This window comes from Medicago sativa, chromosome 8 (assembly GCF_051527215.1).
Source record: "Medicago sativa cultivar Bolivia chromosome 8, Bolivia_mono, whole genome shotgun sequence".
Taxonomy (NCBI): domain Eukaryota; kingdom Viridiplantae; phylum Streptophyta; class Magnoliopsida; order Fabales; family Fabaceae; genus Medicago; species Medicago sativa.
In genome coordinates, this window is record NC_140756.1 from 15,094,035 (window position 1) to 15,165,752 (window position 71,718).

General features: G+C 34.4%; 3 protein-coding genes, 2 long non-coding RNA genes and 1 pseudogene across 6 annotated transcripts; 4 read left to right on the forward strand and 2 right to left on the reverse strand.

Annotated features, from left to right (window-relative positions):
• Positions 1 to 270: 270 nt before the first annotated feature.
• On the forward strand, positions 271 to 4,708 carry LOC146897262 (transferring glycosyl group transferase). The gene is made up of 3 exons (XM_085735087.1): positions 271 to 1,004; positions 3,099 to 3,262; positions 3,376 to 4,708. Exons 1-3 carry the CDS (start codon positions 386 to 388, stop codon positions 4,459 to 4,461), a joined length of 1,869 nt encoding a protein of 622 aa, XP_085591213.1. The 5' UTR covers positions 271 to 385; the 3' UTR covers positions 4,462 to 4,708.
• A 1,654-nt stretch (positions 4,709 to 6,362) lies between these two features.
• Positions 6,363 to 9,942, forward strand: LOC146897263 (uncharacterized). Its single transcript, XM_085735088.1, has 5 exons — positions 6,363 to 6,731; positions 7,609 to 7,761; positions 7,855 to 7,996; positions 9,143 to 9,384; positions 9,529 to 9,942. Exons 1-5 carry the CDS (start codon positions 6,396 to 6,398, stop codon positions 9,733 to 9,735), a joined length of 1,080 nt encoding a protein of 359 aa, XP_085591214.1. The 5' UTR covers positions 6,363 to 6,395; the 3' UTR covers positions 9,736 to 9,942.
• Positions 9,943 to 15,866: 5,924 nt separating this feature from the next.
• Positions 15,867 to 33,103, forward strand: LOC146897264 (protein MOR1-like; annotated as a pseudogene). The gene is made up of 51 exons (XR_015022544.1): positions 15,867 to 16,159; positions 16,242 to 16,347; positions 17,050 to 17,173; positions 17,398 to 17,477; positions 17,565 to 17,742; positions 17,835 to 17,899; positions 18,142 to 18,224; positions 18,336 to 18,421; positions 18,540 to 18,653; positions 19,234 to 19,353; positions 19,737 to 19,839; positions 20,317 to 20,453; positions 20,777 to 20,842; positions 20,935 to 21,052; positions 21,347 to 21,387; positions 21,773 to 21,838; positions 21,921 to 22,025; positions 22,140 to 22,245; positions 22,796 to 22,908; positions 23,018 to 23,105; positions 23,212 to 23,312; positions 23,729 to 23,836; positions 23,997 to 24,102; positions 24,177 to 24,256; positions 24,344 to 24,493; positions 24,629 to 24,704; positions 24,818 to 24,942; positions 25,041 to 25,151; positions 25,225 to 25,374; positions 25,477 to 25,551; positions 25,642 to 25,717; positions 25,839 to 25,954; positions 26,027 to 26,125; positions 26,212 to 26,286; positions 26,377 to 26,472; positions 26,562 to 26,663; positions 26,953 to 27,054; positions 27,239 to 27,421; positions 27,508 to 27,619; positions 27,925 to 28,001; positions 28,078 to 28,148; positions 28,617 to 28,676; positions 28,791 to 28,917; positions 29,137 to 29,256; positions 29,340 to 29,417; positions 29,508 to 29,666; positions 29,815 to 29,973; positions 31,114 to 31,211; positions 31,286 to 31,442; positions 31,519 to 31,765; positions 32,118 to 33,103. The product of XR_015022544.1 is annotated as a protein MOR1-like (transcript).
• Positions 33,104 to 43,017: 9,914 nt separating this feature from the next.
• Positions 43,018 to 44,491, forward strand: LOC146897265 (uncharacterized). Its single transcript, XR_015022661.1, has 5 exons — positions 43,018 to 43,110; positions 43,398 to 43,459; positions 43,627 to 43,728; positions 43,913 to 44,010; positions 44,165 to 44,491. It is a non-coding gene; the product is annotated as an uncharacterized LOC146897265 (long non-coding RNA).
• Positions 44,492 to 45,795: 1,304 nt separating this feature from the next.
• On the reverse strand, positions 45,796 to 46,419 carry LOC146897266 (uncharacterized). Its single transcript, XR_015022415.1, has 2 exons — positions 46,334 to 46,419; positions 45,796 to 46,193 (listed from the first exon to the last, which is right to left on the reverse strand). It is a non-coding gene; the product is annotated as an uncharacterized LOC146897266 (long non-coding RNA).
• Positions 46,420 to 48,410: 1,991 nt separating this feature from the next.
• On the reverse strand, positions 48,411 to 49,188 carry LOC146897267 (uncharacterized). The gene is made up of 2 exons (XM_085735827.1): positions 49,036 to 49,188; positions 48,411 to 48,734 (listed from the first exon to the last, which is right to left on the reverse strand). The coding sequence occupies exons 1-2, from the start codon at positions 49,089 to 49,091 to the stop codon at positions 48,500 to 48,502; spliced, it is 291 nt and encodes a 96-aa protein (XP_085591953.1). The 5' UTR covers positions 49,092 to 49,188; the 3' UTR covers positions 48,411 to 48,499.
• Positions 49,189 to 71,718: the final 22,530 nt, after the last annotated feature.

Below are 71,718 nucleotides of genomic sequence, written 5' to 3' on the forward strand. Positions count from 1 at the left end.
CGCATTGATTTGGTTTGGTTTGGTTTGGATGACTTTTTAAAAATCAACCGAACCAAACCAAACCGCATACTTTTTTATCTCGCGGTTTGGATGACTTTTTTTGCTCAAAACCGAACCAAACCGCACCGCAAACACCATAAGTCTGTCTACATATGGGGCGTGAAAACAAACATTTAGGATTATATAAGAAAAAAAATTGTTTACCCGAAAAAAAGCAAGGAAATTGGTATTCTGAACATTTTACCCACTTACACCTTAGTAGTGTAGCTTGTCCTGTTTTGAAGTGAGTACATTGACGTCGTTAACAAGTTTCATTGTCGCTGAGATCTATCTCATGATTCATTCATCTCAAGAACCCTAACCTGCAAGCAATGTTTCTGAATCAATGGTGGGACCCAAAAAGCACTTCCTTCCAATAATCTTCATCACCCTCATTGCATTCATCTTCTACACTTTTCACAACTCTTCTCTCCCATCTTCAATCACCGAATCTAACCCTAATTTCACACTAAAATCCCCAATTCCAAAAAACCCTAATTCAACAATTTCCCCCAATTTTACTTTCCTTATCAAAGTTCTCGCCTTTAACCGCCTTGACTCCGTTTCCCGTTGCCTCCGTTCCCTCGCTACCGCAGATTACCTCGGCGATCGCGTCCACCTCCATGTTTACATTGATCATTTTACCCCTTTGAACAATTCCGATGTCGATTTGAAATTAATCGAATCGAGGAGAATTTTGGATTTTGTTGATGGGTTTGAGTGGAAATATGGGGAAAAGGTGGTGCATTATAGAACTGGGAATGTGGGGTTGCAGGCACAGTGGTTGGAGGCATGGTGGCCTGGTTCAGATGATGAGTTTGCTTTTGTTGTAGAGGATGATTTGGAGGTTTCTTCGCTTTATTACGAGTATATTAAAGCGTTGATTGTGAATTTCTATTATAATGGTTCTAATTATAGTCCTTCCATTTTTGGTGCTACATTGCAACGTGCAAGGTTTGTTCCAGGTACCATTTTGTTTTTGTTTACTTTGCTTTAAAATGAAGTAGACTTGTTACAATGGTTGGAGTTTTTACACTGTGATTTATAGGTATAATACAGGCAGTTTTAAGTGTAGTCACGATCATTGTTATTGTAAAGAATTGTATTATTATATTATACCGATGATGCAGTCTCAATCACATTTGTGTTGTATTGTAGTCACTTAGACATAAAAAACAATGTTGTTGCCGTCGAGATCACAGCTATGGACCCTTATAAAAAAGCCTTGGTTTTAGGTTCAAGTAATGCAATCAGTCATTGTATATAAAAGATCATTAGATAGGGATGTCTACAACAGGAGTTTGGCGATTTTGTTGATTCCTCCGTGTCAGGAATTTTAGGCTCTATTTGAGAGTTTGTAGGGGAGGGGTGGAAAGGGCTTTGGCGGAAGGCGAAGAGAGGAAAATAGAGAGAAATCGTACACTCCAATAAAGAGATTGGTTATTGGTTCAAGTCATGCAATCGTTCATTTTTAAATATAAGATTATTGGATAAAGGTTGTCTACAATTTTTTACTAGGAGTGGGACACTTCAGTTTATTCTTCGATATCAGGAATTTTATAGAAAAAGGTTATACTTTATTTTTTTCTTTAAAATATGGCCGCTTGTTTGTTGATAGCTAACAGAGGTTTGACGTTGGATGAATTTGGTCAGTGAGTACTTCATGGATGAGGGTACTGCGTTGTTTGTTGACTGTGCTATTTGTGAGAAGATATAATAGAAATAGGTGTAAGGGATGTTTGTATTTGTGAGTAAATTGAATGTATAATGTATGCTTAGCATGTTGGCCATTGTTTGTCTGGTTTTTGAAGGGAATTACTTAGCTGCAGTTGTCATATTATTATTTGTCAATTCTGCTAATGATATCTGGGGTAAGGAAGCTGCAAGTTCCTAATTTAAAACGTTTCACAAGGGTTGGTTTGATCCTCCGTTGTAGTGGCAGTGGCAGGTGGATCATGCATTGATGAGTCTTTTGTAGGACAAGAACTTGGTATTATGAGAAGCCAGTGTTTCAATGGACAGTAGAATACAGGGTTCTCTCTTAGTCTTCCTTGTTGTTATGATTGTCAATCTCTCAAGTTAACTCAAAGTCCTACAAGTCTACAATCTAGGCATCACAATTAAGTTAACTTGTTTAAAAGTTTTGTGTAAACCTAGCTAAACTCACATAGACTCACTTTGACCTAGATTCACGAGTTTTAAGACGATTGAATGATACTACAGCGTAACAACTATTTTTACCTGCACATGCCTAAAATGATAATTTTTTTTTTTTTTTGAAACGGCTAAACTTTTATTAATACGCGGATACCTTGTACAAGACGAACAAGGCATGCAAAGAAAGCACAGAAGAAAGAGCGTACAACCAGAAAAACAGTGTTTTTAAAAATCCATAATACCATGGATGAATGGCAAGGCTCCGTGGTGCAATAAACATCAACTTGACAGTTGTAGAAATTGAATCCATAGATGCATCTTACGCCTTTATGTGAACCCATATGCAAAGGAGGTAAATGATATCGTACTGAGTCTCAACCCTGTGGCTCCTAAGACAAACCAAGTCACGAACCAGAAAACATGAACAAACCTGTTGTTCTTGCAACTTGAAAGCTTGCAATGAACCCAACAGACCAAAGAGATAATTAAACCCAACTCTAATGAGCTGAAACTTTGCTTTACTTAGCTGAATCCAGCTCCAATAAGGGGAGACCTATTCCACCATCCTTTACTCTTTATTAATTTTGAATTTAACATGTTTATCACTTTTGAACTTGTTATGTAACTTACGTTTTCTTGTGTACTAAGGTGTGAATGTATATTGTGATGTGTTAATCTGTCCATTAATTTTGAATAATGATGCCATGTAACTTTTGAACCCTTTTTTGTGCTATGGTCAGGTCTGGTCGAATAGCGACAAAAGTGGCACCAAGTTTAACCCCATTTTTGGTTAACTTATGTATTTATGTGTTATTGTTGCCTTTCTAATTGTGCTATACTTCTTCACTACTTCGTGAATTTCTGTACAGTTTATTGATGGTATAATTGGTTTCTGGTTGCAGGTAAACATGGCAACAAGTTGCAGTTGGATGACCAGACACGGCTTTTCTTGTACCAGTTGGTTGGTACGTGGGGGCAAATTCTCTTTCCAAAGCCATGGAAAGAGTTCAGGTTGTGGTATGACAAAAACAAGGCAAAGGGCAATAAACCATTTCTTGAGGGGATGGTAATAAAACATTTATAAGAAAAAATGTTTCTTGTTCTTTACTCTTCTTCAATTCTCAGATATATGTCAGCAGTACAGTTCATTCCTAATAGTAGTTCTGAAATTTTTTACAGGTGACTACAGGTTGGTATAAGAAGATGGGGGAGAGAATATGGACACCTTGGTTCATCAAGTTTATTCAATCCCATGGTTACTTTAATATCTATGCCAATTTTTTGCACGAGAGAGCATTAAGTGTCTCTCACAGAGATGCTGGAGTAAACTACGGGAAAACTGCTGGACCTGATTCTCAGTTACTAGAGGAAAGATCCCTAGACTTCAATATTCTGGAAATGCAGCCTTTGAGTAGTTTAAAATGGTTTGACTTTTGTTTCAGAGAAGTACGTCCGGGAAGGTTTGTGAGGAACTCCGAAGAACTTGGAACTTTACTTCACTCTATGCAGAAACAAGATAGTATCTTCTTAGTAGATCTTTTAGGGGTATCAGATGCTGTAGTAAGAAACTTATTATGCAACTTTGAGAGGCTAAATATAAGGAATTATATACTTATGGGCCCTCCATCTGATTCCTTAGTTGATCTGTCCAGGAGGGGACATCCTGTAATCAATGTAGACCAATTTGTAACTAGCATTGGAAATAATAAATTGACTTTGCAAGGTTCGAGAATTGAGACTATCAATGGTATTGTGGCCAAGGCTTATGTAATTAAAAAGTTTATCGAAAGTAAGTATAACACATGGGTTTTGGATGGGAGCATGCTTCCCACTTCCGACGTATTGCTCGAGTCTAGAGATCCCAACTACGACTTCTGTGTTGCAAAAAACGTGGAACTGTTTTACGCTGAAAGCTCATCGTCTAGTGAGAAAATCTGGACCAATGGCTTCGTGTCGAAAATTGTAGCCATGGCCGACTCTTTGGGGAGAAAAGACTCATCAACCCAAGGTAGCCTAAGTTTTGTGTATATTGTAACAAAATTATTGGAACAGAATGGTGCAAGTATCAGAAGAGTTGATGAGACTTCTTTTGGCATGAAGATTGGTTCAGATGGTGTTAGTAAATCTTCTATAGGGGATAGAAAGTTGGTATATTGGTCAACTGAGATGGAGCTGGAATCGATTCAGAAACGGCTCAAAGAGTTGAATTTGTGGAGTATAGACAGTGAGTTATCCTGCACTGCTGTGGTTTGTCACAAGTCATAGCTTTTAATGGTAGGTAGAAGCAGTTCTACATTTTAATTTTCTTCCTATATTAATTGAGTTTTTTTTTTTTTTTTTGTTCCAATTTAGCTTACATATTCTTTGTATTCATTTTGTACTATCATCTGTAACAAATTAAGTTGCCAATGTGAGGCTTAAGATAGACTGGAATTAAACAGCGAGTTGAATTTTGTGTTCAGGATTGAAATATTTCTTTTTATAGTAATCTTCCACGACAACTTTTGTCCTATGTTTTGCAATTACTTTCAACTTTTTTTTTGTGTGAATATTCGAACGAGTTGTTATTTACGCACAAAAATGATGACCAAATAATGCTGATCGAACAAAAGAAATCGAAAAACACACGATTGTATATCTTTCATCTTCATGGGTTTATTCATAAAAGAATGATAAAAGGGAGCCAATAGCTCAAAGGCAAACTCCTTTTCTTGTGCCTTTCTGAAATATGGCAAAAAAAACTTGGTCCATCGGTGTGGAAGATTGATTTTTGTGGGGATTCTATGAAGTATGAACAACTGATTTTAGCAGCAAAGGAAAGCTTGGGTTAGTTTGTTGAAACATTTTGTATGCTGACTAATCACCACGAGAAGTATACCTCTCAAAGTCAACAACAATAACGATTAGAAATTTAAGCTTGAGTGGTTAGTTTTATGTTGGCCAGAAGTGAATTGAGTAAATTTAAGCTTGAGTGAATTGAGTTTTAAAATATTGGATGAGATTATGGTGTAGTCATCTTCATTAGCACGTTCTCATTATTCTCTAATAGGTGATATCAGAATCAAGTTTACCTTGATGAGGGATCATAAGTTGATTCATGCGCAATAGATCTTTGTATTGAAATCAATTATGACAATTCGGTATAACCCAGTATTTTGTTATTAATTAGTAATAGCGTCATGTATTTGATGTGAGAGACTCATGCAAAAAGGAGAGATTGATTGATAAAGTGTGTGTGGTTATACAATGATAACACTTGATTGAGTTCTGTTTGTAAAACTTATTATAGTTAAAAGTTTTTAAAATTGATTATAGTTAGAAATGAGTTTAAAATAAAATAATTTAAATTTGGATATGTTTATATGAAAATGTGTTGAACAATAAGTTTAAGAGTACACATTACTTTTGAAGGCAAATCTATAAATTTAAATTTCTAAGTTAAAATTAATTCTGTTTTTATTTTTGAAGCAAGTTATAATTAATTCTAAATTGAAAGATTTATTTTCTTTCATTGTTACAATTCTATTCAACATTAGCTACCCCCAAAGTTTACATGTTGAGATTTCGGGGTTGTATGATAGTTTGATTTGAAGTTGTGTTATATCTAGCTATAAAGAGGTGTTATGTCTCTGGCTCAAACATTTTGATTGACCTCGTTCAAAAGGGTACGAATATCTTTCACAAATATGAATATTTGATATGGACTATCAAACAACTTCTGCTTAGAGATTGAGTGGTTCATTTGCAACATATTTTGCATGAGAGTAACCTTGTAAATGATATTAGATTAAGAAAAGTGCACCGAGTGATAATGGTCTCGATGTCTTCCATAAAACCCTTTTGGCATGACATGTGTTCTTTTAACAAATGTGATTGAAATTGGCGTTGAGTTTGTTTGGTCTAGCCGTCTAGTTAGAGTCTTTAATTCGTGTTTTTTTTCCCTTTGACAAAATAAAAAAAATCAAATTTAATCTCTCAATTACTTTTAACTCTCTCAAAAGAAAACCCAAACATATCCTAGGATCTTAAAAAAAAACAAAATTAAATTGGTTCATTACAAGTTTCATTAACAATAAAATTATGACCCTGAAATTTTAAGTTTTTTGTTATAAAAAAAATAAAATAAATTATGGCATTGAAATTGAAATTAGGGATTTAACACCAACAAAGAATCAAAACGCAAGAGAAAACCACAACGCATGGAAACCGAAGCTCCATCAATGGAAAATCCCAAAATCTCCGCTTACTACCAAACCCGCTTAGCGCACTTCGGTGTCGTCAGCACCGAATGGTTAGCACAAGCTCAATCCGCAACAAACCCCAACCCACCACTACCATCATCTTCAACAAATTCTCACACTGATAAAGATACCAATTTCTCTGTAATCGATGAATTCAACCGGTGGCGTAATCATCCTGATTTGGCGGAAGCCGTGGCGGCGATTCGGGCTCTTGCTGCTGTTATTAGTGCCAGTAAAGCTTCTACAATGATGCAGCTTGAAATTGAACTCAAAAACGCTTCTGATACTCTTAAAGTATGCATTTTTCTCATTCTTGTTTTTCCTTTTTTAATTTAATTTCATGCTAAAACCTAATGTTTGAATCCCAATAGTGTGTTTGGTTTGGATTGGTTTATGAACATTTATTTGGATTTCTTATTATTAGTTTGGCTAGTCTAGGAGGGAGAGAGCTTATAGAAATAGTCACGAGAAACGGCACTAACACTGACGCATAGACAACGATAAGAATTTAAGAAAATAGAAGGAATTGATTGTAACTACATGTGTCGGTATGAGATGCTTTGTAGTTTATGACATAGGTCTTGTTTGGGTTGACTTAGCCCTGTTTGGATTGGCTTATTTTTGTTCTTGTGCAAAATAGCTTATGCAAATTAATAAGCATTTTGTCTAAGGTAGTTTATGAAAAAGTAGCTTATGAAGATACAATTTCGTTAGCGAGAATTTATGAATTAACATAGAAGCGTAATTTGACCCAAGTAGCCGACCCCACTTAGTGGGATAAGGCTTTGTTGTTGTTATCTTTTGTTATATAAATAGCTTATAAATAAGTGTTTATCACGATAAGTGTTTATGCTATAAGTTGTTTATCCAAATAGGGTCATATTCATAATCTATTTTCGGCCTAGTTCAATGAATTTTTCAGGATACTTAATAAAAACAACAGTTAACCACATTCTGTGTTTGTTTTGATTATAGAAATAGATTCATATAAGCACCTGTGTGATGAGCCCTGTAGTCACTTAAATGTACCCCAAATGAGATATGAACATACATAATAGTGTTGTAAAATAATTAGTGGTAATTTTCATTTCTTTCATATTTTTCAATTATTGATTTTGTTGATCAATTTGTTATGTTGAATGTGGGATTAATCTAACATTTATGTTGACAGGCATGGGATACAACCTCTATATCATTAACAGCGGCATCTGACCTGTTCATGAGATATGTGACAAGGACCTCTGCGTTGGAATTTGAAGACTTCAATTCTGCTAAAGCTCGCTTGATTGAGCGTGCTGACAAGTTTGGGGAAATTTCCTACAAGGTTTGTTTGCATGCGTGTGGTTGGTTGCGCTGTTAACTCTTTCTTACTCCCGATGGTGCCTGACGTGGTTATTTGTTTGTTTTGTTTTTGTAGGCTCGCAAGATTATTGGAATGCTTAGTCAAGATTTTATATTTGATGGTTGTACCATTTTGGTTCACGGGTTTTCCAGAGTTGTCTTTGAAGTCCTTAAACTGGCTGCACATAATAAGAAGCGCTTTCGGGTCTTCTGTACAGGTTTTTCTTTCTCTCTCTGTGTATAAACTCTTGAGTACATGTTTGCACATTAGGATATGTCCCAAAATGACTGGTTCGCATTTATACCTTGTTTTGATAATAGCTAACCGATTGTGGTTTGATCCAATGGAAAACCTACCTTTTCTTACTTATCCTAAAACCACGTTTGAGACTCAATGTGATTTTTTTAAACAAGTTTGTTGATGAAATTCAGTTTGCTTGTAACCCAAACATACAGTTAATGTGATGAAATTCACTATTTGTTAGGATAATACAACTATACAAGTAACTAGACTCATATTTAGGCTTTTTTTAAGAGTTGGAAGGTGAAGGAAGTAGAGGTCTACGGGGGAGGAGGGGAGAGAAATCCCTCACCTAGTTTGGGAGATTTTTTTTGGAGGGGAATGCAAGACTCATGACCAATGTTTTAGGTTTTCGATATATTATAAGAAGAGGGAAAGGATTTGACGATTTTTTTCAAAGCCCTCCCAAACCGTCCCTTCCCTTCCCTTCTCTCTTTCCCCTCAAAACCCCTCCCATCCCATCCCCTTTCAACTCCCAATCAAACCGTTAATGTCTTACGACTTTGTATCAAGATGTGGGTTCAGGCTCATTAATGGAGATCTATTTCTTTTTGAGCTCCCATTGACTTCCTGACATTAGTTTCAAACCATAAGTGAAGACATTTTTCATGCAATCATCTCAATTTCATGGTAATTGGCATATTTTCTCAAGATAGATAATAATATAAGAATATTCTTTCCAATGTTTAGAGCTTTGTGGATGATAGTTAGAGCTGTATTTCTTAATTCTATTGTCCTGTTAATTTGATCATGTTTTAACCTTTATGTCACTTCAATTTCCTTATCTCATGGTCTCCCCTCTATGGGGAAAGTTATGAGTTTTAGATAAAACAGGAATAAACATGATTATGATGTAATATGGTATAATAAACTTGATAGAAACGACTAAAGTAATATAGAAACTAATCTCAGGAGATATTCTATTTCTAAGACAAGAAGCTCATCCTACAAGATAAACTTTAGATACTCTAACATACTATCAAGATATTTTCGCATGTTAACATATTTTCTCCGTTACCAATTTGTGATTCAAACTTCGTAACTGTTTTGCCTAACTTTGCAGAGGGGAGACCGGACCGAACAGGTTTAAGGCTGTCCAATGAGCTGGCCAAGCTTGATGTTCCTGTGAAACTTGTGATAGACTCTGCAGTGGCTTATACTATGGATGAGGTAGACATGGTATTGGTGGGGGCAGACGGAGTTGTTGAAAGTGGTGGTATAATCAACATGATGGGGACATATCAAATTGCGTTGGTTGCAAAGAGTATGAACAAGCCAGTTTATGTGGCTGCTGAAAGCTACAAGGTGAATTCGATTATTTGCTATTTACAGCTATCAATCTAATATTTCAGTTGTTACTTTAGAATGCCTGCAGCATTCTGCTAAGTGTTGTACTGATTGGCAATGGATCTTTTGTAATTTACATGTTCTGTTTGTGTTACTCTGCAGTTTGCTCGTCATTACCCACTGGACCAAAAGGATTTGGCGCCAGCCCTACGACCAGTTGATTTTGGTGTCCCTATTCCATCCAAGGTTGAGGTTGAATGCTCTGCCCGAGATTATACTCCTCCTCAATATCTGACTTTGCTTTTCACAGATTTAGGCGTTCTTACTCCATCAGTTGTTAGTGATGAGCTCATCCAGTTATACTTATAACCATCCCCATATAATTTTCTTCTTATTTTTTTAAAAAGTTGGCCCCAGTTCAAGATAGTCTCTCATATTAAACAATATTGTAATATGTATGTGCAGTGGAAACTTCAGCATCACTGGGGATTAGTTTCTATTGTATTTGTTCGGTTAAGATTATGAGAAATGCAAGGGCTGCAAGTTCAACCCATATAATCAATTGCATTCCCTTCAGTTTTTTCGGTTTCCACTATTACCATGCACACACTTTTAGCTTCTTTTTTCCACTTATTATCATAAGACTGATAAGAGACAATTTGTTTGATGCTATCTGTGGTTACTAGTAGTAGTGAGTATCGTTTAGACAAAATGTTTGACTATTGAAGTTCTTGAAAAATGGTGATGGTCTAACATATTTTCTAACTCACACACCAAACAGCTTCAACACTTCCTTTGTTTCATCATTGTGCATCCCATAGTCTTCATGTTAAGTCATTGTAATCTTTATATTTTTTTTTTACTGCCTTTAGTACTTAGATTGGTATCACAAATCATAGCTTATTATTGTATAATACTTAAGTAAATTGTACCATGAACTAACTTTTGAAACGTAATTTAATTTTAAACATAAATATTCATTTAATAACTAGTTTGTGACATTATTTATTAAAAACTTTATTAATTTATAAATACATAACATCTTCACAGATATCCATGTAATGAGATTTTATGTATTTTTTTCTAGAAAATACTCCATCTAGTTTACTACGATCATCAGGGTAAAAACTAAAACCCACCCCATATACACAGTACTTTATATTTCTAATAATAAATAAACAGATCAAGCTACCTCTAATTTAGATTTATTGTTTTGGCAAGGTGGGAAGATTACTATGAACTCTCACAAGTGGCTGCAACCATTTACCTTTCTTGCACGTTCCGCTAAATGACAGACGCAGAGAGTCCGAATAAGTAGGAATGATTTATATTCTTACTTATAATATTTATACTTAGGAAGATGTTAAAGAACACCATTAGAGGTTAAGAGAACAAAAATATAAATATTGTAGTTGAAAGTGGTGAAAGTGATGAATTCAACTTTTTCAAAAATTGTTGTTTCTAATACATAATAACTATTTTAAGTTTTAACTTTCTTAACAAACAATTTTCTTAGAAAGTAGACCATAAATGGAGATTGTAATGCCCTTCATGCTGAAATGTGGGGTATGCACATGGAAATGCAAATGACAAATAAGAAAGGTTTTAGTCAGCTCATAGTTGAGAGTGACTCCAAATTTCTAATCATATGGTAACATGGAGTTGTAAACTTAACAGACACACCCCTATCTTAGTCCACCGTATTCATGATCTCGTTATCTTACATGACAATATTGCTTTTAAGCACACCTGACGCAACAGAAACAAACCTGACGCAACAGAAACAAATGTGTTGATTGATTGACTAATTGTAGTTTTAATCGAAGTTTCTATGATGTAAGTATTTTAAAATCTCGTTTATTGAGCTCCAAAATTTTCCTTTTGGAACTTGCATGCCATTCTAATAACTTTGTAGTTTGTCTGTTATTTCAACTAGCTAGTGATCTAACCCGTGCATCGCACGGTTAAATAATTTTGTTCATTTGTTTTGAACCAGATCTCATTCGGTTTGCTTTACTTACATATTCTGATATATATTGGTTTGCACAAACAAATGTAAAAAAAGAATATTAACTCGCACAAACAAATGTAAAAAGAGAAAATAGTCCATATATAAATTGAAAGATAAATTATATGCTAAACATAAAAACAAAACAAAAAATACATGAATTTTAGAATAGAGATACAAACTATAAACATCGTACAAAAAAAATAATTATGACATCCAAAACCTACGCTCAACATAGAATAAACATTTAACTAAAAATATTACATGTTTTAACACGACTAAAAACAAAAACAAAAAACAATTTTAGCGTAAAAAATAATGTCATCTGGGTTCAAAGATGAGCTACAACAACTAAATTAATTGGGTTCAAGTGATTAATGAGATCAACCAAATGACAAATTGTTCGGGAAAACTCGAGTTTGATTCTTAATGAAACAATTATTGGTCAGACTATACTGACCTCACGATCGAACTCCAAATTACCAGTAGGCATGGCAATAGGGCGAGGTGGGGACGTGTTTTACCTTCCTCATCCAGTCTATGATTTCCATATACCCTTCTCATACCCAACGGGGATGAGAAATTGAATTGTATCCCCGTCTTTGACGGGTTCGTGTATCCCTGCCTCATCCCCATACCCAAAGCGAATAATTATTTTAATACAAAAAGAAGTTTTCTCCAACCCATATGACAATGTTGTATTTTAGAAGAGAGATTGAGGGTATGAGATGTGGAAGAAGAAGAGAGAGCTTGAGCGAGTGCATAAACATACTGGCATTCATAATGACTGAGTGAAATGGTTTATGATTTGAGTTTTTATTTATATAAAAGGGTCATAAAATAAATTTTAACATCCAGAGATGAGTTTGGATATGGGTTTGGGGTGGGTACCTATATCCCTGTAATCAGTCTCGTATCCATGTTTTGAAATATGGGAAAACCCAAACCCATATCCAAACCTAGTCAAAGCGGGAAAAACTCGTCCAATTGGGGTGGCTTTAGGCGGGTACTTGCGGGTATGGGTTTTGGTGTCATGCCTAATTACCAAGATCCATTCTCCTAGAAACCATATGGTTAACATATTAAAAAAAAAGGTCATATCACTTAAATTGGGAGGTTAAGTATCACGCCACATCTCAATTCAACATAAATTTTGACGTGTTAGAGCATATAATAAAAATACGAACGGGTTTGGATATGGGTTCGGGTGGGTACCTATATCCTTGTAGCCCGTCCCGTACCCATGTTTTGAAATCACGGGAAACACCAAACTCATATTCAAACCTAGTCAAAGCGGGAAAAACCTGTTCAATTAAGGTGGGTTTAGGATGTTACCCGTGGGTACGTTTTTTGGTGTCATGCCTAATTACCAGGATTCATTCTCCTAAAAACCAAATGGTTAATACAAAAAAAAAACGTATGTCAAATGATAATTGGGAGGTTAAGTATCACGCCACATCTGAATTCAACATAACGTTTGGCGTGTTAGAGCATACAATAAAAATATGATAATACAAATAGCTATAATTGAAGAGCCAGAAAACACACCAAGTGTAAGAAAAGACAATTACACTAAAGCTCAACCATTAAATCAAATTGATCAAACGGTTCATAAATGTTACGTAAGAAAGGCACATGAGTCATGTTTCTGTTTCTTTTTCATCTTTCTTGTTATTCTTAGAGAACAAAATGATCCTCAAATCTATAATAAGTTAAAGAAATCAAACACCACTTGTGGAAGGACTAAATTCAATTTGGCAAAACAAAAAAATGCTATGTCAAAGAACATATAAAATGCAATAACCAATTTGACTAAAACCAAATCTAAATTTCAGTTCAATTGCTTAATTCATATGGATTCTTTGATTAGTGTGCCAAATTAGTCCCCTTTATTGCTCATTTGTTTCGAACACATGTGGACAGTGAAAAAAATTCCAACATAGGATTCAAGATGAAATTTAATTACAGTGTTGTTCTCTCTTGACGTACTGATCAAACTATTATTCAGAAACTGGTAGTTTTAGTAAAGAAAAAAAAACTTGAGTACCTTAGGTTCCACAAATTAAACAATGCTTGGATGACAATTAGTTTGTGATTGATTAGTGGAACTTAATGCTTTGACTATTCTCTAAATTTAGGCTTAATAACAATTTTGACCCCCTATCTTTCCAAAAGTTGCGATTTTGGTCCCCTAACCAAATAAAATACAAAACCGCCCCCTATGTATTGGATCTTTGGAATAGTAACACAAACCCTAGATTCTAAATACTCCTACAATCGAACAAAATTAACCAAAAATAAGAACTCAAACAATCGAACCCTATTTATCTGATTTTCATGTCAATCGTTTTATGGAAAAGAGAACAATGGAGAAGAAGAGAGATTTTCGAGGGTTGGAGAAGAATGGTGAGAAAATGAAAGAAAGGGGGCCAAAATTACCAACCCTGAGTTTATAACTTTCATCTGCAAAATAGGTCATGTGACCTGACTTTCTATTTTCCTTTTTTAAAATTTTTTCCAATTAAAAAAAGCTAGCATGAATTTAAAAAAAAAAATTACATGTGGCACCTCAATTAAGTGATATGGGTGCCTCATCAGCGAAGACCGAGTCAAAATTGGCCTATGGGGCCAAAACTGCCAAAGATCCAATACATAGCGGGCGGTTTTGTATTGTATTTAGTTAGGGGGCCAAAATCACAACTTCTGAAAAGATAGAGGGTCAAACTGCTATTAAGCCTTAAATTTATTTAATTTTATCTTCCTTGATGATACACTCTCGATTTAATCGATGGAAAAAGGATGTCAAGGGAAGAAAGCAAATCACGAAATATTTCTCACGTCACAATATTTTATAATTTTTTGGTTGAATATTTTGAACCGCATGATCTCTTGAATTTAACGATCCATGTTTGGTGTAAGTCAGACGACTTATACATGGTGTGTGACTCTAACTCATAATTAAATGAGACTACATTAAAATATGTCTAATATGGGGATGCAAATATCATAAAAAATAATATCATCATGTACACTTCACCTGAAATCAACATCACATGCACTTAAAATTAAAAATATGATCGATGATGTCTGAAATAGGAATAGGAATTTCATACCGATAAAGCAAAAGAAGAAATTTAGGTACAACTAAACTTACAGATAAATAACATCATTGAATGTGAAAGTGAAAACAATCGATAAATTCTAAAAACATTACATCTCGAATGAGGATTTTCGATTAAAATTTAAAATGAATAGTGTCCCGTGCTTTTAAATCATTTGAAGCAAAAAAATCTTCCCACAAAAGGCCTATTTCAAATGTCATACGCTTCTTATATAAACTTCAAAAAAAAAAATTCATATTTCCATTATCAATGCAAAGTTTTGGATGTTGACGAAGTGTTACCGCAGATAGTCAACAAAATGACTTGGTAATGCCAAAAACAATATGGAAAAATTTACAATACATTCAACATTGTTAGATTAATCTACTGATATATATGATATCATGAACATAATTTTAATATTTGATAGAAATTCAAGACACTATCCCTAAAAAAAATATAAAAAAAAAAAATCAAGACACTCACCAACAATATTAATAACAAATGTATGTCCCATATTTTTTATATTTACCAATTCACAAAATATTTATTTCATATTTATTTATGTTTATCAATGACAAGTATTTGTCCCCAATTTTTATTATATCTATCAATGATTTTTTTCTTTGAAGGGTCTATCAATGATAAATATCTAACTCGAGTTTCATATTAATTTATCTGTAACAAATATTTGTCTAATGTTTTGTAAATCAGCTTGATCACTGACTCAGTAAGGGTGTAGAGTCATTATCTCATTGATTGAATCACTGACTAAATGGCAATTGAAAAAAATTAAACTGCATGACACAGTCATAAAATGTTGTTTCAATAAAAAAGTTGTATAAATATTAAATGGAAGCCATATGAATATCTATATTACTTTTTTTTTTCCTCAAAAAAGTAGTAGTGCACTATTGATAATAACAAACATACTTTATCATTTTTGCAAGGACAACTATATTATTACGTAATGTACAATTTATTACGTAATGTACAAAATTAAAATACTATGAGATCTTTTAGCTTCACATCAGAAAGGGAGAAATTGAACCAAGGCCGAAAACGCAATCTCTAACAAATCATCATCACAGGCTAAAATACTATGAAATATTCTCTCCCTCCAACCTAGTAGCCGCCTAAAATTAACCTATGAACAGCAGGACATTAATAACCCTACTTTAGATGGCTGCTGAAGAAGTTAACTGGGCCACTCCCTACTCAAATTTTCAAGAAGTATTATAATCAAGTTTAATCCTAAGATCTTGGTTAATGCTCTACAGTGTGAAATTTTTAAGAGTAAAGATAGGTGTTTTGATTTATCATTATTTATTTATTTCCCTCAATTTTTATTTATTTATTTATTTATATTTCAAAAGTTTAATGAGCCGTTTCCCCTCAAAAATAAGAAAGAGTTTAACGAGTCCGATATAATGTTGCACTCTTCGCGGCACAAATCATAAACGAAACCAACCTCTCTCTCGTGCTCTCATTTCGGTTACGAATTGAAGAACAACAACAATGTCATCATCGGAGGAAGAGAAGTTGTTAAAGGAAGCGAAGAAGCTTCCATGGGAGGATCGTCTTTCACATAAGAACTGGAAGGTTAGAAATGACGCCAATATCGATTTAGCTTCTCTCTTTCACTCCATCACCGATCCTAACGACCCTCGCATTCGTCAATTTGGTTAGTTTCTGTTTCTGTGTTTTTCTTTTAACGCTGCTTGGTTAGTTATCGATCCTTTAATGTTGCATTTTGAATTTGTTAGGTCATTACTTTAAAAAGACGGTGGCCGATTCGAATGCCGCTGTTCAAGAGAAGGCACTTGATGCATTGATTGCTTACTTGCATGCTGCAGATGCTGACGCTGGGAGGTAGGTGATCATAATTTCATAATTCAATTGTATGTTTTGTTTGATTTTTTTTGTTCTGTTCTAGTTACAGGTTGATAATACATTCATTTTCTGTATTGTTGACTCTTGGAGTGATTTCGAGATTGAGTTTAATTTATACACACCAAGTGCACAACAATTTTACACATGCATGTGTTGCCATATCATTTAATGAGCAAAAAGCACATGACTTGCCGTACTTCATTAATTAAGTGGACAACACATCTTTGAATGCATGTGTAAAAGTTTCTTACACTGGTTATAAATTAAATTCTTTGAGAATTTAGCTTAATTTATATACACTGTTAGAGTACAGCAATTTTAGACATGCATCCATTGACGTGTTGCCATTATCATTTAATAGATGGTAATATACATTTCCTGTTATGTGTATTTTGGTTGTTAAAGTGATTTTGAGAATGAGTTTGATGAGGAATAAATCCTCACAAGAAGAATATAAATCCACAAATCCTCACATGAATTGTTATACTTCATTAATTGATTCGGCAATACATAGGAACAACATTCTTATTTGAGGATTTTTTTAATTTTATTTTTCGTGCTTTTTCTTCTAGTTGGTTAGGTTTATGTACTCCAGACTTCTGTTTTTCTTTTTTCATAAATGAATTTGCACACTTAGTTAAAATAAAAAACGTTTCCATTTGAATTTGAATTCCGGGGCAGGTTTGGGAAGGAGGTTTGCGATGTGGTTGTGGCTAAATGTCTGACGGGAAGGCCAAAGACAATAGAGAAAGCTCAGGCAGTGTTTTTGCTCTGGGTGGAATTGGAGGCCGTCGATGCCTTTCTGGTATTCTTCTTCAAGTGTATTTGATTTCATTGCCATTGACTGTTTTTTTTTTCTTCTTTCTGTCAGGGTGTGTCTAGTGGGTTGTTCACATGTTTTGTTTCAGTAGTGCGGGTTGCACTTTTCGGGTTATTAAGATTCTTTGCGGTTTAGTTTACACATCAATAACTTCGCATCTAATAGTCATGCTTTTCACCCTTTCATTATTAAGCTTTTGGTAATTTTAGGATGCAATGGAGAAAGCAGTAAAGAACAAAGTTGCTAAAGCAGTGGTGCCTGCAATAGATGTTATGTTTCAAGCTTTAAGGTTTGGAATCTCGTTGCAAAATCTATAATAGCTGTGTCTGTTTTGTTTCTCATATAATGAGATAATTATATGCCTTCAAACTGCTAGTGAATTTGGAGCTAAAATTGTGCCCCCAAAAAGAATTTTGAGGATGCTTCCGGAACTTTTCGATCACCAAGATCAAAATGTTCGTGCATCTTCTAAAGGGCTGACTCTTGAACTTTGTCGCTGGATTGGTAAAGAAAATGTAAAATCAATCTTGTTTGAGAAAATGAGAGACACAATGGTAAGCTTCTCTGTTCCTCCTAGTTATTTGATTTATTATATTCTCCTCCTAATGTAAATTGTAAAGTATCCAATTCCCTTTCTTTTCTGTAGAAAAAAGAGTTGGAAGCGGAAGTTGTAAATGTTACGGGAACAGCAAAGCCAAGCCGCAAAATAAGGTTGATATCTGAGTTTTCAGTGCAATGAGAAAATCCTTTTAATGCTCACCTGGCAATGCCGTAATGTTGTATTGCAATCCACAGCTAGGGGTTTTACCATAGCTGATGACACGAGCCACTGGATTGTAAACACGCATTTGTCTGATTTGAATCTTTTGCTTATTATGTTGCTGTATAATTAATTGTAAATCACCGAATGAGGGTAACACCGTCTTAATATATAGTCCTCCATTTTTTTTTAGATCTGAGCAAGACAAGGAACCTGAACAGGAAACTATATCTGAGATTGTGGGTCCTGGCCCTGCGGAAGAATCTGGGTCCGATGGTATGTAATTGATGATGCAGATGGAGCATGGTCTCTTTTCTCAGACATAGTTTGTTTTTTATCTGTGACACTAACAACATGCCTACCTGTTTGCAACTCTTATATTGTTAGCTCCTCAAGAAATAGATGAATATGAGCTTGTTGATCCGGTTGATATTTTGATTCCTTTGGAGAAATCAGGATTTTGGAAAGGAGTGGTCAGTTCTTTTCTGCCCCATCTCTCTCTCTCTCTCTAGCAAATAATACTTTCACTTTTTATCACATTGAATCTGTCTCAGTTATTTTTCACCCTCTTTTACTCTTATTAATCTTTAGAAAGCTACCAAATGGCTTGAACGGAAGGAGGCTGTTGGTGAGCTAACACAGCTTGCATCAACCAAAAGAATTTCCCCCGGTGATTTTTCTGAAGTTTGTCGGACCTTGAAGAAGGTATTACACATGTTTTATGGCAATGAAAAAGTTTGGCCTTTTACTAGCTAAGCTTGTACATAGTATGAAGGATCTATATTTCCACTCAAATATTGTATCTGATTTCTAATGACTTGGAAGATAATTATGATATATGTTGCGTTGAAGATCAAGTGAGATTGGCCACTGAAGTATGTAATAAAGGATTGAGACATAAATATTTCTATTTAAGTCGAAGTCACTGCATCATTTTTCTTTTGTTTAATTCTATTTATGTTTAGCTTGTGTAGAGTACTCTGATATTCTGTACATTCTTTTCATTTAATTTAATTTAATTCTTTTTGAACCCTTTCTCTTCGAAAGTTAGCACTTGCGTGTTAATGGAAGCTTTGAACTTGTTTGGGCTGATGTACATTAAAGGTTGTTTGTTTTGAGTTACACCATAAAATCGGTAGCAAAATATTTTATTCTGTTCTGGCTTTTCATGCAAGACACAAGTTATTTGAATAATAGTGAACATCATTGTTGTTGCGTTTGTACTTGCATTTCCTCGGTCATTGATGCATATTTCTAAAGCTAAGCCATTATTTTTTGCTTGCAGCTTATTACAGATGTGAATATTGCTGTTGCTGTTGAAGCTATCCAGGCTATTGGCAATCTTGCTCGTGGATTACGAACCAACTTTTCTGCGAGCTCTCGTTTTTTATTGCCTGTTTTACTTGTAAGTACTATTTGACAGCCATTGTTATTTTGTTTTTAATATTACCGATTGAGTACATTTCTCTACAAGATTTATGAACTTAACATGTCTTTGTTGGTTCTCTACTGTGTACCCACATTGGTGTGTCTTGCCTACATTTCCATGTAATCTATTCGTTTTTTAGTTTCGAACAATTGGTTAATGTGATTGGTTTTGACTTTGAGAGAGTATGATGTTTCCATTTTGATTTGAATTGCTTACCGGCTTAAAATCCCTCTATGGATGTTTTTGTCATTTACATGGCATGAATTGTTAATTTCCTCACTTTAAAATGATGTATACTTAACATTAACATATTTATTTCTTGAACAGGAAAAGTTTTAACATATTTATTTCTTGAACAGGAAAAGTTGAAAGAGAAAAAACCTACCATGAGCGAGGCGTTGTCTCAGACTCTTCAAGCGATTCATAAAGCTGGATGCATTAGCCTTGTTGATATTGTTGAAGGCAGGTTCCCCCCATCATGATCATTTTCGAGATTTATATTTGGCTTGGAATTCAAGTTTCAATTTCTATTAGTTAAATGATTTGATTTTTGAATTTACAGAAACTCAGAACCTGCTGCTTTCTTTTTCTTTACAAACCCTGTCCATGATTTTTCCCTTTTTCCTGATGAGAATTAGTTCTCAACTGAAGATTACATTATTAAGCCTAAAATTAACCCCAGAAATCAGAAGAATTTCTGTTTTTGATGTATGTGTTCCTTGGAAAACATAATTGTAAATTCCTATCTGTATGTATTTTTTCCGTAGAATTATATTGCTACTTTAGCACCTATATCAATCACTCCTGGATTCTGATAAGTGGTACATGTCATTGTTTGTATTCTGTTGGTTGAGTTGAGCTTTAGTTTATTGTGTCATTACTTTCTGTAGTGTTATACTTTTGCTTCTTATTGAGTATTTTATGTTTGATTTGTTACAGATGTTAAGACAGCAACAAAAAACAAAGTTCCCCTTGTGCGATCATTAACAATGACCTGGGTCACATTTTGCATTGAAACAAGTAACAAGGGTATTATTACAAAGGTGCATAAGGATTATGTGCCAATCTGCATGAACGTGAGTTTTGTTTTGCTGTATACTTTTTGTTCTGTTGACATGTTATGTTTTTCTTGAAATATATTGTTCAGTAGAAGTTGATATTAAGCCCGCTTGATTTAATGCTAGTTTAATACCCCTCCTTTTATTAGTGTAGGACCGTTTAGAAGTTGATGCATAAATTGTTTGATTAAAATTGTGTTCATAAATTGATGCTGTCATTGTTCTATTCTATGATTTAATTTTCTTCAATTGTGTTTCTGTTGAAAACAGCAAACTGTAATAGTTTTTGTCTGGTACTTTTATTCATTACTTTCCAAACATTGTTGATTTGAATCTTGCAGTGTCTAAATGATGGAACTCCTGAAGTGAGGGATGCCGCATTTTCAGCATTGGCAGCAATAGCAAAGGTAAAATTTTTGCCATTAAATTTGCTTGCCTGTTTATTAATTAGCTTTTGCTGTTGAGGTTTTGAGCAACTGTACTGTTCATTCTCTTGCAGTTGGTTGGCATGCGACCTCTTGAGAGGTCACTGGAGAAACTTGATGATGTTAGAAAGAAGAAGCTTTCAGAAATGATTTCAGGTTCTGAAGATGCTGTGCCTGGTGGTTCTTCTACAGGTTTGTAACTTCAGTGATGTTATTAACAAGTGTTAAATTCTTAAATTTATTCTGATCATCACATTTCAAAGCATGCCTCAATATGACATTAGGTTCTTGTGAATGCGTAAGGCAATTCTTGTCAAATTGTCAGCAACATTTTTCACTAAATCTTGCGTGACTGGAGTTTGTTTTAAACTCCCTAATTTAGTTGATTCTATAATTTGCTTTATTTTTATTTGTGATTTAATTTATTTGTCCAAACCTAAAGTTCTTGTTGGAGTTTTTTGCTGACACTTGATAATGGTCTTTCAGCTTCTGTGCAAAATATACGTGCAAGTGCCTCATCCGCAGAGGTGGGTGTATCTTTTATCTTTTAGTTTCATTTCTTCAATGCATTGTACCGGGTGATTAATTTTCAACTTGCTGTTTTTGTGATTGAATGGATACTGTTGCCTTTTAACATGCAAGATGTTTGTTTTTCAATATGTTGTTTTAAAGTACTCTTCTGCCAAACATCCTTTCTTTAGTTACCCACCTCTCCTCTAAACTTGTTAACCATAAATAAAATGTATTACGAGACTTTTCTGTTAACTGTATTTGGGAAAACAAATGCTAGTTAGTTGTACTGGAATTTGCGAAACATTTTAAAGACAGAAAATATACAATTTATTGTTGAAGTTTACAAGTTGAAAGGTTTGTTTGTAGACATATAGTCACTGTTCCATGATTTACATACAGTCTAGTGCACCTATTAAAAGTGCTGCAAGTATGCTTCTTGGAAAGAGACCTGTTCAGGCGGCAGCAGTAAGTAACATCTTCTTGCTTGTGATTAAACATTTTTGATGCATGCGATGAGCTAGTCTTTTGAATATTTTACACATTCCAGCCCGTCACCAAGAAAGGGGGGGTTGTAAAGTCTGGTACAAAGAAGAAAGTGGACGGAGTTTCACAAAAGGCATCAAAATCGATTGAAACACCCGAAGATGTTGAGGTAATATAATATTTGTATGTCTGCTGTCTCTCTAATTTGAATCAACTGCCACAATTTATCATGTGATTAACTAATACCAATTTATACAACCTTTGTGTATCTAAATGCATGCAGCCCACTGAGATGGGTCTTGAAGAGATTGAAAGCCGAATAGGTTCTCTTATACAGTCAGATACCATCACTCTATTAAAAAGTGCTGCGTGGAAGGAGCGTCTTGAAGGTTAGAAATCATCTATTCAGTCTTAGAGGAGGAATCATGTTAGAAGTAGGATCGGTTACTTGGTTGAGGATCTAACCTCCAATATCATCATTACATCAACCTCATATTAATTTGATAATAATTTTTGCTTTTCTTTTGTAGATCTCGGTACATTTCCCTGTAATTTTTCTCAGGTGTTTTTATGATTTATAATTGAGGAACTTGATTATCTTAGGCCCTTCTAGATAATGATTTCATGATTGTGTGAAAGTGAAATAGATCTTAGTATCTTCGGGAAGGTTTTTGGCATTTTTTAGTCCATGTTTTAGGCCTTGAAGTTGGAGAACTAGACTGTTTTCACATTTATATTTACTTCAATTTATTCGTTGTTGACATGTATTTTAGGTCTAGCCGTCTAGGGTATCTATAAATAAATTATTTTTATTGTTTTTTAAGTACGTTGAATTTGGGTCTGTGTCTTAACCACTCAGAACTTTATCTTCTGACTTTCCTACAATGTGTTTTTTGTAAATGCGATATGAGTAAGGGCCCTGACGTTAGATTTTTGCAGCCATTTCTTCTCTGAAACAGCAAGTTGAAGGCTTACAGAACCTTGACCAATCCGTAGAAATATTGATTAGATTACTTTGCACCTTGCCTGGTTGGGGGGAGAAAAATGTTCAGGTTCAGAAGTATTTCCTTTTGGATTTTGAATGATTTATACTATTAGTTACTAGTTCAAAACAACATGGATAGTACAAGAAGTTTCTTAGCGCTTGTCATACTTGACCAGGTTCAACAGCAGGTTATTGAAGTTATCACTCATATAGCTTCAACTGCAACTAAATTCCCAAAGAAGTGTGTAGTACTTTGTCTTTCGGGTAGGTAATGTAATTTTTTAATTTGCTTTTACCAATAATCGCGTCCTTGCTTTATGAATGACTGGTATCCTGATTTGATACTACATTTCTAATTCCATTTGTGTAGGACTAAGTGAACGTGTAGCAGATATTAAGACGCGGGCACATGCTATGAAATGTCTCACTACTTTTTGTGAAGCAGTTGGTCCAGGATTCATTTTTGAAAGAGTAAGTATGGTTGTTCTTTAGGGGAAATGTCTTCTAGTTATCGGGTAAAGGTGTGATCCTAGCTTGTCTATTTGAAAAATTTATGTTCATGGATCGAAATGCATGATTTTTTCCTTGGAAAAGTTGTATTTTAAATATGTTAAATTTATGTGAAGAGGGTTTACATTCTTTATTTCATAATTGCTAATTATCTGTAGATTTATGAGGTGAATCTGTCTTTAAAACTTGACTATGGTTATTGCTTCTGCTTAGAATATCATTTTTTTTGTTGAAGTGCATACTTTTTTATTATTTTTTAATAGTATAAATTGTTCATTGTTTTGTTGAAAGTTGAAATATGACAGTTTATCACCTTGCTTTTGCTTATTTTTAATGTGTAAACAAATATCTTTTGAAAACTGTTACTTTTCTTGTAGGTTTACAAGATCATGAAGGAGCATAAGAATCCTAAGGTTCTTAGCGAGGGGATTATGTGGATGGTTTCTGCTGTTGAGGATTTTGGTGTATCACATTTAAAGCTTAAGGTCTGTTATCTGTTTGTTTTGTGGTAATTTAAGTTATCTTATCTGCGATTGCATTTTTTTAATGTCTTATATGTGATTGCATGCATTTTAAACACTTTCATTTTATACTTTTTTGTTTATGCAACAATTTCTATGTTTTGATGCAAGTCCTCTTTTGCAGGATTTAATTGATTTTCTTAAAGAAATTGGGCTGCAGTCAAGTGCAGCTGCTACTAGGAATGCTTCAATTAAACTCTTAGGTGTTTTGCATAGATTTGTTGGTCCAGGTGAAATTTGCGTTGACTTTAAATTTCCATCTCACTATTTATTTGTGTTAGATCTAATGCTTTTTGCCTTCTAGACATAAAAGGGTTTCTTACCGACGTTAAGCCTGCACTGCTGAGTGCTCTTGACACAGAATATGAGAAGAACCCATTTGAGGTATGTTGTGTTTGGGGATGTAACTTCTATGTAGTATCATGATTCCTAATATTAATTTTATTAATTTGCTTATTTGTTTTGTTTCAGGGAACATCTGCAGTTCCCAGAAAAACTGTCAGAGCATCGGATTCATTTTCATCCATGGTGGCTGGTGGGCTGGATAGCTTGCCTCGTGAAGATATTAGTGGAAAGATTACCCCAACTTTCTTGAAGAGTTTTGAAAGCCCTGATTGGAAGGTTTGGTTAAAACAATCTTGTATTAACGTAAAAAAAACTTGTATTAAATCACCTTTTGTTTTGTATTTTTGTCTTCTTTTCAACTGCCAGTAACTTAGCAAGTAGTGCCATTGCATTTCATTTTGATTAATGTAGGTTCGTATGGAGTCTGTTGATGCCGTGAACAAAATACTGGAAGAGGCTAATAAGCGCATTCAAGAAACTGGAACTGGTAACTCATTGGCATTGGTATTTTGTGCTTTTTAAAGTTTTAAATTTGACTCTGCCTCTCCCATCAATTACTTCTGCTTCATGGGCTTACTGAGAGATGATTGTTATTACCAGGTGAGTTATTTGGTGCTCTCAGGGGACGGCTCTATGATAGCAACAAAAACATAGTCATGGCTACCTTGACAACAATTGGTAATGTTGCATCTGCAACGGGTCAAGCTGTAGAGAAGTCAAGCAAAGTTAGTGAATTCTCTTCTGCTTTTGTATTTTCTTTCCAGTTGATAATGTTGTATTTCCTTTTTCAAAAGTTTAAGTTTCTTGAAATGGTTTATTGCAGGGAATTCTGTCTGATATATTCAAATGTCTTGGTGACAATAAGAAGCACATGAGAGAATGTGTACTGAATACTCTAGATTCTTGGCTAGCTGCTATTCATCTTGATAAAATGGTCTGTTCTTCTCCTGATTTTGTATTCTGTTATTCTTGTCTTTTTGTCTGGCCTGAACATGATGTTACTGTAGGTGATATATGTTGCAATTGCTTTGATGGATTCCAAACTTGGTGTGGAAGGACGCAAAGATCTTTTTGATTGGTTGTCTAGGCAACTTTCTGGGTTAAGTAGTTTTCCTGAAGCTGCACAACTGCTGAAGCCAGCCTCTTCTGCAATGGCAGTACGTCTGGTTACTCAAACATGTCCTCACTTGTCCATCATTATCTAATCAGTTCTAATGTGTAATTTCCTCGGATTTAAATTTGTGATGGCTCCTTTCTAGGATAAATCCTCTGATGTTCGCAAGGCAGCAGAGGCTTGCATTAATGAGATACTGAGAGTTAGCGGGCATGAAATGGTATGTGTATGACAAAAAATACTGGTTTTTCATTCCTTGTTTCCCTGAGATTCATGTGATCCCAAGAATAATTAAATTGCTTGTATTTAGATTGAAAAGATAGTTAAAGACATTCATGGACCAGCACTTTTTATTGAGAAGCTAAAACCATATGGAGCTTTTCATGGTGCGTTCTTCGTCAACAATGCTTATTTTGCTACCCATTGTTGATTGATGCTTATCATGCTAATTATTTTGCCTCTTATACTTAAAATTTCTTACCCCCTGCCCCCAACGTGTGTCCTCAGAGTCATTCGAGCCAGCCAGAGCAGCTTCAGTGGGAGTAACATCGAAAGGTGTTACAAAAGTTAGGAAATCAACTGCAAGCGGTGTTTCAAAACCTGGAAATAGATCTGTATCTGCGGTATGTTGAGTTTTACTTTGTTGATAACTCTTTTGTTTGTTTGAATTTCTAACTGTACATTTCATCATGAAGCGGGCCGGGGCAATAAAGGGCACTAAATCTGAACCAATTTCTGTACAAGATATAGCAGTCCAAAGTTAGGTCTTGCTAAATATCAAGGATTCAAACAAGGTATTCTTGGCTGAAATATTTACCTAACATTACTTAAAATCTTCAAAAGATGTATATGGTTGAACTTCCAATTTTCTTGCAAGCAGGAAGATAGAGAGAGATTGGTTGTTCGAAGGTTTAAGTTTCAGGATCCACGGATTGAGCAAATTCAAGATCTAGAGGTGACCTGTTCTTTGAGGAATTAAGAATTATCACGCATAACTCAGGTTTCCTATAATTATTGAATTTTAATAACTGTTTGCAATTTTCAGAATGATATGAGGAAGTATTTCAGAGAGGATTTACATAAGAGACTCTTAAGTGCAGATTTTAAGAAGCAAGTTGGTGGACTTGAAATTCTACAGAGGGTGCTGTTCTTTTCACCTTCTTAATAAGTTGTGTGCCTTTCATGTGTTGAATGTACTGTTAACTATACAATTTCTATTGCACATCACAGGCACTTCCATCCACTGCTAAGGAAGTTATAGAAGTTTTGGACATTCTTTTGAGGTGGTTTGTGTTGCAGTTCTGCAAATCAAACACAACATGTCTATTAAAGGTACAATTTAGTTTTGCCTTTTGTTTTCACCGTTACTTTCAGATTTTTTTTCTCCTCTCTTCTTTGGTTATGAAGTGTATTATAGCCCTGTTTAGATAAACAACTTAATTAAGCCCTTATAGCATAAGCATTCATCATTTAAGTGCTTATGGATAAGCTATTTCTATAACTAAAGTTAAAATAAAGTCAATCTGTTTTCATAAAGCTATCATGGAGAGCATATGGAAATAAGCTAAAAACAGGCCCTATATTGGTCCTAAGTTAACATTTATGCAATTTAATTACCCAGGTGCTGGAATTTCTTCCTGAACTGCTTAACACTTTGAAGGATGAAGGGTATTCTTTGACAGATTCTGAATTGGCAATCTTTCTTCCTTGCCTTGTAGAGAAGGTCTGTATTAACAAGTTTGATAGTTGGCATCACCAGTAGACATCAATATTTCCGCAAATTTGTGTTTTTGTCAGTTTAGTAATTTTTAGTTTCAGTATATAAGTAGGTATGAGTAGTTTACTTTCTTGGGTGCTACAAAAAATGATTAATTAAAAGTCTGTTTGATATTTTGTAATTGTTGCAGTTAGGGCATAATATTGAGAAAGTACGCGAAAAAATGCGGGAACTGACTAAGCAATTTGTTGTAGTTTATTCCGCATCCAAATGTTTCCCTTATATATTAGAGGGGTTGCGCTCTAAGAACAACCGAACTCGAATTGAATGTGCCGATCTTGTAGGATTTATTCTTGATCATCATGGGGCTGAGGTAACGTTGTTAACACTTCTAGGGAATTATTTATTATTCAGTATCAGTATTATTTTAGATATTTATTCCTGACATTATGTGGACAGATTAGTGGGCAACTGAAATCATTGCAAATTGTTGCAAGTTTAACAGCCGAGCGGGATGGGGATATTAGGAAAGCTGCATTAAATGCACTTGCCACTGGTTATAAGATTCTTGGTATGGTATACCCTGTACAAATCTATCTTCATGGCACTTATAAAAACTTTGTTCCTTCCCCTTTCTATTATTTTTCTGAGGTTGAAACAGAAATTTATTTGGAAGAAGGTATATCTGCATCATTTAGTTGACTTGGGCTGCTGTGTTTCCTCTTAAATATTTAAACTACACAACTTATTCATTTATGTCCTTATATATGGATGAAGTGATTATTTTCAAGAATTCAGATGCACAAATTTGGTTTAATTTTGATCATAATACCTTTTGGCCTTGCTGAGTTGTTTTCTTTCCACCTTGCTATGCAGGTGAGGACATATGGAGATTTCTTGGGAAACTAACAGATGCTCAAAAAAGCATGTTAGATGATAGATTTAAGTGGAAGGTAACTTCTTACCTTTCTCTTTTCCCCCCTCTTTTTGGTATGCTGCATTACAGATGAAGGTGGTATCATTTGACAGATTCGGGAGATGGAAAAAAAGAAGGAAGGAAAGCCAGGGGAAGCGAGGGCTATTTTACGGCGTTCTGTCAGGTATAATTGGCAAGTCTTTTCATTTTATGTTGTAGAGTTAATAGTTTATGCATTATATATCTTCTAAGCTTTGATACCCTGATTGTGATCACCGAATATAAAATCAAAACAAAAATATAACTGGATTGTTTGAACCTTGATATTTCGATAATATATTTGGTACGAGGCCCTAGGTAGCTTGTGTGAAAAGATTGATTTTCCTTTGTGACAATGAGACCGAGAAAAGACCAGAAAATTTACTATTGAAATCTTTATTTTGTTTTGTTTTGTTAAGGTGTTAGATTTTTGTATAAATTATCAACTTAAGAAGTTAAAATATTCCAAAGATTAAGGAATAGATGAAAAAAGGCTGGAAATTGTACTCTTGGTTTAAAAATTCTGAAGATCAGATAATGGATTAAGTTAATCTCTGTTTCTAAGTTCAACTTTTAAATTTAATATTCAAGATGTTCTTGCTTGAATTACCAGGCCGGATGACGCAGAGCAAAGTGGAGGAATGGTTAGATCTCTTCCTGGTTCGTTATTGAGGTATGAAAATGTTTTTGTTGAGTTTTTTTTTTTTTTTCCTTTACCCCTAAATAACCCCACCAAAAAAAGTACGCTGCTTCTTTTATTCTTAATCATCTTGCTAATGAATGTCAGGAGAAATTATGCTCAACTTGATAGTAACATCGAGAGACAATTGATGCATCGTCCCGTGGCTGTTCCCAGTGGCCCCACTGATTGGAATGAAGCACTTGACATGATTTCTTTTGGTTCTCCTGAGCAGGTGGATATCATAGCATGGCCTCTCGTTCTTATTATATATAAATATCTTGATCATAATTTGTGGGACAATAATTTTTGCATTAGTCATCCACGTTGAAAATTGACAAATCTGTTCACAGATATAGATACATGATACATCATTGGAGATTTTTCCTTTTTTTTTTTTGGTTTTGGAAAATGGAGCTTTTACATCAGTTTTCAAAATAATTTTGTGATGCAGTCTGTTGAAGGAATGAAAGTTGTCTGCCATGAGTTGGCTCAGGCCACTGATCCAGAAGGCAGTGCTATGGATGAACTCGTGAAGGATGCAGATAGGCTAGTTTCATGCCTTGCAAATGAGGCAAGATAGTTTTGTCAACAACTTTTACATCTGTTGGGAGATAGCTCATGAAGTATTAACGTTTCTTTTGTTATTTCAAACAGGTTACAAAAACATTTAATTTCAGTTTGAGCGGGGATTCATCGCGGTCCTGTAAATATGCGCTCAACACTCTCATGCAGGTTAATTTTCCGTTTTTCCTTAGGGTATACTGATATTATTGTGTCTTTCAATAAATGTTTCTAAAATTACAAGCCCTTTTTCCTTTACAGACTTTTCAAAATAAAAGATTAGCACATGCTGTAAAAGAGAGCACTCTTGACAGTCTCATTACCGAGCTTCTTCTGTGGCTCTTGGATGATAATGTTCCACGTATGGATGATGGAAGCCAGTTGTTGAAAGCATTGAATGTATTGATTCTTAAGATTCTGGTAGGAGACTTGATTTTTAATTGCTTTGTTTTTATTTTCCTCTTTGTTTGAAATTAAACTTTATATTGTGGTAGCAATGATAATGTGTGTTTTTATGATGTAAATCATATGCACAAGTTAGTTTACTGACTAGTGATCATCAATACAGGATAATGCTGATCGAACTTCATCCTTTGTTGTCCTAATTAATCTTTTACGTCCGCTAGATCCATCGAGGTGGCCTTCACCTGCACCAAATGAGTCATTTGCTACCAGAAATCAGAAGTTTTCTGATCTGGTTGTGAAATGTCTTATCAAGCTTACAAAGGTAACTTGCCACCCTGTAGCAAAAATGTTAAAGGGCATAATATTAAGGAACATATAAGCTCTTTATTTGATTCTTTTTTTAAAAGATTATTCTATTGAATGAAATAGCTGAATACATGGGATCTCAGTTGTTTCATTTGGATGTTCAACTTTCACTAGTACTAAAGCTGTAGATCTCTTTCTCTTCATATTCAGCCTTTTTTATTTCTTAATCTTCTACCACTTCTTTTCCCATTCACATAGATGCAGCTTTCCTCTTCAAAAACGACTTCTGCCTAGGATAGGTTTAAGGCTCCCTAACCTCAGTTGCATTGGCAAAACTCCCCATCTGTTCAAGTCATTTTATCATCATTGAAAACCAATTCATCTTCAACATCTTCTCCATCTCCACCCATTTCTCCCAGTAACCATTCATTACTATCATCATCAGTCATTTAGGAGAGTGGGGTCAATCACATCATGACTCTCAAAACGTTCTTTACTAGCCAGGAAAATGAGCAGAATAGGATGTTGGTTTGCGGAAACAGAAGGTACTGGCCTGGACTGGCCAGAAATCTACAGGCCCTGACTGGAAAGTTGCTAGGGAGGTTTGTTGAAAGCAGGTTTGCCGAAAATCAACAGGCTGATGTAGTTTGAAAATGAAAGGTTTTTTCTTCTCTTAAGCCCTGAGTGACTAGGAAATCCCCAACAGACCCCCAATCTCCCTCTGCATCATCTTATTTTAAGGGTATTTTCAGGGTCCCTGTAGCGACCCCCATACACAATAGAAAAACACTACTGGGTGCTATTGGCAACCTAGAGTCCAATGTTCATACTGTTTTTTCATATTAATCCATCTAATCCATTTCGGTTCATGAATGGATTAAGAGTTATAATAGTAAGTGGATGTTATTGAACTAGCCAGAATATACATATTTGATATTCATTTATTAACTGTTTTATTAGATTTTAGACTTATATTACATGGTTCTATTGATAATTGGCTAGGTATTGGTGAATTGTAAAATTTGGCTTCAATCATTCTAGAAATGTGAATACATATTTCATTGTCAAGACTCAGCTGAAATTTACAAAATTACATCCTAGACTTGATCTTTAAAATTTTGTCGCATTCACTCACATGCATTTTGATGCGATTCAGGTTCTTCAGAGCACCATCTATGATGTTGACCTTGATCGAATACTTCAAAGCATCCATCTGTACTTGCAAGACTTGGGAATGAAAGAAATTAGGAGAAGGTACATAGCTACTGTTGGATTGAATTATTTCTATTTGACTAGAATCATTTTTTCAAAATGTTTCAATTTAACAGGGCTGGTGCTGATGACAAACCCTTGCGAATGGTGAAAACTGTTCTGTTTGAGCTTGTTAAGCTTTGTGGTGCAGCAATTCAGGGTCATCTTTCAATGGTTCCTTTCGATGCGAAATCTCCACCCATCATCCTTGCTTACATTGAACTTAATCTTAAGGTAGGCCTTGATTTTTTTTGGGGTGATTTTATACTTAATATGTTAATTAATATATATTCTTACACTTGAACTTCAGACTCTGGCTGCTGCATGAATGCTGACTGCATCTGGACCTGGGGGACCAAACCATTGGAGTGATTCAGAAACCAATAATTCAGTGGTATCGGATTTTCATCAATCAACAGTTGAACTTTGTTTCTATCCTTGAAAATAAATAAATTTCAGCAAGAGTTGGCTGCAATATTTAAGAAGATTGGGGAGAAGCAAACATTTGCACAATTGGTCTATATGAACTTTATCGGATTACTCAATTGTACCCAGAGGTATTAAATTCAGTGTATATTCAAGTTTCATGTTATTTTTCAGTTAAAATCGAATGATTATTACTTTGATGTATTCAAGTTTCATGTTATTTTTCACATGTTAATAGCCTCTGGTTTTATCATTTTATTTTACTTATATTTGATTAAGGTTCCTGGTTTACCATAGGTTGACATATTTAATCAGCTTCAAAATGTTAGTGAGGCATTTCGCACTTACATCAGAGATGGTCTTGCCCAGGATGAATAAAATACTTATGTGCTTAACTGAACCTGCATTATGTTTTTCTATGTTCATGATTGTGAGTACAGTCAAGTATTTGACAATTGACAATTGATTTTAACATTTTGGCAGATGACGATGAATGCTGCAGCTGGAAGAACTCCGCCAAGTATGCCAATGCCTACTCCACCATATCTTTAAATATATTGTCCCCAGATTTTGCACCCCTCTCCTGTAAATGCAAATACATTGAATGACGCCAAATTTAATGTGAAATTCTAACCTACAAATTTCAATCTACTGCCATCATCATATAATGAGAATAGTCCTGTGAAGAGCATGCAATTAGCAGCTGTTGCTGGGAGCACAGAATCTTGTGCTAGGCCATTGACAAGTGTTAACGACAACTTGAACCATGGACTTCCTCAGTCAGATTCCTCTAGCATCAGAACATGGTGGAGCTGAGAATACTTTGCAAGGAGGGGTACGTCCTGTGGATGAAAAAGCTTTGCCAGGACTTCAAGCACGGATGGAAAGACTGAAAGGTGGATTACTTGAACTTCAGTGGCGGGATTAAGATAAAAGGAATTAATGTCATTACCTTTCCTAGATTTTGAGTACATAATTTTTAATGCAGGTGAATATATATATTGAATGTATAGTATAGTCAATAGAGCCGTGTAAGATGTGGTAGAGATAGGGGTGGACAAAGGGTAACTAAGGTTTATCAAAAGGGGGAATTCTTAGGAGATCAAAGGCTAAGAATTGACTGCTTTTGGGCTATACTCTAGGGTTGGGAAACAATCCAAACACCTGGATGAGTAAAATCATTGAGTATCTTGATCAAGGAGAGAGATTGGGGAAACAGTAGACATTTGGGTTTATTGTAGAAGGCTAATTTCTTGTAATTCATGTATCTATCTCTTTGTAAGAAAATTTTGATAGTGGATTGGAGAGCCGCTCTCTCCCCAAGACGTAGGTTAGAATTTATTGTTCAAGGCTAATTTCTTGTAATCCTTTGTACCTATCTCTTTGTAAGAAAGCTTTGATAGTGGATTGAAGAGCCGTTCTCTCCCCAAGACATAAGTCAGATTTGGGCTGAATTGAGTAAACAAAAATCACTGTGTCCACTACGTAAGTCAGATTTGAGCCTTTATTATATTATTATAGTATGTTCTTTGTTTTGGTAATTAGTTAGTGCTAATTTTGCTCCACACATCATAGTATTGGTGTGAGTTTGTCTATATTCACAACTTCACAACGATATACGTTTGAGATGGTTGGTTAAAAAATGTTTTACAATGTTCATTACCATATTTTGAAAACTAGCATTCATTTTTAGTACACAATTATACAATTGTGTCCACTACGAACGAAGATGAGTCAAAGTGAAAGCAAATTGAGATAGGGGCTGAGATCTGGGAGCAAGTTTCGGAAGCGGTGAATTGATCGGAAGAATGTAATATACAATTTAAAAAGGATTTAATGGGTTTGACAAATGAATGGAAATATCAAATTTAATCATATTCCACAACAAATTCGTGAGAATAAATTTACAACTGAGAGGAGAAAGGGAAGACATGAAAACAGGATGCAAATAGAAATATAAAAACAGAAGGATAACGTTTATTGGAATTTGAAGAAAAAAAACAATTGAAAAAGCACGACATGAGTTACATATAATCTATGTTTTGAATGGATTGGAAGAAGATAATATAAACAGGATTTAATGAGTTAAACATAGAGATGGAATAAAGGTAAAAGAAAGATACAAAAAAGGTGACGCAAAGAATATGAGAATAGTAACAATGCAATATAGAGCAAATCCCTAACTACTCTTACATGACGCACTTTGAGAACTCTCTTATGACAATGTACCAATTGTATTTTAATGCAAATTGCCTATTGAATTGGCATCCATGAGATCTGTAAGTAGATGTCTTGTGTTTTCATTGCCATGTTATTTACTGTTCTATTTTATTGTTCACTTATTTAGACAAGTTATTTCATTTTTTTCTTTTCAAATTTATCCTTGAGATCTGTAAGTAGATGTCTTGTGTTTTCATTGCCATGTTATTTACTGTTCTATTTTATTGTTCACTTATTTAGATAAGTTATTTCATTTTTTTCTTTTCAAATTTTATAGTTTTTTTTGACAAACTTTTCAAGTTTTACAGTTACATTAGCTACTTTGTTACCAATCATCAACTTATCAACTTTTTTCATCAACTTATCAAAATGGTTTCATTTGCAACGTGTCTTTGGAATAAGACTAAATGGTGCATATTGTGGCAAAATATGCATAGTTACAATCTTTGGATCAAAATGGACAGACAAACATCATTTGTGTGTCTTCTACTTTAATTCAACATGAACCATGACTGAACTTGCAAATTTTACAATATAAAATAAGAGACATGGAATATATAGATGGATTAAACTAATTCGAACAAAATTTAGAAGGATCAAACATTAGGTAGAACAATATGCAATTGATAGATGTAGTGTGGTTACAAAAACGTATGAGCTACTGTTATCAAAACATGATTTTGGTATCTAGGTTTTGTCAATCTTGCCAAAGTGTGTTTGTTTTCAATATAAAAAAAAAAAACTTTTCAAAACAGCAAACACAGAATGTCACGGCAAGGAACCGACGTTTGTGTTATTAATAAACAAGGCATGAAATGGAATTTTTACTATCAGTGGTAGATGACAAAATGGAGCCCCATGGCATACAGTAAAAAAGAAGGAAGCATCAAAATAGCACTTAGGCATGACGATTAATTTTGTTATGAAAAGCAAAGGAAAAAAAAATATATTTACATGGTCTAAAGTGACCAATCATTAATTTGATGGAAACCTTCAATTTTGTAGGCCCACCAGTTTCTGTCAAGAAAATGGTCAACGACTTCCTTAATAGTTAGATTACAATATAATTTGGATTTTTGAAGTGGTTGCCTTGTTGACGGATCAATTGCCTCAACCTGTGACCCACATTGGTGAAGGCAAGCTTCTTGAATTTGTTTTTTCTTATAAAGCTATTATCCTTCTTGCTCAAATAAGGACAATGTCGACGAGAAAGACGATGACGCCGTCAACGATGATGTTGTCGCTGCCGTCGAACTCTCCATTTCTCAGTTTGTTACAGGACCTAAGGGCCTGCTAGAAATATAGGGGTATATTTTTCGTTATCACTATCACTATCGCTTCCCCTTATCATCACTACCTTATCACTATCACCTTTCGTTATCACTAATTTGGTTATCACCTTTCACTATCGATTATCACTATCACTTTATACTCTTTTTCAATTTTTTTTATTATATTTGTACTTATATATAAAAAGGAGTATATTGGTTTTTAATTTGGAGATTCATTGTCAAATCGATAGAGTTGTGAATGTTTGGAATTATCTCCTTACGAGTAGTGTGCAATTTCTGAAGTTCATGGGGAATCCTATCACTGTTGGTCTTAACATGGTTCGAGAGGACTCTTTAACTTTCAATAAAGTTGTATTTAACAACATATTCAAGAGAAAAACAAAATAGTATGACTGATTCTTTCTCAAGGCAACTAACTCAAAGTGTGGGTCATAGGGATTAGAACTAAGTCAATTCATAGTGGGACTCATAACATATATTTATTTTATATATTTATTAATAACTAAATCATGTTCAGTGTTTTTGTATATTTGTCAGTGACAAGTACTTATCCTGCATTCCATTTTAAATTTAGATTTGAAAAATATTTGTTGAAAAGAATGCGTCCCATGTTATTTTAATATTTTTCTATGATAAATATTTATCAAGTATTTATCAAGTACTTATCAAGTTTTTTATATTTTTATATTTATTTGCGACAAATACTTATCTCATATTTTATTTTAAATTTAGATATAAAAAATGTGTCCTGAATTTATTTTAGAATATTTGTCGGTGATAAAACTTGGATAAAAATAACAAAAGAAAAAAAAAAGAGATAAAAGTGATGATATTTGATCTGAAAAAATGGAGTATAGAGTAACATATAGAGAGAGATAATAAAAAGAAGAGCGTGTGGAAATTTGAGAGAGAGAGAGAGAGAGAGAAACATGAGAGAGATATATTTTGAGGGTTATTTTTTGTAGATTTGAATTAGATATGGAAAGCAAGAGAGAGAAATGGTGAGATATAGAGAGAAAAAAATGTAAGAGAAAGAAAGAAAAAGAGACATCTAGAGAGAGATTTTCCCTAAAAAAAAAAGCTAGAGAGAGATTTGGGGAATGTGCTTCTAATAAGGTAAGAATAAATTTTGGTTGGTTATTAATTAATTTTTATAGTTAGAAAATAGACTTGTTAAATTTCTCAAAATAGACTTTTTTTTTATGAAGGATCAAAATAGACTTATTAAATAAAAATTATGAGTATTAATTTGTCAACAAAAAAAATTATGAGTATTAATGTAATGTTTCTATTAAATATTTTTCTCTTATATATACAAAAATTTGTTTTTTTTTTGAAGCTAAAATGTATTAATAACACCAAAAGTCACACAGGTTATGGATTTTATTTGTTTATAAATGCGAAAACAAATTTTTATGTAGATATATAAGAAAGTTGATATGATAAAATTTTAAAAATTCATGACTATTTTCAAAATCAAAATTAACATAGTGTTTCTATTAAATAACTTTTTATTTTATATGCAAAACACTGTTCAATGTTTGTACCGCACCCGTTGCAGATTTTATGTATTTATATGTGCGTAAACAAATTTTTATATACATATATGATAAAATTTTGAAAACTTATTTCTCAAAAAAAAAAATTGAAAACTCATGACTATTTCTAAAATATAATAATGAATGTAGTGTTTCTATTAATTAACTTTTTATTTTATATGCAAAACATCATTCAATGTTTGCACCACACCTGTTATAGATATAGTTGTGTTATCACATAATCATGCAAAACAATAATATGCACCACTCATGACTATTTTGGAAATCCAATAATCATGCAAAACAAATGACCCTAAAACAATACAATGTATTTCGTGTGTTATCACATTCGGAGGGTAGCTAGTTATACTTTGTTTTTTACAAATGTATTAGTTACATTTGTTGGACATTAATTAGGGTCATTAGAAAAATTGATCCACGAGCCAATAGCAAATTTGTTGAACATTAGTTTTAATATAGCTGTAAATAAATATAGGATATTAATTTTAGGCTTGGAAGTGATGTAGAGCTTATCGAGAAAAAAATTTGAATTAGAGCTTATTCTAAAAAAATACTAGCTTTTTAGAATGTAACAAATTTTTATTTTTTTCTCACAAATTTCTTACGTGCTCATGTTTATAAAGTCATAAATTTCATATATACTCTTTTAAAAAAAATCATATATACTCATGTTAATAATTCAAATTTCTTTCGTACTCATAGGAATTAGTTATGCTTCCAAATGATAAAGCAACAAATTTAACTGATTGGCTTTTTAGAGCTTATCGGAAAATAAAAACAGGCTTTTAGAATGTAACAAAATCTCTAAACATTGCAAGTTTATCACTTCTAAAAACAGGCTTTTAGAATGTAACATTTGTTTAGAGATTTAGTTATACTCGGAAGATAAACGAAAAAATTTAATTTTTAAAAATTGAATAAATTAGTTTTTATTTTGCAAAATGACAAATGTGTTCATAAAATTAAGAAATTGTGCATTTAACTGAGGATGATTATAAAATTTTGCTGAACTTCGATTTTTATATATTGTTAGTAGAAATAAAAATAGACATGTTTAACTATTTTTTTTTTAAAGGAAGTTTACGGGGAAACATATTTTGAAAAATGAATATTTGGAAGGGATAAATGGAATTTTTTTTTTTTACTGCCATACTTTTTGCCAAAAAACACAAAACTACCCTACTTTTTCCAAAGAACTGTATAACTACCCTACTTTTTCAGATCTCTCTGGTACAACTCCACTCCAAGTTGCGTGGTACCCTAAAAAGTGACGAAAATTTTGTCCTTATTATACCACTCAACCCCAAGTTGCGTGGTAGTTTCTTTTTTTATTTTCGAATTTTTTTAAATACCGCTCCATCTTGACTTGCGTTGTATTTTGGGTTTTTTTTTTAAAATTTTTTTAAATACCCCACAACTTCGGGTTGAGTGGTATAATAAGGACAAAATTTCAGTTGCATAGATTTCCATTCTTGCATGCATAATATATATAAAAAAAAATCATGGTTCTGTAATGTATGAATTTCTCGACACCCGCCAACAAAATATCATCCAACCACCATCATATACCTCCCTGAGAATTGCATATGAGCCCCATTATCAGTCAACTTACCAACAAAATTCAATGCCAAACTTTGGTTACAATGACCCAAACCAAGCTAGCACGTCCAACAACAACTGCTTCTCCTACAACAACCCACAATACCCAATGTACACCAATTACTCCCCATAAAACAACCCACAATACCCAATGTACACCAACCAAAACTACAACCACCCACCAACACCAACAAACCTACTATCTGACCTCTCTCCGGCATCGTTGAACTCCAATGAACAATTTCTGGATATGGGATGGCCAATAAGGGAACAAGATGTGTCGTTGTCGTTGGGTTATGGTAGTCAGATACAATCAACTACATATAACAACGACGAAGACCAACATGACCCTCAAGTAAATCGTGGAAGAAATCGTCGAAGATGACGGTGTGGGACATCAGGACATTTATAATAATTTTTGATTTTATTGTAATTTTATTTGTTATATAATTTTTATTAGTTTATTAAAATTAAGTTATTTTAATTTTTTTTTTATATAATATGCATGCAAGAACGGAAATCTATGCATCTGAAATTTTGTTTTTATTATACCACTCAACCCCAAGTTGAGTGGTATACTAATGACAAAATTTTCGTCACTTTTTAGGGTACCACGTAACTTGGAGTGGAGTTGTACCAGAGACATATGGAAAAGTAGGGTAGTTATGCAATTTTTCGAAAAAGTATGGCATTTTTATGTGTTTTGGTAAAAAGTAGGGCAGTAAAAAAAATTCGGATAAATGTTCTGATTGTACAACTATTTTTTTTCTTTAATTTCTATTTTGCTAATATTAATTTTTTGAAATAATTGATGTAGAGAAGATAAGATTGGATAGAAATTTTACTTCAAAATAAATGAGCTTGTTAAGGATAGAGTTAGGAATTAAGCTTAAGAGGGACCAAACCCATTTGGGGTTGGCCTAGTGGTTGGCTTGGGATCTTGGAGTGTGCTCCTCTCAAGGTCTCAGGGTAGATTCCCTCTGTTGCCAATTTCGGTGGGAAAGTCCTTACAGAGCAAAGCTCTGGCTTAGAACGGGGCCCCCGCAAGTGGGCGGTGGGATTGGTCCCTTGGGATTAGTCGGTCCTTGGATCGGATACTGAGCTTTAAAAAAAAGCTTAAGAGGGACCAAGTTGAAAGTATGATTTAGAGAAGTCAAAATCATATGAATTTCAAGGATATAAGAAAGAAAGCTTCCTAAAAAAAAAATATAAGAAAGATGAGAGAATCTCGATTATTGTTTGAGAATGACGAGACTAAAGCGATTTTCAAATATGTCTATACAATTTGATAAAGAAAATAGGTTGATTTGGGCTGATTTTTTCTCCTTCCAATTATACCATTAAACAAATTTGAATATAAAAAATGTTATTTTGTTGGCGTAATTCAAAGATATACGTACGTTATATTTGTTATATGTTGGTATCATTGAAAAAGATAAGTATAGTTTGTTACAATATGATAAAGTTCAAAATATCTATTATCTATTTCAATAATTTTAATCAAAATCAAAATAATTTTAATCAAAATTTTATAAAAAAAATATTATTTGTAATTTATACGCATTAGCACAGTAAGAAGACAGAACAGATGGGCACAGAGTGCTCGTCTAAACGCTAGTAGTAGAGAAAGAAAATGTGAAACAACAAAAATACAAGTGTTGGAGGATGGATTCATGATAAAATCACAACCAATGAATTGTTGGTAGTGCGCAAACAAAATTGCAAACATTGATTCAATATTTCTAAACGAACTTGCAATGAGGAATCATATATTGAAATTTTAGAAACGTAGGTGTTTAAGATGGACTTAGATTTGTTGGTTTAATAAATACATGTAGTTTCCCACAGTTTTTTTGTTCTCGGTCGTTAATCCGATGTTGAACAATTCAGATTGAAAACTGTGTTTCTTTAGTTAACATGATTTTGGCCGTAAGTTTCAGTCAGATGACTTACATCAATTACAACAACTTGTTGTAACTACATCAAATCTCATTTCGATTAAGACCCGATATATTGAGTAAAAAAAACACTATACAATATCATATAAAAAATGTCAACCGAGTTAAAGTGACCCCAAGTTTCTCATGACTATCTCAAACAACTACATTAATTTGTAGCTATTGATTTTATAAGTGGCATCCATAAAAAAAAAAAATAGAAAAAAAGTTAGACAATTTCACAGACAGTGACAGTGACAATGACAGATACATAAATGTTGTATGGTTTTATATTATCAATAAAAACATAATATATATATATATATATATATATATATATATATATATATATATATCACCTTCTTGAGTGAGGAAAGATCCTATTTCATGGAAAATAGGTTGCAAGATTTTTTCCTCAACCTTGTGGTCTTTGGTTCGAGACTTGACACCTTCAAAAAATTTAGAAATTCCTATTTCATAGAAGGATTGTGATGTAAAACACAAAAATCGCATGAAAATGAAAGCACAACCTTGTTGTTCACCGTATGAAAAGAACCGTTCAAAAGATCACTCTCGAAACTGACCAAATGAGAGACAACTAGGGGTGTTCATGGTTCTAAACTGCATTGGAACTGAACCATATTAATGGATACAATTCAGTTTTTAAAACCACTTTAAAAAAAACTGGTTAATTTTTCAAACCAGTTCCAATTCGGTTTAGAACCGGTTCAGAACCGGTTTACAGTTTTGAACCGGTTTATTTATTTTGAACCGGTGTCGAACCGGTTTATAGTTTTAAACCGGTTTACTTATTTTTAACCGATTTTGAACCAGATTTTTCTTGAATTGATTTTTTTGTCCGTGAAGTAAGAAACAAAAAATCAAATGTAAAAGTTGAAATTAACAAAAGCAATACCATTAAAACCCAAATTATGAAAAGGGGGAAAATGAGTACAGACCTGAGATTGGAAGAAAGGTTGAAGGAGAAAATATGTATGGATAATGAGAGAAGGAGTATGAATATGAATGTATTTTCAAACATTTCATTCCTATGTGCAATTCTGTGTAATTAATTAATTATACTGTAAATTATGCTTGTGATTGCAGGTTTCAGATCTTGTTATTGAACGTGTTGTTGTTGCTCCACCATAGCTTCACCTTCTTCGTTTTGTTGTTGTTGTTGTTGATGATAGAATCTGGATAAAGAGATGAAGGTGAAGGGAGAATGGGTTGTTGTTAGGTTTATGGTTATTGGTTTTTGAAAGCGCGACAGAGGGATCAGAGGAAGGAGAGAAAGTGATTGGATTGGAGAGAGTGAAAACGGCGGCTTCAAATCTGATGGTTATTGTTTTTTCTGGAAATTTAAACGGAGGTGGTAAGTGTGGTGCTGATGGCGGCGGAGGTCACCATTGCGGGAGGAGGAGTGAGTGATCGGCGATCAGTTTGGTTAGTTGGTTGAAGTTACAGTTGAGTGGTGAATATGGAAAGGGAAAGGGAAAAACGGTTCATAAACTTAAACCGGTTCAAAACTGGTTTTAAACTGAATTTAAATTGGTATTTAAAAAATGGTTCAGTTCAAAACTTTATTAAGTGGTTCAGATAAAATATGGTTCAGATACAGTTCAGTTAGTAGTTTGGTTCAGTTAACTGGATATTTTGAACACCCCTAGAGACAACTCACGAATTACTTAGGTTCGTATCTTTCGAACACTACGACTAGGGACAAAAGAGAAATTTGTGGGGTCTGAAAGCAATTAAGGGGCCATAAAAGCACACATTAATAAAGAAATTAAATAATATGTGAAATTACTTCAGGGGTCCTTTATCTTATTTATGATCATGGTTTAATCTTTTTTTTTTTTTGGTTTCATTCAAATCCTTTATCTCTTGAAATGTTTGCAAGTTAGTCTTTTTTTCTTCATTTTTACTAAAAAAACATTGATGAGGCTAGCCTCATATGATTATTAAGGTTAGTGTTTTCTAGTTTTTGGTTTGAATTTTATGGGTTTCATGAAAAATATGATGATGGTGAAGATGATGAACATATGAAGAAGATGATGAATAATTTGTTTTTTTATCAGTTTTTTTAACAATAAAAACTATGACTGATAATCATACGTGACAAACCATATCAACACTTTTTTTTTTTAATAAAAATAGGAAAAAATGACTACTTTTTACAATTTTTTTTGAAAGATACTTTGTACACTTTTTAACAGCTAAAAAATTTGAACGCGACAAAAAAATAAGATAAATAACTCAAATGTTACAAATAAATAAAATAAAATATTTAAATAAAACAAAAAAATAAAAAGATAAACACTAAACTGTCCCTTTCAAAAAAAAAAAAAAACTAAACTGTTATAAATAAACAAGATTGAGAGTAATTTTGCCTATATAAAAACTCCTTGGGCCACTTCGACCAAAACAAATAAAAAGGTTATTAGATTCGTGCCTGTATGCAAGACTTTTAATCATACTTTCTACACAACATTTTACCATTTGATTAATTTTTTAAGGAGGACCCATTGGATTAATAAAATTTCCTATTAAATTAAATTAAGTGAAATATGATAAGATTATTAATTTAATGCTGGAAAATGAAATATGATGAGATTATTAATTTAATGATGTAAAATAAACTTATATATGTATGGCAAGACTTTTTTTTTTTTTGGTACAATATGGTAAGATTAATTTACTTTGCAAAAAAAAAAAAACTCATTTGGTGCATATTAAACAACATTTACCAAAACAAAAAAGAGCCCGTAGCAAATATTGTTCGACATTTTGTTCTATCTAGGGCACGTTTTTGTTCTTCACCGCGGTTCAGTCTCCATTTGCATTTTTTCATTTTCAGGTTCCTCTGGTATTTTCATTCTTTTTCAATTCTATTTAATTCATAATTCCTTTGACTTTCATCCATCTTGTATGTGAATTAGGGCTTAGGGTTTGTGCTTGCTTCTTTTGTTTTCAAAGTGATCAGATAATGAATCATTAGAGCAATGATTCATATTTGTAAATTCCATTTCCTTGCTAACTTAAACAATAACTTTCATGTTTTCCTTTTACTTTTGAGAATTTTATTAAATGAAATTTGTCTTCCTATCGGTTTGCCGTTTTTAAGAATTAAATTTGTTCTTTCGTATATATTAGTTGTGCTCTTTCGGAATTCAATGGAACGTACCGAGCAGCCGAACCCACCAAAGCGGAACGAGGTAACTCAAATCACCTCTTTTCAATTTCTTAAAAGAAGGCTATTCCTTGTTTCTGTTACACACCTAACTTACTCGGCGAAATAAATCTTTTGTTGTATTGTTCTATTTAGTTTGATGTATATGCATTTGGTTGTTGTGCCTTGTTTTTTTTCTTTTTTAACTTTCAGCCTATGAGAGACTGATGCAAACTAGAAAGATGTTTAGAAAAGCTAATGCTAAGAAGCCATTCGATGACGATGAGGATGAACCTTATGACCATGAACTAATGGGTAACTTAAATCACCTCCTTTCAATTTTAGCAAGGAAGACTATATATTTCTAGTTTCTGATACAGCTAACTCACTTATTCTTATAAGTCTTTTTTGCTGTTTTGTCTTTCTTCTATTTAGTTTGTGGTTGTTTGATGTATGCATTTTGTTGTTGTGCCTTGCCTTTTTCTTTTTTAACTTCCAGAGTTTTTGGAGGAACTGCACCGTCCAAAGGACAAAACTGCAATTGACCTAGCTGCTGAGATGAAGTTTGTTAGCCCGATGTTTGATGAATCTGATATGGTAAGTTTTTTCTGAAAGTTTATGTGGCCTTCAACAATGCTTTTGATTCAAGTTTCATAAATTTAGTTTCTTTGTGCATATTTGAATTCTTTAATATCAATCTCTTTTTTGAAAGAAATAATATCAATCAATCAATCAATCTCTTAACTGGCAGATTATCAGCGAGGAAAGGAAACAGGAAATGCGTGCTGCCCTAATTGAACTTCGTAAATCTGCACAGGAGAAGTAATTGTTGCAGGCTGAGATAAAAAAATATCGGGACAGTCACTTCACCCACAGTAGTAGAACATGTTTTCTTTCCTTCATCCATCTATATGTCCTGTTTATAAGACTTTTAAGATACAATGCCTCGTGTCTGTTGATCTACAAACTACTTCAGTGCACTTCGCATGTATGTAATAAAAATATATACTCTTAATGCATGTTTGTTATCATTGTGGGTTTGTTGAATCACAACACTCTTGGTGCATGTTTTAGTTATCAAAACCAAGTACCAACTATTATTGAAATAGTACTTGCTGTTACTTTATTGTTTTGATATATTTATAGTATGGCTGGATGTTATGATTCTAAATGACCTATAAGGAATTACACATGGCATAACATAATTGGTTTAGAATAATGGACATGTGGCTAGTGATCCAATAATTAAGGAAGTTTATTTGTGCATAAATAGGGAAAGGATGATTAACATTGGGGAAGAATGAAGAATGATGAAAGTCTCTCCTCTCTCCCTTTGGTACTCTCTAGTAGAGTAATTTCTTCTATCTTTTCCTTTATCCTTTATGTACTAAGAACATCAATTTTAATTGAGTTCTAATCTATCAATTTTACTCTCCAATCAATAATCAATTCACAATTATCAATTTCATTACACTCATAATTTTGAGATCATTACACTGGATTATATTTATTTTTTTGAAACAGCATTTTATATGTAATAAATGCTCCCAAAGAACGTCTTTCAAAAAAAAAAAAATTGCATATTCTTAAGCGAGTTTCCCTTTTAAAGTTACAAATTTTGACTGTAATAACAATGACATCGATAACAATGACATTGAGCAAAAACCAAATGAGATTGAATTGAGACCGAAACGTGGCAAGACGGTGGACACGCAAAATTGCACCAGAGACAGCGAAAATGTAAAGCACAAATTTGTTGAATGTGAATGTTAAACGCAGCAAAGACACCGAGATCAACCAATGATTGATTTGCTTATATTTGCACCAGAGACGGCGAAGATGTAAAGCACATAGAATAGAATGCTTATATTTGCTTAAAAAGTGATTTTTCTTTATATTCCTCAATTAGAAATACTACTATTTTGTGTATTGCATCGTTTTTAAGGTCATAACTTTTATGTGATTAAGGATTATCTGTTTGAGATTAGAGTCAATAAGACACACTAAACCTTTTTGCCTATTTATACATTGAAATTTGTAATACAATGAGTATTTGTTGGGACTCAAATTGAAAGAAAAAATATATGAATTGTAGCATAAATTTCAAGCACCAAGTAAAAGGTTTTTCTTTAACAAAAATATATTAATGGAAAGGAATGAGAAAAGTACAATTAATACTCGATCCACCAATCAGAGAAGTACAAAGGGTAACTCGATCCACCAAGATACTAAAACTACTTTATAGTAAAGAAGACAAATAAGAGGGTTCGAAAACCATTCATAAAATATACAAAGACCCTCCCTTTTTTCTAGCGAGAAGCCATTTTTAAGAAGTGATTTTAATATCGTTTAAAAGCAAAAGAGGTTCAACAACAACAAAAATATAATAAACTTCAAGCTTCATTGAGTTCCACAAAGATTTAAGAGTACATAATCCATATTTACAATAGTCAAAAGCTAAAAACTTAGAAAAGAAAATGAGAAGGAAAAAAAAAAACCAAAATCATATATACAATTTACAAACACTCTGCTTATGACTTTCTTGCTACTCCTTTACACCCTCAGAATCTCATGAAGCATTGGCTCAATATGCTGCGACAGACCCCATCATTTGAGCCATTTAGTTATACGAACTTATATTATTTCATATAGTAATGTACATATCTTATATACATATTAATATATATAACAGCAGTTAGATGCCGAATGATGATGTTCAATGCAAAACATCTTCCTTCCTCTCTCTCTCTCAACAACGATCCAAAGCACTCATAATCACCCTGCAATATAAAACATTAAGAAAAGTTAGACAAAAAAATGGGCATGAAAAATTCAAAGGCCACATCACATGAGTATTTTTTCATGGCTGAATTTAAAACAAAAATATGGAAAATAGATAACCAATCGGAAATATTCGGACTTCGATAATCGGAGCTCTCCGATGGATCCCCCGATGCTTTTCTCCTTGTGAATTTCTTAAAATAACATCCTGGCGTGTCCGCTGCAAAATTAAAAATAACACATATTGGAGTTTGGTAAATTACATGAATTACAAGAGAAGCATAGAGGTTATTTTGCACATGAATAATAACCTGAATAAACTATATATAGTGTGAGACATACAATATTATGGCATAAAGCAGTGCAGCTTCTTTTGATTAGAAAAATGATGGCAAAGCTTCTTTAATGACAGATTGATCATTACATTCCCTCATGCAATTTCCATGTTGTGTTCTAAACAAGGTACATATTGCATGAATTTTGTCATAAGTCGAGATTCTGAAACCCTAGGTTATCTCCAAATGTATGTCCAAAGAAAAGATGGTTGGGTAGTGTGGATTGGTAATAGAGACCAACCAGTTGAAATAGATTCTCCGGTATCATTACTAAACAACTCCGGTGTACTCAAAATTGACTCCAAAAATGACTCGAAAATCCTTTACTCTTCACCTCAGCCTTTTAGCGAAAGCACTACTATGGTAGCCACCTTGTTGGATACAGGGAACTTTGTGTTGCAAGATATTCAACCAAATGGGATGAAGATTATATATGTTGTGGCAGAGTTTTGACTTTTGACTATCCTACTGACAATTTGCTACCTGGGATGAAGCTAGCAGTGAATCACAAAACAGGTCATAATTGGTCAGTACAATGCAGGTTACCTCAGAAATTGTTGCCGGCTGAGATCAAAAATTCGGGACGATCAATTTATCCATAGTAGTAGAGCATGTTCTCTTTCCTTCATCTGTTTTAAGTCCTGTTTATAGAACTTAAAGATACAATGCCTTGCCTTGTGTCTGTTGATCTACAAATAATTTCAATTACTCTTAATGCATGTTTGATATCATTGTGGGTTTGTCTTGGTACATGTTTTAGTTTTCAAAACTATTGGGATTTTACTTATTATTGTTTGGATGTATTTATATATAGGGTGGTCAAATATTATAAAAATACTTTATAAAATTATAGTTTCCTATGATTTGATTTGTTCATCACTCAACCTCTTGGTACTCTTGTTTTTGTTCTTCCTCCGCTGCTTGTCCTGACATACAGTTCGATTCTGACCGGTGCCAATCTCGGTGATCTAGTTTGGCTTTTTAAAAGGTTTGCCAAAAGCAGGAATAATCCCTTCTGCCAGATGGTTTACCATGTAGACATCTCACCTTCTCACTCACTATAGTAGTTGTTTTAAATTGATTTGTTTATTTGATGCTATCTATGATTAGTCCAAAATGTTTGAATATTGAAGTTCATAAAAAATGGTGATGGCCTAACATATATTCTCTAACTCAAATATCCAACACCTTCAACACTACCTTTGTTTCATCAATGTGCATCTCTCATAGTCTTCGTGTTTAGTTAGGTTACCATCATCATTACTTTATTTACAGACATTATTGCCTATTGAAATATCTCACTTATCATATATTATTGTATATATTAAACTAAGTTATCCTATTAACTTACTTTGAGAAGTAATTTAAATATAAACTTTCATATAAAATTATTGTAAAAATTCAAAACAATCCAACATATGAAATTATTGTAACAATTCAAAACAATTACTCAATAGCGCTCAAATGAATTGGTTTGAGTCTATTCAAGCTTAACTTTAGGGCTTGGGTTCGAATCATGTTTTGATAATATAGAACTGTAGTTGTGTGCAGATGATGGTGGTTTACACACACAAAAACTCAAATAATTCCACGCACGTTTAAGAGTGGCCTTGGTTGAGCCATGTATATTTTGGTGCGGCATATAATAAAATCACCCATTTGAAATTAAATTTAGGTATGGTCAAAATAATACTACTAAGTTCACTGAGTGATTTCTTGGGCCTAAAGTTACTGACTTATGCCTTTAAGTCTCCCTAAATTTTAACTTAAAGCTGTGAAATTCTCACCTGGTTTTGTTCAATTTGTAGCTATTTCTATTAATACAAGTTTTTAATTGTGAATCTTAATTTGATCCCTTTTATTCATAAGGAAATTCTTAAGTAAAGGATCAACATTCATTTGTATACGACTTCTTTTGATAAAACTTATTTAACTGATAGTACAGTACATACTACACAAATATAATTGTTTCAATGATTCTGTGATTTTTTAGACACAAACTTATTTCTAAGGTCTGCAACATCAACCTCTCCAAAGTGATTCTCTGGAATCCAGTTTCCAGTCTTAGGATCTCTCATCCAAAATATTTTTCTCTCTTCATTGGACACCGATATTGATTCATTCATGTTAGTCTTCACCACCTGCATGTTGGTTTTTGTCCCTTGCAACCTTGAACTTTTTGCTGCAACTGCATAGCATTGCTCTCTGCACCATATATATAAATATTTAATACAAAATAGAAGGAAAAAAACACATGAAGAAGGACATGCAAACCAAAAAAATTAAAGGAAAATATTTGTTTCAAAATTGAATTTGGATTAATAAAGAATTTAATCTTTGTTTAGTTTATCTTTTCTCCTTTCTTTCTAGAGAATAAAAATTTAACAAATTATCAAAAGGTAACGAAGATAAAATATGAGCTTGTTTTATAGCAATTGTAATTTATCGTTGTTTTTTTAAAGGTCAATCTATTGATGTGTAGAGAGCTGGTAAATCTTAGTCTTACCTGATATGAAGAAGAGATTTGGCAGCATTAATGTTGGACATGGTGAAGAAAACCATTGTAAAAAGTACAAAACAAAAAGTGAGGTTTTTTAGAGGAAACAAAGAGTGAGTTATAGAGAAGAGTTTGGAAGAATAAATGTATATATATACTCAGATTATGGCATATCTCAACTTTTATTAAGTATTTAATTTTGTCCACGGCCTAAATATGCTTGATATGAGGATTCTTTTCAGGGGAAGATACTTCATTAAAATAAAAAAAGTGATACTTCATATATCTTTTAGGATTGTGTAACTTGTATACAATATATTAGGAAATGTTAATAAAGTATTTTTAGATAATCTGTAGGGCTATTCCTCTTCTAAAAAAAGCTATTCCTATTCCTCTCAAAAAAAATTAAGAAGTTTTTTTGAGTAAAAACAGAAGTTATTCCTATTATGCATGGCAAATTGAAGCAAGTTTATTCCTAATCCCATAAAAAAATAATACGTTGCCCTAGTAATACACATATTTGCCACTTCTTCAAAATATACATATTTACCGAAGATAAAATGTACAAAAGTAAAAATACAATATTGTCTAACTTTTTTTAATAAATACTAAGGTAAAGATGTACATGAAAATGAAGAGTATGAAAGGTACTCCAATGAAAATTCAGTACAAAGAACGATATCCCATTATATAAAATCAATCCAAATATCAGAACATAATCAAATTCTCTACTCTTTTTTTTTTTTTTTATTAAAATTGGAAGATGAAAAAGAGTAAAGTAGTACTACTCCCACAAATTGGGACCTAATTAGACATTCCAAAGAATGTACACTCCAATGGAATTATGCGTTCACTTACACAAACATTTAATTAGAAAAAGTAAAATGTTAACGAGTACCTTAATGAAACTTATTAAGGAGCCAAATATAGTGAAAATATCTTAGAACTTTTATAGTCAATATTTTAAAAGTGGAGTAACATACCCTTTTTAGTGTAAAACATACTGTTTTGAGCAAATACTTTAATTTAATAAGTACTAAATTTTCTTAGTAAAAAAAGGTACTAAATTTTCATTTTACATTTAAAAAGTAATATTGCAATATTCTCTCAATTGAAATTCTCTCAATTAAAATACCCTTTTATGTGATTGGATATATTATTGGGATATTCTCTCAATTGAAATTCTCTCGTTTTTCTTGATTGTTGCATCTTATTTATCAAGCAAAGAAACAATAGATAAAATTATAAAGACATGAGATATTAAATTTGATGGTTGAGATACAACAATTAAGAAAAATTGAATGTATCTATATTGAGAGAATTTGCTCCCCCTTGAATTAAGGCACATGCAAAAGTCCTAGCAAATAGAATAATTATTACATTTTTTTTTGAAGGAAGAATAATTATTACATGAAAGTAGAGCTTGGAGAGATTCTATGCTAACTAAAAATCTTAAATGGGTTACAGGCATGATAATAAATCCATAGATACTGATTCTAATATATAGTTATCACAACAATTCCTTCTTAAGAAAGTTATCACAGCAATAGCAAACTGTTGGGTTTTGATTATTAAACAAAAGTTCTAAACATATCTGAAACAGTGTTTCGACAAGATCTCTGAAGCAGAAAATTAAGAGCACAAATTCCATCTATTAGAATAAATAAATAAATACGTATAAATCTTGGAGTTTTTCTTTCAAAAAAAAAATCTTGGAGTTTTGATAGTAGATATTCCTTACTTTTCAATACTTCCTAAATATATGTCGCATGTTACTTTGTATTGTTTAATTTATTTCGGTGAATATTTTCATAATATAAAAAAATTATAATTTTTTACTATATATAAATAATTAAATATATTAATGATCAAAGTTGTGTATCAACACATGTGAAGTGTATCAACACGTGTGAAGTGGTTGACGTGACATGTATTTAAAAACAGATGAAGTAATAGATTTTTACACTTAAATTTATTGTTCAACTCATTTTTATATAAATGAATTCAAATATAAATTATTTTACCTTCAATTCAACTTTTATCGGAATCAATCTTACACAATCATTTCATTCGATTAATTTTTCTCCCACGAAACCAAACATGTGATACATGGTTAAACTGTTTTGTACCGAACAAAAGAATAAAATAAAGAAAAATCAGTGGATGAATATCATGAATCACGTTTGCATTTACTAAAGCTGAGGTTGCACTGTGTGGCTTTTCAGAATAAATAAATTATAAGGTCTTTTTTTAGTCTTGTTAGATTTTAAGTTCTTAAATCTGTCAAAAAAAAGTTCTTAAAATTTATAAGTTATAAAAATAAAAATAAAAGTCCTTAAAATTTAAGGGTTTCTGCCAAAGTATAATTTATTTAAGAAAAAAGTTCTTTCACGATTTGTTAGACTAAGAATTTATTTAAATTGAGGAAAAATACAAAAAAAAAAAAAACTAGATGTTACTATCAAAATTGAATTAATATCTACATTTATGCTATGTTTTTAAGAAATTCATAAATTTAAAAAAACATTAATAATTAACAGAGATTTATTTATAAAATTAACACGAGAATCTTCTTCAAAATTATAAAATATTAAAACAGTCAAGTAATCAAGAGTTTTGACTCTCTCTCTTCTCCTTCTCAAACTCAGCCATCACCACTTGTCTTCTTTGTCTCCTTCCTAATAGGGGTGATTTAGGGTTAATTTTAGCTTGAAATCACCCCTTCAAATTGTCTTTTTTATATTTTAGCTAAACAAGTGATTTCCACGTATTTTCAGTCTTTTTTCGTATGCTTTTGTAATTTTGTTGTTGGTTGTGTTGATTTTCCATCTTTGTGCAGTATGTATTTTATTTCACATATTAGTACGGTGTTTATTTGGTTCAGGTTGAAAGAGTAGCTTTGATCGAGTGCATATTCAATGAGTTTGAAGCTGTCAACGTTGCATATCTAGAGGCGTGGGTATTATGAAGATTTCAATATAGGCATATTGTAGCCATATATAAACTGTCATTTTATGCTATTAACATGAATGTTGTAAGCTTGTTCACAAATTCATCCTTACTATTTTTAGCGACATTGAATTTATTTTGTATCATCGATGTACTCTATAGACTTGAATGAATGAATATCATTTACTTTTGTCAACAAAAAAAATCGAAAGAAATATATGTGCAGAATAATTTCACCTTGTTTTTATTCTCTTACTCCAATTAAAAGTTAATTATTTATTTATTTTTGAAAAAAAACACCAATGATGCAAATTAATTTGATTAACTTTAATAATCTTTTGTACTGTCAAAAAACTTAAATTCTTTGAACATCACCTAGCACTTAAACAGCCATAGTCATCAAATTGAATGTCCACATTTCAATCTCCTTTATAAAATTATACTTTTTGTTGAACTACAGCTCTACATGACTACCACTTGTTTTATCTTGGTTTTCGGGTGTCAAACATTGATTACGTTTGAACCTTTTAAACCGGTGATATCTTATTTTTTCTTGGGAAGGGAAAAAGTAAGCAAAACCCTTGAGAATCGAGGTCCGGGAGTTGTTTTCGCTACGGGAAGGTGTTAGGCACCCATAACGACTATAGTATCCTATAGGAACCGTCTTTAACTTCTACGCGCGCGCTTTATTTTTAATTGCTATTTTGAAAGTGTTTATTTGACCTAAGAGTTTGCTAAGTGAAGAATTGGAGGGAGAAGGATGTTTTTGGATTTTTATTTTAGTTGAATTGAAGGAATTTTATTCCTTGCCTACGTACCCGTTTAAGGGGTCAAATCCACCGTAGTTCTCTTCCAAAAATGTTTTTGTTTTTGTTGTTTGATTTTAGGTTTGAAAATGGGATTTTGAAGAATGAGAGAAAGAGGCCTCAAGGGCATGAGATTATGAAATTGTGAGGTTGAATTAGTCATTTTGCAAAAGAAGTCAAGTATGATTATTTTTCATTGAAATTTGATTAAGAAAATAAAATGGGAAAATTACAATGGGATTTTGATCCCAAGGTTTATTAGAAAATGGTTTGAGTGAAGTTTGTTCAAGTTTTTTGGAAAATTGATTTTTCTAAATATGAAGCCTAAACATACATCTAAACATACAATCCTAAACATACATGTAAACATGCATATTCTAACTAGATATCTAAAGTGAGGTGTGTGCATGTGTCGGTGCTTGTGTCGGTGTACATCATTAGAGTCCATTGTCCTTATTACATCACACCCTAGATACATTCTATGGCCTCTTTGCCAAGAAATTAAAATTGCATAAAAGTAAAATACAAAAGCTCCTAAGTGTTACACTCTAATCTTTGCATGAAAATTTAAAGTGCTAAAAAAATAAAAGGATGAGGAAGTGGGATGGAGAAATGCTTGTAATGCTCATGGAACAAAGGGGTAGAAATGTTAGTAGAGAGAGAGATGAAAATGATGGGACTATGAACAAAGAAAAATGGTATGGAAAGATAATGAAAGTTAGAAGTAAGAAATAACAACCAAAGGGGGCCTAAAATGCTAATAATGTGGGAAACAAGATCATGACCTATAATTGTTCAAGTCATGCTTGTTTTCAAATAGCTTTAGGCACTGTAGCAATATGAACAATTATAGGTCAATATCACACTAAAAAGATATGAAACACATAAACATCATCCACACATTTATTTATAACATGTCTTATAATGCAAGAAATTAATCACACTCATTCTTATGCAGCAAGAAACACACCTAAATAGTAGTCAATTCGTCACAAACTCCCCCATCACCAATCACAAACATATATCAAGAATTGAGATCAAAAATCATGTTCATTTCCACAAGTTTTTTCAACATAGAATTCATGAGTTAAACAAAAATATCAATATATTTTTTCGAAGTTTTTCAGTGCAAAATCAATGCAAAAACATCACAAAAAAAAGTCAAGAAGTCTTTACAAAGTTTTTTTTGAGAATTTTCTAAAACATTCAAGACATGGTAGGGGTGTGATTATCAAACAATGGTACGAAAATAGCAAGAAAGTATGTAAAACACAGAAAATGAACGGGCTTAAGGCCCAAACCCAAACTCAAGCGGATCCTGGATCACAAGGAAGCCTGTGGAACGTACGATTGATCCAGGAACACTAACCCTAGATCTAACGGTGGGGATTCAAAGCCCAGGGGTGAACCAGACTGGTTCAGGTGAACCGGTCTGGTTCACGTCCTTATAAAAGTACGAAGGCCGGTTCAACGTTCATTTCTCTCATCTCTTCCTCTCTCTAAACCTCTCTCTCTCTCTAAGAATTCTGCAACTGGCTCGTCGGAGAGGATGAAGTCTGGTCGGAAGCTTCATCTTCTCCGCCGTAATGCCCAGATTCCGATGAACACGAAACCCTAACGTTTTTGAAGGAAAAGAACACCAAACCATTCGTTTTTTCATTCTCTTTCTGAATCTTTCCTTGTTTCTTATGAAAAACTCGTAGATCTTTCTAGATCTACAACTTTATGGTTCGGTTAGATTGGAAATTACGAAGAATGAGTTAAAACGAGGCTGTGGTGTTCATTTTACGATGTGAATCTTCTTCTCTTCCTCTCTTTACAAATATTTTCAAAGAAAAATGAGGAGAGATCGAAGATCCACACCGTTCCGCTTTGATTCGACTTCGCTGATGAATTTTAAAGAGAAAACTGAGGAGTTTGAATGTTTTACCTGTTGATGACTGGAAAAGGAGAGAAGACGATGGAATACTTCGGTTTTCCTTCCGCCTCTTGATTCCTGAACCCTAACCGTTTCGATTGGAATCTTCTTCACTGCTTGTTCTTTGATTTGGTGCTGGATTCGAAACCCTAGGGTTTTGGATTTAGATCGAATTGAATTTTGAACTGTTTTCGCTGCAGGCTTCTCTTCGTACTCTCTGATTCTTCGATTTCTCTTCTTCTTCTCTTTGAATTTCTTCCTGTGATCGCGTCCTACGCTTGAATTGCAGGAAGAAGTTTTACGGTTCAATGATGAAGATTACGCAAGTAATCACTGAGAACCTTGCTGAATTTGAACATTTTTGTTGAATTGAGAAAGGTTTTGCTTTGATCTTTGGGAATTTTCGTTGATTCTGTGCATTTCGTGATGAATTTGTGAAATTGTGTGTGTTTTTTGATGAATTCTGAAACGGTTACGGTGGTTTCAGTGGTGGAGGCAGTTTGTTAGAATTCTGGTATGGTGGCGCGTGAAAAAAGAACGGTGGCTGTGTTTTGATGAGTTGGCTTTTCTGGAATGGTGATTATTCTCTGCATTGAATGATGTGGCCTCTATTTATAGGCCAAGTGTGATGCTCTGAACCAATAGCCTTGTGACACCTGGATTTGGACCAAGAAGCTTCGGCTTTGCTGGATTTTTGACTTTGGGCTCTTTTTGCAATTTTGAGAACTTCAAGGACTGACCTGCAAAAATGTTAAGGACTAATCTGCAAATAAAAACTTAAAAACAATAAAATTTCGAAATAGACCAAAGACTTAAAAATAAAACTTGAAATTTAGAAAAAGGACTTGGATGCAATTTTTTGGAAGTTTTGGACTTAAAAAAAAACTAAATAAAATTGGAATAAAAATGGTAATTTGACCAAACGTAAAGTGAAACGATTAAAATTTGACAAAACGGACTAAAACGAACCAATGGCCTAAATGAGGTACTTTAAAGTAACCTCTCTCTGCCGAAATTTCGTGTGAAATGACCAAAATGCCCCTGGGGCTAAAACGACTGAAACTGACTCAGATGCAATTTAAAAAATGGATTTTTAACAGGAAATTAAAGCAAGAACTTATACCAACAAAATCAAAAGACTCAGAGACAGTTTCAACAGTTTAAACAGAGTTTTGACACATGAAAAGACCAAAATGCCCCTAGGGGCAAAACTGACTCAAAATGACTTCAAATGCAATTTTTGAAATGGATTTTGACATAGAATGAAACAGAGACTTATTCTAACCAAATGAAAAGACTCAAACAAATTTTTTAAAAGACTGAAAGAAATTTTGACATGGGAAATGACTAAAATACCCTTGCATGTAAATTTTGCAAATAACCTTGAAATAAAATGCAGAGCAAGATGTAAGTGATTAGAGACAGTTCAAATAGCTTGAAATGCAAGAAAGGAAGAATTGGATTAGTATTTTTAGGTCCAAAATTAGGGTATAACAGCTGCCCCTATTTAAGTTTCTTTGTCCGGAGAATCAAGAGACGGAGTCTTTGAGTTGACGGGACGAAGACACTTAAATATTAACATTTGCACTGCTTTTGGACATAAAAATACGTTTTCAGATTTTCAAAAACATGAATGCCATGCAACACTTTGGTTATGAATGCAAGACAAACAACTGAAGTCTATGGAACCGGTCATGTCACTGGGGATTCAGGTAGACACCGACAGGGTAGACAAACCAGGGATAGAAAATAAGGTACAAGCTGTTCTTTGGGTCGAACTAGCCACTTGACCGAGGAATACAAAACAAGAGATAGGTGCAAGCTGTTCTTGGGATTGAACTTGGCACTTGACCGGAAACATAGACATATAGGCAGATACAAGTTGTTCTTTGAATCGAACTTGACACTTGGTTGAAGATACAAACAGATAAGCAGACACAAACTGTTCTTTTGGATTGAACTGGCTGTTTGGCTGGAGACATAGACAAAAGGGTTGATACAAGCTGTTTCTTTGGATCGAACTTGCTTGTTGGATTATCACCACGTCATGTGGGAAGGTGCAAACTGTTCTTTTAAATCGAACTTGCTGTTTGACCGATAACGAAGCATAAGCTGGGTACAAACTGTTCTTCTAGATCGAACTTGTCGTTTGACCGATAACAAAGCATGAGCTGGGTACAAACTGTTCTTCAGATCGAACTTGTCGTTTGTCCGGCAGCACAGGTGTATAAGCAGGTACAAGTGGTTCTTTTTGGATTGAACCTGGCACTTGACCAGCAACAAGATACAAATTGAAAGTCTGGTTTAACAAGATACCAATTGAGGGTAAATTGTCATTGACTTGACTTGAAAATAGACATGACCATTTTTGTTGGCCCAAAAGTAAATTGACATTGATTTGAATTGAATTGAATGTTGAATTTGACATTGACATTGACATTGACATTGGCATTGACATTGACATTGAATATTGACATTGACATTGACATTGACATTGGATATTGACATTGACATTGAAATTGACATTGACATTGACATTGATATTGGATATTGGAATTGAATTGAAAATTGACATTTGACATTTGACATTGTGATTGGATTGAAATTGAATTGAAAATTGAAATTGACATTGAGATTGCTTCGAATTTGACAGTTGAAATTGAATTGAACTTGACAGTTGAAATTGAGATTGACAGTTGCAATTGAAATTGAAATTGAGTTTGACATTTGGAATTGGAATTGAAATTGGCATTGAATTTGACAGTTGACAGTTGGATATGCAACATGTATGTATGGTATAGCAAGATTATTGGATGTACGAGCACATAAAATGCATGATTATGCATGTATGAATGCTTGAAATGCATGATTGGTTTGTAACTTGGCAGAGGAGTTTCACAAAGGCAGACAAGACATTGGAAGATTGGGCACGTAGTGGCTCGTGCTGCAACATATTCACAGGGAAAAACCTCTTTGGAGAGACCATCGTTGAGGGACGTATCAAAACCATGGCTGAGGGCAGTAAAACTTGTAAAGGAGGGACCCTTGGAAAGTTCCCTGGATATAGGTCGCCGTTGCTAGGCGTGTCAGTGCTGGGTAAACATTGGATGTTCGCATCTGTGGTCAATGCTTTTTCAATATTCTTTTCATTCTTTCATTTTCATTTTTTTCCATTTTTCAATCCCATTTTGCCTGAACCGCCCTTTCGGGTTTTCGATTCACCGGGGAATAAGATTCTTTTCATTGCCCCATTTTTTGCCTGAATTGCCTTCATAGGTTGTCAATCAGTGGGGTGCTCATTTTTGCCTAAGCCGCCCTTTCGGGTTTTCAACTTAGCGAGCTCTTTATTTGTATTTTTTCATTTTTTCATTTTCATTCTGTTTTTTCATTCTTGCCATTGACCACAGATCATCCTGGGGAGTAACCTGCTTGTAACGTGTATTGAAATAGACATTGACACTCATTCATTCATGCATGTTTCATTGAAATGTACCCTATTGCTCAGGTTTGCTTTCAAAATAGACAGAAAAAGACTTTTTTTAATTTTCAAAAATGTTTGTTTCAGACATTAACATTATCAAATAGAAAGAAAGTATTTTGCACACAGTATTGAAAGTAGAAAGGAAATAGAATTTCAAACAATAGAAAGGCTCAAATTGATGTAGAAGAGTGAAAGTCAGCCAAGGGCATGACTTCACGGATTTACAAAGCTTGGAAAATGGTAATTTTATTGGTTGGTGATACATTTGAACACGATGACCGCTACATTTCATAGAAATTTTGAATTCACAAATACAGAAGCCTCTGATGAAGACGATCGTTGACAGTTGCAGATGCCCCAAGGGGTGATGGTAATTTGCCAGATATAGTTACTTGCCTTTCATCAACCTCATTTTTGCATGAACCGCCCTTTCGGGTTTTCGGCCCATCGAGGCGCTCATTTTTGCCTGAGTTGCGTACAATCTCAGCGAGCTTTTTCATATTCATTTTTTTTGTCCCTAACTTTTGCCTGGATCGCCCTTTCGGGTTTTCGATCCACCGGGAAGCGCATTTTTGCCTAGGCCGCCCTTTCGGGTTTTCGACCTACCACGCTGTTCTTTTCTTTCTAGCCAAAGTATTTCTTGACTATATCGGCATTAACAGGATTTGGAAGCTCAACACCATCCATGTGTGTAAGAATCAAAGCACCACCAGAGAAAGCCTTCTTGACAACATAAGGACCTTCGTAGTTAGGTGTCCACTTGCCCCTTGGGTCGGGTTGCTGACTTATCCTTCTTTTCAATACAAGTTCGCCTTCTTTGAATTCTCGAGGTCGGACTTTCTTGTCAAAAGCATTCTTCATCCGCACTTGATACAACTGTCCATGAGTCATGGCATCCATACGTTTCTCTTCAATCAGATTCAACTGATCATACCGACTTTGACACCATTCAGCCTCAGTTAACTTTGCTTCCATGATTACCCGAAGAGATGGAATCTCCACTTCCAGAGGGAGAACTGCTTCCATACCATACACAAGAGAGAAAGGAGTTGCCCCGGTTGAGCTGCGCACTGTAGTGCGGTAACCATGCAAGGCAAAAGGTAGCATTTCATGCCAATCTTTGTAAGTAGTGACCATCTTCTGAACAATCTTCTTGATGTTCTTGTTAGCGGCCTCAACTGCACCATTCATCTGAGGCCTGTAAGGAGAAGAGTTGTGATGTTCAATTTTGAATTCGTCACATAAAGCCTGCATCATGCTGTTGTTCAGATTGGAACCATTGTCAGTGATGATCTTGTTGGGAACACCGTACCGACAGATGATGTTATTCTTGATAAACTTTACTACCACTTGCTTGGTCACATTTGCATAGGAAGCAGCTTCGACCTGAAGGTGAGAAAAACACAAGAAGGGGGGTTGAATTGTGTTTTGAAAAATTCTTCGTTTCTCTAAACAACTGAATACACTGATCAGAAGCTAAGTGAGACAGCTTCTGAAGTGATGATCAGAATCTAAATGCAGCGGAATAAAACAGAGAGAGAGAAGAAGAACGACACAAAGCAATTATACTGGTTCCTTCCACAATCCGGAAGTAGTCCAGTCCCCCTTGCACTTCCAAGGAGATTTCACTATGAGTAATATCTGATTACAAATGCTCAAGCACACAAGCAAGAGACTTCCAATGCTCAAGCACACAAGCAAGAGACTTCCTTTGCTCAAGAACACAATCAAGAGACTTCCTGCTCAAGCACAACTGCAAGAGACTTCCTAACTAAACAAAATTACACAGAAAATTGTTTAAGGTTGAACACTTGATATACAATCAGAGGTGCTCACAATACAAATCAGATACAGACTCAATGGACTTAAGAATTTCTAAGATATGACTTTGAGACACAGAAATTCTAAGTGAATGCAGAACAATTTCAGCAGAGGTTTGGTACTTGTGAAAATCTTGTGAGTCTTTCGTTCAGCGTTCTTGCATTACCAATTCTCTAGGTCTTCACTCCTTTATATAGAGGTGTGAAAGAGACGTTGTGAAATTGCCAGCACACCAAAGAGTCGTTGTTGAAGCTTGATCTTTCACCAATGATCTTTTGCCTGATTTGGTTGTTGTCCTATGAAGAACAAATTTGAAATCCATTCCTTATCCAAAGGAACATCTATGCAGGCGAGACCGTATTCTGGAGCTGTTTTCTTGTCTTGAAGTGCAGACACAAAACAGAGTAGTGGAGAACGTGGTTGTACAATTTCGTACAAAGTACAATGTCAACGCTTTCGTCCAAATTGCAAACACACACCTTCAAACACCTTTGAAATGACCGTTGCAAGCTCCACTAATCCTTTGTTTGTGTTTTCGAATCCAATAGACAGCTTTTGCATTGATGATTCTTCAATTCTTGATTCTTTGCAAATCCAGTTGATATTCAGCTTCTGGTGAAATGGCTTCTGATGAGGCAGCTTCTGATGATGCAGCTTCTGATGATGCAGCTTCTGATGAGATGACTTCTGCAGCTTCTGATGATGCAGCTTCTGATGATGTGACTTCTGGACCTCTTGTCTTCAGGAGCACTATTCTTCAGGAGCAGCTTACTTCAGGAGCGCTATTTCTTCAGGAGCAGCTTGACTTCAGGAGCGCTTTTTCTTCAGGAGCAAGTTGCCTTCAGGAGCGTCCAAGCTTCAAATTTTTGTTGTTTCCATAGCTCTTTATTTGCTCATTCAGAACCAATGATGATGTAACTTTATAATTATGGTCCTGTACACTTGAACAAATATTAGCTAATCCAATTTACAATTTTTAATACCTTGTTATCATCAAAACTCTTTAAGGTTTATTGTTAAACACATTTTGTTCCAACAATCTCCCCCTTTTTGATGATGACAAACAAAAGTATTTAAAATTGATCAATTGTTGTTAATCTAATTAACAAGTTGACTTTGGGGTTCTGAGGTTTGTAAGCTCAGAATCTGAGGTTTGTAAGCTCAAACTCCCCCTGAGTCTGATAGTCTTTAAGGTGAGGTTTGTAAGCTCCCCCTAAGTTCTATCCAGGTTAATTAAATTCATTTTTCGCACAATAATCTTATCAGAGCTTAAAAACAAAATTGAATCATTGAAAGAATTTACTTATAGATAAGAAGAATGGTTCAATTAACTTTACTTGAAGTTTGATACTCCTTCGTTCATTCATAGCTTATACCAATAAGGTAAAAAGATAGAAGTTTTTCAAAAATTTCAAATGCCATTAATGGGGCTCAGAGCCTTTAAATACTTGTCACATATACTCCCCCTTTTGTCATTATCAAAAAAAATTAAAATAAATCTAAGCACAAAAGACAAAAAGATATGAGAAAAACTCAAACGTGAGAGAGTATACTAAGCAATGAACTAAATAAATCAGAGCAAAAATCATGTATATTCAATTGTCAGAAGCAGCTAAACAGTCAGAATCAGTAAGCATTCAGAAGCAAGAGAAATAAGACAAGATGATTTCAGAAGCAAGGACTAAGAAAATAAAACAAACAACAAACAAAGAAAAACACAAGGGTGTGCAACTAAGGGTTGGTTTGTTGTTGTTTCTTCATCTCTTCCATTTCTTCAATCTTCTTCTTCAACAATTCTTCAAGTTGTTGTTGCCTCTGAAGAAGAGCTTGTTCCCTTTCTCTAGCTTCTTGCTGCTGCTGTGCCATCTGTTTCTTCAGAAGCTTACACAGCCTTGCTTCTCTGGTCAAGTAATCCGTTTCAAAGAAGAAAGGCTGGTTTGCCAAGAGCAGTGTAGAACTTCTTACTCTAAGACTCTGATTCAGATTTTCCATTAGCCTTCTGACTGAAGCTTGCTTGACTCTGATGCATTTAGCCTTGATTTCTTCAATAACCCCAGCTGCCCGGTTCTGAAGAGATACCCAGGAGTCTTCATATGCACCTGTGAGATCAATCGTCCTTCTTTGATCCACCAGATTGTGCATCTGACTCAAGATTGTCAGAAGCTCAGAATTGATATATCCAGATTCCAGGATGTTTGTGGGTGGATGTTCAAGGATTTCAAGATCAGAATCACTGATTTCTAAGTCTTGAATAGGGTTAGGAACTGGAATGGTAAGGTGTGTTTGTGTGTTAGAAGATGAGGGCTGGTCAGAATCAATGTGTGTGGTGGAGGTTGAGGCTTGAACATTGACTAGAGAGATGTCAACATCCATGGAAGTTGGTTCAGGAGAGTGTTCAGGTAAAGGTTGAAATTCAGTTTCAGATGGTGGTTGTTGTGGTGAAGTTGTTGTTTGAGTGTTGAGTTGGGGGTCAGTGATGGCTATTGGTGATTGTGGGGGTGTTGTGGGTTTTTGTGGTTCAGGTGTTTGTTGATGAGGGTTTTCTGAAACAACATTTTCAGAAGCAGCTGCTTCTGGAGTTGTTTCAGAGACTTTTTCTGAGGTGGACTCAACATTTTCAGGAGGAATCATGTTGAGAGGTTGAATGCAAAGGGGTTGAGGGTTAAGGCGAAAGATAGAATCAATGACTCTTTCTCTCTGCTCAGCCAGTTCAGCTAACTTCTCATTAACTATGTGGCCAACTGGTTCATAAGAAGTTGACGAAGAGGGCTTATCGTTGGTTTTGGTTGATGTTGATTGGCTTTTTACTGGTTTTTGAAAAAGTTGAGCTAAGGGTACATCATCATCAGAATCATCAGAATCTGATAATGATGCGGATGCGGAATCTGAAGATATATTAATTACCTTTTCTGGTTCAGGATCAGAATCCTCTTTAGCAGATTCACTGGACACCTGCAACAGTTGCTTGGCTTCTGAAACTACAGACTCTCGTAGCTCAGCAGCAATTTCCAGAACTTTTTCAGCGGCTGCTTTCTTCTCTTGTAACTCTTTTAACTTCAAATCAGAAGCAGCTTGAGCTCTTAAGGTGATATGAGGAAAATCCTTGGTTCTCCTCAAGGCTGGCTTTCTCTTCCTCTTTGGTATAGCAGGTTGATCAAGAGAAATGTCAACACCCATGATCATCCTGGAGTCCATGTCTTCAATGGCTTCTTCAATAGAAGGTACTGATGAACTACCAATTTTGAGCTTGTCAGCAGCAACTTTTGCCTTTTTAGTAGTTTGTTCAACCTCTAGATATTGCTCTGCAGTCATCTTCCTTTTTGACTTTCTGCCTCTGGCTCGTGGCAGAGCACCACCATACATTTCCTCTAGAATATCTTCCAATCTGATTCTCTCATTGGTTGCCTCAAAATGTTCCTTGATATAGTACAATTGCACTTCAATGGGATCCTTCTTGCAGATGGGTGGAAAGTCCTTCATAAGATCAGACATAACAAGTGATTCACTTAAATCAGTTTGAAGTTTGGTGACTTCACTGATTAGCTTCATATTCAATAGAGTATGAGCATTAATGAATTTTCCAGTTTTTGTGTCAAGTAGCTGATCTGTGAAGCCTTGAGATTGACTGAGACTGTTCAAGATACCTCCTTGATAGAATATCTCTGAGAGGAGTCTTCCATAAGGAACCCAGGGTTTATCCAGTAGCTGACTCTGCTTCAAACACTCTACCAAGTACTTGAACACGTATTTGGGCACATTCACCTTTTCCTTCTTGATGAAGTGCTGGAGAAGGACCTTCTGAGCTAGATTTGGCTTCACACAGTCACCACTTGGAAACAGGGTCTCATTCTGAATCTTCAGAAGCATCTTGGTTTCCATGCTCAATTCAGCATATTTCTTCTCCTTCTCAGAATTGTAAATCACCAAGTTGGCTTGCTTTTTCCAAATGCGTTTTTCAGCAGCATCTGAAAGATCAATTCCAGAGTAGTATCCAGAGGCTGCAGCCTTGAGAACATACTCTATGTGCCATTGTGCAATTCTTATTGGAATACCACAGATGCTGGATCTGATTTCATCTTCAACAAATGGCGCAAGACCCATTTCTTCTCTTGTTTTCCCTTCTAATTCAGGATACATTAGCACCATTTGACTTTCCTCAGATAAGGATGCCGCTTTGTTGTAAAATTTTGCTCTTACCCAGAAGTGTCTAACCAGAGCTTCATATGTTGGTCCATTCAACATTCTGAAATAATCCATGAGTCCTTGCTCTTCATAGTAGCTTCTGATAGAACACCTATGAAAATTCAGAGAATCAAAGTCCACTGGATTCTCTATCTGAACTTGCAAATCCCATTCTTCCAATTTCATGCTTCTTCCTCTGTAGTCATATTCAGGGACCATTCTTGAAGTAGATACTGAATCTTTTCGTTGCGAGCTTGATGATGCCATTTGATGATTGACGAAGATTTGAAGAAGATGAAGATTTTTAGGGTTCTAAGGTTGAGAGAATGCGCTTACTTCGCAAACGGTTTGAGAGCAAATGTGTTTGTTGTGAGTGAGTAGTGTGTGAATTGACAAAGTGTTAAAAGTAAAACGATTGCAATTCAAAAGAGACAAACAAACATAACATTAATGACAAAATTGGGGGCGCGTGAAAAGTACTTTCAAAGCTTTTAAATCATCATTGCCCTTTTAGTTATACACCAACACATACAGGCCACGTAAGAAGTTCACAGAGTAACTACCAAGTTAGTGGGCCAAAAGTTACTTTTTTTTTTTTTTAAAAGGTAACTTCCAACGTTTCCACTAATTCAACTATTCAGAAGCAATAAATCCAGCTTCTGGACTTCAGATGCTGACGTCATCATCAGAAGCGAGTTTTCCTCAGAACCTCAATAAAGAGCTTCTGATGGACTACTGCTTCTGAACTAACTTCAGAACCTAAAATCCTATTCAGGAGCAAGCAAGCATTTAATCAGATACAAAGTGCATGTTCAAATTTTTCTTTATAAAATCAAATCTTTCAACAGTTAAAGGCTTAGTAAATATATCAGCCCATTGATTTTCAGTATCAATGAATTGTATATCTAAAATTCCTTTTTGAACATAATCTCTGATAAAATGGTGTTTGATTTCAATGTGCTTCGCTCTTGAATGCAAAATTGGATTTTTAGACAAACAAATAGCAGCAGTATTATCACAATAAATGGGAATACTGTTAGCAGTTATCTGATAATCTTCCAACTGATGTTTCATCCAAAGTAGTTGTGTACAACAACTTGCAGCTGAAATGTATTCTGCTTCTGCTGTAGACATAGCAATAGTTGTTTGTCTTTTGCTAGCCCAGGATATAAGATTATCGCCCAGAAATTGACAATTGCCACTGGTTGACTTTCTTTCAATCCTATCACCAGCATAATCAGCATCACAGAATCCAATTAGCTTATAATCTAAGGATTTCCTATAAAGGAGTCCAAGATTGGTTGTTCCTTTCAAATACCTGAAGATTCTCTTGACAGCAGTCATATGAGATTCTCTAGGATCTGATTGGAATCTTGCACACAAGCATACACTGAATAAAATATCTGGCCTAGATGCAGTGAGGTATAACAAAGAACCAATCATACCTCTATACAGCTTCTGATCTACTTTAGCTCCTTCATCTTCTTTGCTCAGGTTGCACGTAGGATGCATTGGAGTGTTCATCACTTTACAATCTTCAAGTTTGAACTTCTTCAGAAGCTCCTTTGTGTACTTTGATTGATGAACATAGACTCCATCTTTGCATTGATTGATTTGAATGCCAAGGAAGAACTTCAGCTCTCCCATCATGCTCATTTCAAATTCATCCTGCATTAACTCAGAAAATTCCTTGCAAAGAGATGCATTAGTAGAACCAAATATTATATCATCAACATATATTTGCACAACAAGAATATCTTTCCCAAGGGTCCTTCTGAAGAGTGTAGTGTCAACCTGTCCTCTCTTAAAATCATTTTTGATTAAGAAATTACTTAGTCTATCATACCAAGCTCTGGGAGCTTGTTTCAAGCCATATAGTGATTTCTTCAATTTAAAAACATGGTCAGGATATTTAATATCCTCAAATCCAGGAGGTTGCTTAACATACACTTCTTCTTCTATGACACCATTGAGAAATGCACTCTTGACATCCATCTGATATAATATTATGCCATGATTAACTGCATAGGAAAGAAGTAACCTGATTGCTTCCAATCTTGCAACTGGAGCAAACGTTTCAGTGTAATCAATGCCTTCTTGTTGACTATACCCTTGTGCAACAAGTCTGGCTTTGTTTCTTGTTACTTCACCTTGCTCATTCAGCTTGTTTCTGAATACCCATTTTGTTCCAATAATGTTCTTGTGCTGAGGTTTGGGTACCAGATCCCACACATCATTTCTTTGAAATTGATTCAACTCTTCTTGCATAGCTAGGATCCATCCATCATCTGAAAGTGCTTCATCAACTGTTGTAGGTTCAATCATTGAGATTAGTCCAATCATTGACTCTTCTTGTCTGAAATGTGATCTTGTTCTTCTTGGACTATCTTTGTTTCCAATGATTAGCTCCTCAGGATGTGAAGACTTGTGTTTGAATGTGTTTCTGGGAGGATCTTCTTGATGTGAGCCATCTTGTGCTTCATGAGAAGCAGTTTCATCTTGCGCTTCTGATGTGGGTTCAGCTTCTGGACTATCTTCAGACTCAGCTATCTGATCAGGTTCTGGAGTAGCTTCAGGAACCTGTATCTCTGCAAAACTTTCACCCTGCTTTGAAGTTTTATCTTCAAGCTCCTTGTCATCAAATTTAACGTGCATAGATTCTTCAACACAGAGTGTTTCTGAATTATACACTCTGTATGCCTTTGACCTTTCAGAGTAACCTAAAAAGATTCCTCTTTGGGCCTTGGCATCAAATTTCTTTAGGTAGAGCTTGTTGTTCAGAATGTAACAAGTACATCCAAATTGATGAAAGTAAGAGATATTGGGTTTTCTTCCTTTAAAGAGTTCATATGCTGTTTTCTCCAAAATAGGTCTAATATAGATCCTGTTTTGAACATAGCATGCTGTATTCACTGCTTCTGCCCAAAAATGTTTTGGTAAATTGTTTTCATGAATCATGGTTCTGGCCATTTCTTGTAAAGTTCTATTCTTTCTCTCTACAACTCCATTTTGTTGTGGTGTTCTAGGAGAAGAGAATTCATGGAAAATTCCATGTTTTTCACAAAAAGCTTCAAATGGCTCATTTTCAAATTCTCCACCATGATCACTTCTGACTTTCAAAATTTTTGATTCTTTTTCAGATTGAATTTGAGTGCAGAAGCTACTGAATACATCACACGCAACATCTTTACTCTTTATGAATTTCACCCAAGTCCATCTGCTGTAATCATCAACAATGACTAATCCATATCTACTTCCATATAAGGATGCAGTACTCACTGGTCCAAATAAATCAATATGGAGTAATTCTAAAGGTCTTGAGGTTGAGACAATGTCTTTGGTTTTAAAAGATGATTTCACAATTTTCCCTCTCTGACATGCACCACAAAGTGCATCTGAATGATAGTCAATGTCTGGTAGCCCTTTCACAAGTTGTAACTTACTAAGCTTAGAGATTAACCTCCAGTTAGCATGTCCCAACCTTCTGTGCCACATCCATTTCTTATCATTCACTGATAGTAGGCAAATCACCTTCTGATCAGCCAGTTCAGAAAAATTGATTTTATAGACATTGTCAACTCTCTTTCCCTTGAACACAATGGATTTGTCTTCCTTGTTGATTACTGTACAATTGGGTTTTTCAAAAAGCACATCATAACCATTATCACAAAATTGACTAATGCTCAAAAGGTTATGTTCAAGACCATCTACCAACCATACATTATTAATTGAGGTAGAGGAATTACCAATAGTTCCTGTACCTATGATCCTGCCTGACTGGTTGCCTCCAAATTTCACATTTCCTCCCTCTTTCATTGTTAGGCTGAGGAACATGGACTTGTCTCCTGTCATGTGTCTTGAGCAACCGCTGTCTAGGTACCATGATCTTTGCTTTGGCACTGCTCTTAGACATACCTGCATCATTGACATTTTTAGATTTAGGTACCCATTGTTCTATGGGTCCTGGAATGTTAGTACTTAAGGCTTTACTCTTCACTTCTTGTACCTTGTGCTGTGAGTTGGGTTGCTTCTGATTAACCATCACCTTAGGTTTTGGTACTTCAGAAGCAGTAACTGTCTTCTTCTGAAACTTAGACTTCAGAACCCCAGATTTTGGTTTCACCAGACTCTGAGGAATAGGTTCTGATCTTTTCAGGATCCTAACCTTTGAAGTTTTGGAATCAGATTTGATCATAGCCTTTGACTTAGAGTTCTTTGGCTTTGAAGTAATCTTAGCCTTAGAACTAGAAGCTTCAGGTTCTGATTGAACAACAGTTTCCAACTCAGCCCCTTCTGGTACAAAGAATGTTTTCAGACCTTCCTTGATGCATTCACAACAAGACTTTAGATTGGTTTTCTCCAGTTTCACTTCTGGAAAGCCAATTCCTCTGCCATTGTTCTTGTAAATGCTATAAATCATAGAAGCCACTCTGCTTCTGTCAATGCCAGATATAATAAAATCTTCAAGAGCAATTTCATGGTTACTTAAAGGTTTTTCATTACACTTTTCTTGTAGCTTCTGACATAAGAACCTGAGCTGATCTTCATATGTTTTACACATGAAGTCAAAGCCCCTAAGTCCTTGTTCAGAAGCTTTCAGATCCAATAAAGTTGATTTTTGCTGTTGTACCAAATCAGCATATTTTTCTTTTAAATCCTTCAACTCATTGGTTCTTACTTCAAAATGTGTAAGAAGTTCTTTAAGTGACTCAACAAGTTCATCTCTGGGAATTTTGGAATATACCTCATTTTCATCTTCTGAGTCTGAATCTGACCCAGCTTCTGAAGTTGCTGTTGCTACCAACCCAACAGCTACCTTTGCATCTTCATCAGCTTCCTCTTTATCAGATCCAGATTCACTACCCAAATCATCCCAGGTTGCCATTAAACTCTGCTTAATCTGCTTCTTGAATTTGCTTGGTTTGAATGTAGACCTCTTTGACTTGTCCTTTGACTTTTCTCTTTGAAGATCAGGGCATTCAGCAATGAAGTGACCTGGCTTCTTACAGTTGAAGCATCCCTTCTGATCTTCTTTCCTTGAGCTTCTGGAGTTACCCCTTCTGGAGAGAAACTTTCTGTTCTTCTTGGCCAGATATTGAAGTCTGTTTGAGAGCATGGCCATTTCTGCAGCATCTGGTTCAGAATCTGAACTTGACTGTTCTTCCTCTTCAGATTCAACCACTTTGAGAGCTTTTGATGACTTGCCTTTGGATGGAAGAGCTATTGATTTACTCTTCTTAGTAGACTCATGTTCATTAAGACTTAACTCATGAACTTTGAGAGAACTAACAAGATCTTCGACACTTAAAGTGTTTAAATCTTTAGCTTCCTCAATGGCAGTCACCTTCGGTCTCCATCTGGCAGGTAAGCTTCTGAGAATCTTGCTTACATGATCAGAAGCAACATAGCTCTTCTTTAGAATCTGTAGACCAGAAACTAAGGTTTGAAACCTTGAGTACATCTCCTCAATAGTTTCATCATCCTTCATTTTGAATAACTCATACTGATGTACAAGCAGGAGAGCCTTTGCTTCTTTGACCTTCTTGCTCCCTTCATAATTTGAACAGAGAGAAGCAAACATAGCTTTAGCAGTGGATTTGTCACTCATCTTCATGTATTCTGCTTTGGGTATGGCAGTGACAAGAGCTCCTCTGATAATATGATGCTTCTTGTAAAGTTTCCTCAGTTCTGGAGTATGTTTCTTTCTATCCACAGCAGCTCCTTCTTCATCAAGGACTAAACCACCAACGCCGTCTTCCAGAATATCCCACAATTCTTCATCTAGGCTCATGATGTAACTGTAAAAATTGGTCTTCCACCAAGAGAACTCTTCAGCATCTCCATTGAACTTTGGAACTTTTCCAACACTGGTTTTCTTACTATCACTATAATCATGTGAGACATTTTTATAGCTAGTATCACCATCAGGAGGAGGAGTAGTCATGTTTTTCTCAGATCTTTGACTGTTGCACGGTTAAGTGATACACAACAGACCAAGGCTCTAGATACCAATTGAAGGTGAGAAAAACACAAGAAGGGGGGTTGAATTGTGTTTTGAAAAATTCTTCGTTTCTCTAAACAACTGAATACACTGATCAGAAGCTAAGTGAGACAGCTTCTGAAGTGATGATCAGAATCTAAATGCAGCGGAATAAAACAGAGAGAGAGAAGAAGAACGACACAAAGCAATTATACTGGTTCCTTCCACAATCCGGAAGTAGTCCAGTCCCCCTTGCACTTCCAAGGAGATTTCACTATGAGTAATATCTGATTACAAATGCTCAAGCACACAAGCAAGAGACTTCCAATGCTCAAGCACACAAGCAAGAGACTTCCTTTGCTCAAGAACACAATCAAGAGACTTCCTGCTCAAGCACAACTGCAAGAGACTTCCTAACTAAACAAAATTACACAGAAAATTGTTTAAGGTTGAACACTTGATATACAATCAGAGGTGCTCACAATACAAATCAGATACAGACTCAATGGATTTAAGAATTTCTAAGATATGACTTTGAGACACAGAAATTCTAAGTGAATGCAGAACAATTTCAGCAGAGGTTTGGTACTTGTGAAAATCTTGTGAGTCTTTCGTTCAGCGTTCTTGCATTACCAATTCTCTAGGTCTTCACTCCTTTATATAGAGGTGTGAAAGAGACGTTGTGAAATTGCCAGCACACCAAAGAGTCGTTGTTGAAGCTTGATCTTTCACCAATGATCTTTTGCCTGATTTGGTTGTTGTCCTATGAAGAACAAATTTGAAATCCATTCCTTATCCAAAGGAACATCTATGCAGGCGAGACCGTATTCTGGAGCTGTTTTCTTGTCTTGAAGTGCAGACACAAAACAGAGTAGTGGAGAACGTGGTTGTACAATTTCGTACAAAGTACAATGTCAACGCTTTCGTCCAAATTGCAAACACACACCTTCAAACACCTTTGAAATGACCGTTGCAAGCTCCACTAATCCTTTGTTTGTGTTTTCGAATCCAATAGACAGCTTTTGCATTGATGATTCTTCAATTCTTGATTCTTTGCAAATCCAGTTGATATTCAGCTTCTGGTGAAATGGCTTCTGATGAGGCAGCTTCTGATGATGCAGCTTCTGATGATGCAGCTTCTGATGAGATGTGTTATACCCTAATTTTGGACCGAAAAATACTAATCAATCTTTCCTTTCTTGCATTTCAAGACATTTGAACTATCTTTGATCAATTGCATCTTCTTCTGCATTTTATTTCAATGTTATTTGCAAAATTCACATGCAAGGGTATTTTGGTCAGTTCCCATGTCAAATTTCACTCAGTCTTTCAAAAATGTGTTTAACTCCTTTCAAATAGTTTGAATAAGTCTTCGTTTCAATTCTATGTCAAAAATCTATTTTAAAACTGCATTTGAAGTCATTTTTGAGTCAGTTTTGCCCCTAGGGGCATTTTGGTCATTTTAAATGTCAAGTCACTGTTTAAATCCTAAAAAATTATCCCTGAGTCTTTTAATTTTGCCTGTGTGAGTCTTTGATTCAATTTCTGTCAAAAA

What these genes read in the sequence shown, in the direction of transcription:
- LOC146897262 (XM_085735087.1), top strand. Translation starts at nt 386, where the DNA reads ATGGTGGGACCCAAAAAGCACTTCCTTCCAATAATCTTCATCACCCTC. An exon ending in ACGTGCAAGGTTTGTTCCAG is followed by an intron (nt 1,005 to 3,098) that starts GTACCATTTTGT and finishes TTCTGGTTGCAG; the next exon opens with GTAAACATGGCAACAAGTTG. An exon ending in AACCATTTCTTGAGGGGATG is followed by an intron (nt 3,263 to 3,375) that starts GTAATAAAACAT and finishes AATTTTTTACAG; the next exon opens with GTGACTACAGGTTGGTATAA.
- LOC146897263 (XM_085735088.1), top strand. Translation starts at nt 6,396, where the DNA reads ATGGAAACCGAAGCTCCATCAATGGAAAATCCCAAAATCTCCGCTTAC. An exon ending in ACGCTTCTGATACTCTTAAA is followed by an intron (nt 6,732 to 7,608) that starts GTATGCATTTTT and finishes TTATGTTGACAG; the next exon opens with GCATGGGATACAACCTCTAT. An exon ending in TTGGGGAAATTTCCTACAAG is followed by an intron (nt 7,762 to 7,854) that starts GTTTGTTTGCAT and finishes TTGTTTTTGTAG; the next exon opens with GCTCGCAAGATTATTGGAAT.
- LOC146897267 (XM_085735827.1), bottom strand. Translation starts at nt 49,091, where the DNA reads ATGGTTTTCTTCACCATGTCCAACATTAATGCTGCCAAATCTCTTCTT. An exon ending in AAATCTCTTCTTCATATCAG is followed by an intron (nt 48,735 to 49,035) that starts GTAAGACTAAGA and finishes TATATGGTGCAG; the next exon opens with AGAGCAATGCTATGCAGTTG.